Source organism: Sarcophilus harrisii, chromosome 1, assembly GCF_902635505.1.
Source record: "Sarcophilus harrisii chromosome 1, mSarHar1.11, whole genome shotgun sequence".
Classification (NCBI taxonomy): Eukaryota; Metazoa; Chordata; class Mammalia; order Dasyuromorphia; family Dasyuridae; genus Sarcophilus; species Sarcophilus harrisii.
In genome coordinates this window covers 575,609,268-575,681,356 of record NC_045426.1, presented here as the reverse complement: position 1 = coordinate 575,681,356, position 72,089 = coordinate 575,609,268, and the positions used below count along the sequence as shown (strand labels likewise).

At 35.4% G+C, this 72,089-nt stretch overlaps 1 protein-coding gene across 1 annotated transcript; it reads right to left on the bottom strand.

Annotated features, from left to right (window-relative positions):
* Positions 1-33,524: 33,524 nt before the first annotated feature.
* PLEKHF2 (pleckstrin homology and FYVE domain containing 2) lies at positions 33,525-66,812 on the bottom strand. The gene is made up of 2 exons (XM_031947011.1): positions 66,664-66,812; positions 33,525-36,903 (listed from the first exon to the last, which is right to left on the bottom strand). Exon 2 carries the CDS (start codon positions 36,887-36,889, stop codon positions 36,140-36,142), a length of 750 nt encoding a protein of 249 aa, XP_031802871.1. The 5' UTR covers positions 36,890-36,903; positions 66,664-66,812; the 3' UTR covers positions 33,525-36,139.
* Between the last annotated feature and the right edge of the window lie 5,277 nt (positions 66,813-72,089).

The following is a 72,089-nucleotide window of genomic DNA, read 5'->3' as shown; positions in this document are numbered from 1 at the left end:
ATGAATCCAGTTCTGACAGGTTGAGAGGTAGGACCATAAATTCTTAATGACTTAGGAGGAGTTAGGAGCCAGGAAGTCTGAACTCCCCCTTATCTTGTGTTTTCACATTTACAATTTATAACTTTAGAGTAACTAGCCCTGAATTATATCAGTCCTAATGAACTCGAGGTAGGGTTACAACTAAGGGGATTGGGGCAGAACAATTAAGGGAAACTGAAGCAGAACAATTTAGCAAAACCGAGGCAGGACAATTAGGGAAACTGAGGCAGGACAATAAAAGGGAACTGTAGCACAACAGTAGGTGAACAAAAGATCAATGGAAAGCTGCCTGGTGGGTCCAAAGTGACTCAAAAGATTACCAGTGACTCAAAAGATATCATCGAAGAAATGTAGGATTGGAAGGAGGAATGGGCTGTTCATATAGCAAGAGTGAGGTATAACAGAAGGAAAACATGAGGACTACATTGGTATCCATAAAACATTAACAGAACCAGAGAAAGGCTCCTCTGTTTCAGATTTATGGAAGGTCTCAGGCAACAATCACAAAGAATTAGAAATTGGCCATTCTTTATAAGGGATTACCCATATGCATGACATCATAAAACAAAATATTTGAAATAAGTTAATCAATTAACAAGCATTTATTAAACACATATTGTAATGCCGGAGAAAGTGAGGCAAGGTCGAGATTAGAGAGTTTTAATATTTTATTTGTTGGAGAGTTTAATTGATTGACTGGACAGGACTCTTGCCTCAAAGTATCCGGTAAAAATAGTCACTGCTCTCAAAGAGTTTCCATCTTAATGGTAGAGATAACATGTATTGAAAAAGTTACATATAAGATATATACAAGGTAACCTTAGATAGGAAATAAAAGGAAGTGATGTGCTCTTTTACCCATTGCTCTTATCTCAGCCACTGAGTTTAGCATTAGCAAAATGGGAGGAAAAGATTGTGCTGTCTGTCTAGTAAACTAAGAGAATGCCCCTGTATATTTGCATACAATACATGCATTTCATTAAGGCATCGGTCAGAAGCTTTCCTGATTTCCTCATGAGCAAAATGGAAAAACAGGAGCTGGATTAGAGTACTCTGAAGAAGAAAAGACATAAGGGAGGACATTAAAGGACATTAGCTTTGTTAACTGTCTGAAAGGCTATGATGTGAAAGAAGGAATGGATTGATTCCATGCAACATCTGAAGGGAGAATTAGATTTATCTACCCCTCTGGATCCTATGGCTCCTATGATCTTCAGTTCACATTAGGCTGCACTCTGGGATTCTCATACTTGCTCCTTTTTTCAACTTCCTTTTGCCTGTTGTCATCGGAATTCAATTTCTTTAAGAACAGAGACTTTCTTTTTGCTTATTATAGTTCCTGGCACATAATAAGAACTGGATAAATGCTTGTTGACTGACTATCTATCAAGAGAAGCTGCCAGTAGCTCCCATTTTCCTTTTCTGTCCCATTCAGCTTTGCCATGCCATGGTTGACTTAGTTCAGAATTCTGTATTTAGCTACACTTGTATCTTTTTTTTTGTATCTAATGCCAAATTTACCACCAATTTTCCTAATTTTCTTGGACCTTGTTATATATTCTCCATAACAAGGGCTTGAAAATGTTGTTCCTTTAGCTCTGAGGTACTGCCTCACATCTCTCTAATGACAGGAAAAGGTAATGAAAAATGTTAATGGGGATGTGGGAAAACTGGGACACTAATGTATTGTTGGTGGAGTTGTGAAATGATTGAACCATTCTGGAGAGCAATCTGGAACTATGCCCAAAGGGCTATAAAACTGCACATATCCTTTGACCTAGCAGTGCCATTACTGAATCTGTATCCCAAGGAAATCTTAAAGGAGGGAAAAAGACTCACACATGCAAAAAATGTTTGTAGCAGCTCTTTTTGTGGTGGCAAAGAATTGGAAAATGAATAATGTCCCTCAACTGGGGAATGGCTGAACATGTTGTGGTATATAAAGGTAAAGGATTATTTTTGTTCTATAAAAAATGATGAACGAGTTGATTTTAGAAAGGCCTGGAAAGATTTGCATGAACTGATGCTGAAGCAAGCAAAACCAGGAATGCATTGTACACAATAACAGCAAGAATGTGTGATGATCAATTATGAAAGACTTGGTTCTTCTCAGTACTTCAGTGATCCAAGGCAATCCCAATAGACTTTGGAAAGAAAATGTCGTCTGCAAACAAAAAAAAAAAAAAAAAAAAAAAAAAAACTAAGGAGACTGAATGTAAATCAACAAATGCTATTCACTTTTTTTTTTAATTTCTCCAATGGTTTTCCCCTTATGCTCTGATTTTTCTTAACATGATTTATAAAGCAATGTGTATTAAAAAAATAAATTAAAAAAAAAAAAGAAAAAGAAAATCTTCTTCCTCTCCAATATCAGCAGTAATTTCAGATGTCATCCATTCACCTTGAATCAACTTGAGACACCACTGGGCCAGGCTTTGGCTGCCCTCCATTAATATCTAGAGCTGTGCCCACTCACTGAATTCTCTGACATAGAGCACACGACACAGTTTACGAACTATCTTGAGTTTTAGAATTCTATATTAATTTCCTTATAGGGATCAGAGCCTTCTTTCCTGTCTCCTAACCCAATATTCTTTCTACTAAATTGTTATTTTTTGATCTCCAGTTTCACTTCTGTAAAATTAAATCTATACAATTAATTTCTTAATTTTAGGGAGTTGAAAAATTATTGTAAAGAAAACACTTTTTAAAATGCCTTGTCAGTGGGAATTGTAATCATCTTAATCTCTTGCTATATTCTAGGTTCTAACAGAATAAAACTCTTAGGTAACTGAAAACTATGTAATAAAAATGACTAAGTAGCATTTTCTAGCAAGCAAGCTATAAAAACACTTAATACCTCTTTATAGAAGAGAATCTGGAAAAGCACACTTGAAGCATTCCTGGGTGACTAGAAGCCAGTGTTCCATAACAAAGGAAGCAATAGGATCTGGCAAGACTGCTCTGCCAAGTCATGCTACCCTATGGGTCTTTCCAAAGGAGGGGAGGGAAAATGTGGCATTAAGATAGTGACAGAGAAAAAAAAAAAATTAAAAAAAAAAAAAAAAAAAAAAAAAAAAAGATAGTGACAGAGGCTCAAGCCACTTAGCTACTAGTTGCAACCTGTCTCTTCCCCAGCATAGGGCTCATTGTTAACATCAACTGCAAGTTAATCCATTCCAGCATTTGGCTTTTCAGCAAGCCCTGAGCCCACCAAAATCACAAATTACAATCTTTTCTATTGCCATGCTCTCTTCCCCTCTCTCAGGGACACCTGCCATTTCCTGGACTCCAAATTTATTGTTGGGCCTCCTGCCTTTCATATTCTGGCGGAGCAATAAGAGTCATTGCTTAAGAAAAAATCTTAGAAATCCGGAGTCTTGCTTCCACTATAATAAGTCAAACAAAGAAGCTAAGACACATTTTTCTTTTGTTAAGGATCATGAACTAGGAAAACAGAATGAGCTACTGTTGACCCACTCCTTTCTTCTAAATGGTAGCTCCATCCACAATCTGTATATTGTCCTATATTTTAGATATTATTTTGTATTATAATCACCTTGTTTTATTTAAATCACTCCTGGTAAGCTGAAAAGAACACTGGACTGGGAGTTAGGAGACATGAGAAGAAAGAAAGGAAAGAAGAGAGGAAGAAGGGAAGGAGGGAGGAAAGAAAGGAGAAGATAAATTGATTATCTATACAAAAATTAAGCAGAGAGGAGGTCATGAATAAAGTTGCAGAAGGGGACAAATAAGTTCCTTTGGCCTACACTTCCGTCCTCCCTCCCCATCCCCAACTACACCCCCAACATCATACTGCATATAGCCTTTCACCTAGATGGGAACTTGAATCAAAGTGAATTAACCAAAACTCCCATGAATTATTTGCATGAGTTTTAAGGCCTTGCTACTAAGAGTAGCTGGAGTTTTGGCAAGCTTTGAATGGGACATTGTGTGGTTGGTTAACTAGTGGAACGGAAAGAGCATTAAGCTAGGAAACAGTGGACCTGGGTTTCCTCCAGCTGAGGTTTGCCACTTAACTCTATGGGTGACCTCATACATGACTTCCCAAACCTCCCTTTTCCTCATCTGTAAAATGGGGCTATTTTGATCTGCCTATACTGACAGGGGGGGTTGGGAGGATTAAGTGAGATAACTAAGGTGAAAATTGTTTGGAAACTCTAAGTTGCCATAGAAATGTAATTTCCCTACTGAATACTATTCACAGTCTTGGCTCTGCGCCACTGCCATTTACTTCAGAACAGTTGTAGTCCAAAATAGTCCTAACAGTCCTAAAAAGCCTCTTCTAAGGATTTCTAAACATTGAGCACTTTCACTAATCTCCCACCCCTAACCCCCCTATCACCACCCCAAGGGCATTGTACAGAGAACTCACATGGTGAGTCACAGGAGATTTCACATGGGCATGACATATTATCTTTATCCAGCAAAGGCTCTTCCGGAGGCTACAGGAAGGCTTAGAATCCCCAGATTGTTTGTATTGATTCAATTTAATTCAGTATTAAGTGTCTACTAGGAATAGAATGTAACATAGGAGAGAATACTATGTACATTCAAATTGAAAATGATATAACATGGGTCCTACCTCTATTATTGTAATCAATAAGGCAATACTTTGTGACATTGGGCAAGTGACCCTCACAGGGCCTGAGTTTTTTCATCTATAAAATAAGTGGAGTTTCATCATATGATGTCCAATGTCCCTTGGAGACTAAGAGCCTAGGATCCTATGACAAAATGGAGTAGGACAAAGGGATTGGGCAGGAGAATTTAATGCAGGAGACAGTCCTTTCACCTGTGACAAGAGGACTTCATGGTAGCCAGCATTGGAGGGTGGGTAGGATAGAAATAGTAGTTTATCGTAATAATGAAAATGGTGGATGGTGGATGTTATGAGTAAAGGCACCAAGGTTGGGGATAAGGGAGCACATAGAAGATAGATATGGTGGGAACAGCTAGGCAGTGGTGTGGAGTGAACACTGGTCTGAGTTCAAATTCAATCTCAAACACTTGAGACTTAATAGCTAAGTGACCTTGGGCAAAATCACTTAACCTCATTGCCCTGCAAGAGAGAAGAGAGACAGAGACAGAGATAGCAAGAATGGATAGGTCCCTAGACTCAGGGGTCCTCAAACTTTTTAAAAAGGGGGCCAGTTCACTGTCCCTCAGACTGCTGAAGGGCCGGACTATAGTAAAAACAAAAACTATGAACAAATTCCTATGCACGCTGCATATATCTTATTTTGAAGTGAAGAAACAAAACAGGAACAAATACAATATTTAAAATGAAGTAAAGTTAAATCATCAAACTTACCAGTATTTCAATGGGAACTATGGGCCTGCTTTTGGCTAATGAGATGGTCAATGTCTGGTTCCATATTTGTCACTGCTAGTCATAATAAGTGATGCAAGTGTGCATCCGTTAGTCTTGATCTGATTGGAGATTTCAAATGTTTCATTCTAGAAAAAGTCTGTTCACAGACATAAGTGCTGCCAAAGAATGGTTGCCATTTTGAGTGCATGGTTCCTGAGATGAGGCTATGTCTCATAGGGGAGAGATGCACAGAAATTATGAAGGCTGCTTGACTTGAATGCATCTTTCAGAGAGTCACAATTCTGCAGTTCAGCCAGTTCCATTTGGTAAATTGTATCCACATTTTCAATGTCAATAGAAAATGGGTTATGGAAAAACTGTATGTCCTGTTCATGGAGATGAAGTTCTTTAAATTGGAACTCCTTTTGCAATTTTTCCAGCGAATCCACATATGTTTTGTTTGGGAATGCAATCAGGGGTTTTTCTACTAACAGATTTTGAGTTGTAGGGAGATGGCAGAAGTTTTCCTCCTTCACTTGTTTGATGAGGAGGCCTAATTTTACTTCAAATGTTTTGACATGTGATTGCATATCACAGATGAGCTTCCCCTTTCCTTGAAGTTGCATATTGAAATTGTTGAGTAGCTCTGTTACATCTGTCAGAAAGGCAAGGTGCCATTTCCATTCTGCATCATTGAGCTCTGGTACTTCTTTGTTTTTTGAAAGCAGAAAAGTTGTAATCTGTGGAAGTAAGTCATAGAAACATTTCAAAACTCTCCCTTGACTCAGCCAATGGATTCTGTGTGATATAGAACATCTACCTACTCAACATTTGGCTTAGACAGAAATTCCTGAAATTGTCTGTGATTTAGTGCATTAGCTCTAATGAAGTTAACACAAGATACCACAATTTTCATAACAGAGTCCCACTTCAGTGAGTTACTACACAGCGCTTGTTGGTGGATAAGTTAGTGTATGACTATTGGATGAGAATGGTTATGTTTGTCTATCTCTTGGTTAATATGAGCAATTACTCCTTTCTTAGACCCCACCATGCTAGGAGCACCATCATTTGTCACGCTGGCTAGTTTAGCCCAGTCCAGCTCCAAACCATTCATAGTTTGGCAAACCTTTTCATAGATATCCTCTCCTGTAGTTGTTTCTTTGATGCTTTGCAGATGCTTTGAAGAAGCAAGCTCTTCTATGACTTCAAAATAATCATTCGTCCCACGAATAAAAATTAGAAGTTGTGCAGAATCACGAACATCATTGCTTTTGTCGAGTGCCAAGGAAAAATATGAATTTTTTTTTATGGAGTTTTGCAAATGCTGATGCAGATTGTCTCCCATTTCTTCGATTCTCCATGTAATTGTAGGTCCTGAAAGACTCACTGTACTAAATAAATCGGCCTTCTCTGGATATATCTTTTTGGCAACAGAAAGAAGGCATTCTTTAACAAATTCTCCCTCCACAAATGGTCTGCCAATGCGTGCTATTAGCTTGGCAACTTGAAAACTTGGTCACAGGTGATGAAATATTTAGCTGCTTCTGCTTCACAAAAGTATTTTGCTGAGTGATCAATGTATTTTTCAGTTTTAATAGTTTATTTTTTCTCACTTCTCCAACCAAACAATCATATTTATCTTTCTGTTGAGTTTCATAGTGTTGACGCAAATTATATTCTTTGAATACAGATACTACATTCTGGCATATCAGACATACAGCTCTTTCCTTGTACTGCATGAAAAAGTAATCATAAGTCCACTGTTCTTTGAATATCCTACACTCCGGGTCAATTTTTCTTTTTCTTGACATCATTATTTCCTAGGGATTCCAAATTGCTATTAATACCAATATATATATATATATATATATATGTATAGCACTACAAAAACAATATACCAGTAATAACTTTGCCCACACAGAGACATACAGACTGCAATGCCCAACTTCCTCCAAGCTGCCTCTGGGCTGTGATGCCTCTGTTTCCCGCAGTCTCTCTCCCACTCTTCGCACTCCTGCTTCCAACCTTCACTGCTGCAGTGAATTCCCCCTGCAGCGGCTGTGACATGCGCAGCATGCACTGTACATGCCCCGTGCCTGTCTGTTGTGGTGGCTGCCATTACTGTACAAGGCCGCGGCCGTCAGTTCTCCGTCTTCTGCATCTCTCTCTCCCTTCCCCACACCACACACCCCAGCCTGGGAACTCCCCTCCCCTCGGTATCGCCTCACACTCTGTCTCCACACCTCAGCCCAGTGCTGGAAGTGTGCATTGCTAACGCGAGGTTAGGTCGAACATCACTTCTGGTCTGATTTTACCTGGAGGGCCTCATAAACGTCTTCAGTAGGCCACATCTGACCCGCAGGCCATAGTTTGAGGACCCCTGGCCTAGACCATGTAAATATTTTACTAGGTCACTTAACCCACTGGAGTTGTGCTGGGAGTTAAATGGAGAAAACTAACAAAATAGTCAGCATGGATATTGGCTTTTTCAATAATCTCTGCAAAGTAAGTCCTGTTCAACCAAATATTCCACAAGTAATGGGCCAGTTACAAAAGGCACTATCTCTCCTTCCCCCAGTTCCAATCCCACAGTCACCTAAAATGTACAGTCAGGTTTACCTATCAATCCAAAAATGCATGAAACAAACAATTCATTTACTAAAGAGTGAGACTAAAATTTAAGAACCAGGGGCCTGACAGCTTTCAGGCTTGCTATACTGATAGAGGGAATTTTCATGCAAGGAGTTCCATTTATTAACAAAATAAAAGGTCTGTTCAAAAAATACTTGCTTAGTAATAGTATTAGTATTAAAAGATTAGTCACCCCTGGTCCCAGACATAAATTCCACTGAATTGAAGGGAAACATAAAAAAAGGTGTACTCCCACTTACTCTATGCTAAAATTTAGCATTTAAACAAGAAAACTGCTGATGTTATTCCTAGCCTCTCTGACAGCTTTTTAAATTAGGAGAGATCAATGGGATGTGTAGAATCTGTCATTTTTTTAGAATTTTATTCTGAACTTTCTATAACATAGTAGAAGGCAGGGAAATGATTACATATGAAACTGCACATCTATTATGTCCGATCTGCTATTCCCTTTAAATATGTAACAAAGTTATTATGTAATTTTCTTCTTCCCTTCCCTCCCACCTTAGATACAAATGTATATGTTTGTGTGCATGTGTGTTTATATATACACACACATATATACATATATATATTTTTACATACATGTGTATATATACATAAATCATTCTACATATACTTGTATTTATTGGCTCCTTTTCTGGACACAGATAGCGCCTTCCTTTATATGTCCTTTGTAGTTAATTTGAATATCTATGATGTGGGTAATGTAGAACACCAGATGATGGTAGACACCATAGTTGGGGTTCGATCACATGAAGAATTCACAATAATCATTCTCTTTGGCAAAAAGTAAATTTATTTAGGGGAATAGATTACAGATAAAATGAAGGGATTACAATACAAGGTATTACAGGAATAGTAAATATAAAATAGAGTGGGAAAGCAAATGAGACAAATTCCTCAGCAGAACTCACCATTACCCAGCAGAAAGGGAACACTCCATGGGATTGGGGCATACCCTAAACTGGCAGGCTAAATCCTGAAAGGGACTCAGCACCCTAAAAGTTAGTTAGCTGTAAGGAGAAGTGGGGTTGGGAAGCAGAGTGGAATTAGGGAAGATACCACATGGCATGGGGGAGGAGGGGTAAAGACACCATGAGGCGAATGTCATAGTGAAATGACCCAAAAGAAGCAGTAGCTATGGGATGGCCCATAAGTAGCTTTTTATAAGGAAATTTTAATCTCAGGGATTTCAGATAGGACATGGCAAAGTAAGACTGCTTGAGACCCCTACATAGATAGGTCTCAGGAGTTTGACTTACTTGAATTTTTGACTGGACCACTTAAACTGATCTCTATCACTTCCTTCTCCCTATCCGCCTCAAGGATTAATTTTTATCAATTCCTCTGCTAACCACACCCACCATTGGAGAGCTTATGCTCTGTAATAGTCAAGATAACTTAGTTATTCAAAGTTGTTCTTAAAACCATATTGTTGTTATATATACAATGTTCTTTTGGTTCTGTCCTTTCCCCTCTTCATCATTTCATTCAAGTCTATTCACGTTTTCTAAAATCATCAAGCTCACCATTTTTTATATTCATTCAAATCCATGCTTCATCTCGCCCTCCCCCATCACTAGTTAAAAAGCTGGGTTTCCTAACTTATTTTCCTTTATTTACTTGAGAACATAGAATCACACAGTTATAAATGCAAGGAACTTTAGAGATGATATTGTCTGATTCCTTCATTTTATGAAGCAATAAACTAAAGGGCAGAAAGATTAAAGATCATCTCATTGGTATATTAATTTAAATCTGTTCAGGAAAGTTTATCAGAAAAAAGGGGAAAAGAACCAAGGAATACTGAAAACTGACTTGCCTTTCTTAATAGATGATCCCTTAGCAATTGTTCCTAGCTGAGTTAGGGTAGCTAAATTCTATTTACTACTTCTCCATTTAATGGTGGAAGCAATGTTCCTCCTAAAAGATCACTAAAACCTACCGAGTCTTTCTGAAACAGAAGATAAACACTTGTACCCATTTCCATGTAATTTCCAACTCCTATCAATGTCCTATGAAGGAGGAAGAATATGCTGTGACAAGCCCTGTATTTGGAAGACACAAGTTACCTTGAACAATCTCTCTTGGTCTCCACTTTCTTACCCGTAAGATGGAGGAGGGGGACCAGATTAAAGGGATTAAACATCCAATTGCTTACATGTGCTAAGTAGGACTAGAATCAAATTAAAATGGAATTGGGCAATATTTAACAAAAACAAAAACACACTGCAATGTAGATAATATTAATATATGCTTTTATAAATCAACCAGAAATATCCTTACATATGGTTTAATGGCCCTGGTTCTATTTGAGTTTGACACTGTAAAACTAGATGAACTTTAAGATCACTCTCAGCTACAGATTTTTGAATTATGTAATTAGTAACATTAGAAGGAAAAGAGCAAAAGCTGGTAGCCTTTGCCAACATCTCTGCCCTTATAACAATTTCCTTTAAATACTTGGGAGATTGAATGTTCGTGATTGGTTTTGCCAAAATAATAAAAAATTTATAATACAATTTAAATTAATTTACTGATTTATAGTATTAGGCCAATCAAACTACCTAGATGTTACTTTGTAGAACTAGAAAAAAATCATAACAAAATTCTCCTGGAGAATTCAAGAATCTCAGTTCTAAACAATTAGTTTCTGAATCTAGAGTCTTCCATGGTAGGACTTTCATTTGCCTTCTCTTTCCCAGCCTCCCCCTCTTCATCTTGAAGAATCAGGGGGTGGTAGTAAGCATGAGTTGGTGTAAGGAATATGATATTGCAACTGGGATAACTGAAATATGAGGTGGAGACATGAAGCAGACCTCTTGCCAAACTATCTCAGTTCCTTTTTTCCTTTGACTTAGAGTAAATGCAAAAGTGAAAGGCAGAGTATTTGCTATAACAGCATGCCTAAAATTGCGTTTGCGTTCACATGAGGAGACTGGAGCTGTCTGGCAAGCACAGAAATTATTCCTCAGTACATCAAGATTAGTTCAAACTTCTATCAGTTGCCTAATCAGTCAGTTAACCAACATCAATTAAAGGTCAGTCCAGAAGCAATTATTAAGTCCCCATGTACCATGCACTTTGTTAAGTGCTTGGGAATCCAAAAAAAGGCAAAAACATGGTCGTTGCCTTCAAATAACTCACAGTCTACTGGGGGGATTTGATGAGCAAACAAGTATGTACAAGCCCAGAGAGAAACCATATTCTAAATAAGGGTGACGGAAAAGTGAGCCAGGGAAAGTTAGGGAGCCATACCATCCCTGAAAGGGAGGAAGGCCTCAAAAGCTTTAGTAACTCCGAAACAGGCACTCCAGGACTGAGAGGTTACACTGGGCAAACATGTGGTGTGCCTGCAAAAATACTAATTCAAGTTCTATTTTGTCTGTTTCAAGTCAGGTTACATTCCTCTGTTTTTTTATTTCAAAGACATATTATGCATAAAACAGGCACCTGTGGGCTAACATGAGGCTCTAACTACTATATAAAACATTGTTTCAATGGGAAAAATCATTATGAGCTTTAAGAAACTGACAAATATAAACTTTTAAATCATCATCCACATCATCATAGCTCCTATTTCTTTAGTTCTTTAAGGCTGGTCAACCACTTTTGAGAATGTTATCCCATTTGGTCCTTAGGGACACTGTGAAGTAGATACTATTATTAATCCCAATTTTACAAATGAGTTAACTGAGGCTAAGAGGCTGAATAATTTATCTAGGATTTCATAGTTAGCAAATTGAGGGAAGATTTGAATTCAGGCCTTCCTGATTTTAAGTGCAGCACTTTTATCAAGTATGTATAGGATACAAGTCACTAAGTCAATAAAAATTGTATTTTGCAAAGCACCCATACAATGTGTAACATTATACTAGAATTCTGAGAATATAATAGACTTCTTCAGAGATCTGAGATCTCCCCCCACTACACACACACACACACACACACACACACACACACACACACTCCTGTTTGCATTTTAAGTTTGTTAGTTTGAGAAATTTCCAGGCACAGTTGAGGAAGCAGAGATATACACTCCAGGCAGACATTGCTACTAAAAGGCAGTCATTTCAAAGAAGTATCTTTGAAAAATTGAAATACCAACATCAGAAAAGAGACATAGCAATGGATCCAAAAGAGAGCTATGTCTAGCAAGTAAGGGTCAAGCTGTTGAGATTTCCTTCTCTGGAAAAGCTACCATGATTTATAGATAGATTCCCAGAATTAAACAAAAAAAAAACAAAACAAAACAAAAACATAACCTGGAGTAAGATTAAGTATAGAGATATACTTGGAAAGGGACTCTGTTTTCTGCAACAAAGTTTTGTCCCCACCGCAACCCTTCTACTCCCCTCACCCCCAGGGAAACTTAGATAACTCCTAATATTTGCTTACTCACTGCAGAACTGGTCAACATTCAACTTAGAGAGGAGGAATATATTGATGAAATATCCTTGTAGAGAAACATACATGTTCAGGGATAGAAGGAACCACACACAGCTTAATACAACATGACAAAAATGTATGCAATGATACCTAGAGAGGTAATTTGGTGATGTGAAACTTCACTGGAAGCATATATTACCCTCACTCATTCTGCTATTTAGGGAGGAGAAAGTCAGCTGAAATTTGGGATAGATGCTAGGTTTATGTGCAGAGGAGTAGGGCCTAGAAAGATATAGTCAATCAAAGAGAAATATAAAGTATTTATACATTTATATGCCCAACAGTTAAGTAGTTTATTGTTCTTTTGATAAAATGAAATCACACATTTCTACCAAATGATGAGCACAGTATGTAAGACACATGATGATTGTGCAGATGCAAAGAGGAATTAACTCTGGAGCATTTGCTCATGTGTGGGCCATGGAAATAAGGCAAGGAAATCCCACCATAAATGTGAAGACCAAAAGATTAGAGAAAATATGATAAGAAAGAGAAGCATAGGCTAAACTAAAGCTTCTAAAACTGTGGATCATGACCCCTAACTGAATGTTATCAAATCAAAATATCCTGAAAAATGTTGAAGACGCTCTACATCCTGCAGTATCAAATATTCCACCAAGATTTAATATTTTATGTAAAAATAAACACATCCATCTCATATACAAATTTGCTTTCATCTTTAATGACAAAATTATATGTATCCCAAAGAATTGTTTTAAAATAAATTTCCTTATAGTTTATTATCAGTATATGTTTGATTTGTATATTTACTTTATATACCTATATACCCAGAATTGTGTAAAAATTTCTTGGGGAAAAAGGGGTCACAAGTAGAAAAAGTTTAAGAAGCCCTGGACTAAAGTACCCTCCTGGAAGAGTTAAAGATACTAGGAAGTAGAAGTTATGAAGGTAGGATACATAAACAACACCAAACAGACAGTCCTGTCTTCTATGACAACTTCAGAGAAGATGGTCATATATAAATTAAATGAATTTGTGAAAAGAATACAACTTTGATGCTATAGAAGTTGAGATCTATAGGAGCAGCATTGAGAAGAAAAAAAAAATGGTGCCAGGACAGAAGTTCACCTTGGACCCAGAAAATGGCTTATGAATTTATTTCACTTGGATTTTTAAAACTCTGCCCAGAAGTGATGGCGAAGTTTAAGGATGAGGAATACATTCTGGTTTTGGATTGTGAAACATGTGATCATCATTCTTCAATCATGTACTAAGAGATATTAAGAAAAGTTACATCAAAGAAGGAGGGGAAGGGAAGGAAGGAAAGAACTTAGAACTCAAAGTCTTTAAAAATTAATGTTAAAAAATGTTTTACATGTAATTGACATTTTTTTTTTAAATCACTAAATCATTTGGAAAAACTTGGATTTAGAGGTCTGAGTGATAAACACTATTCATACCTATTTAGGCTATGTAAGCGCTGATTAAATCAATTCAGTCTGTTCAAGAAACCAGAAGTGTAGACTGACCAGTACACTCTGAGCACCTAGAAAGTCTGTGCAAAGATTGACAGGAGAACAGAAGCAAGTAATGATAATGTCATGACAGCAGGGTTGCTTAAACATCAAAAAGAAATTCTGAAATATTTGATTTTGGTGACTCTCCAGGGCTGGAAGAATGAAAGATTTGGTTGAGGCAAAGTATAATCTCACTAGATAAATGGGATGTGGGATATGTTAGAAGAGCAACCCATGGGATCCAGCTTGATGATTCTCAATCATTTCAGAAATGATATAGAAAGATTCCTTTATCTGTGAAGCATTATCTCCACAAACATCTCCAAGACCTGCTAGCCAATGGCATTCACACACAGTCCAGTAGCTCAGCTCTCAAATACTAGCTCTCTTGAATTTAATACCAGTTTTCATCTCTGCTCTTCTCTTTTCTGTTCTTTGTATAAGAGGATGATTAAATTTGTTGATATTTGTCAAGTTCACAATAATAAAATGAAACTTTTTTAATATTCAAAGTTCTGGGTAGATTTGTATGAAGTAAACAAAACTAGGAGAACAAAATATATACATACGTGTGTGTGTGTTTATCACAATAACATTGTAAAAAGGAAAAAAAATTTGAAAGACTTCAGATTTTTATTTAATATAATGGCCAGCCATGATCCATAGGACTCATTATAACAGATGCTATCTAAATCCAGCCAGAGAGGGGATGGAATTAAGATGTGGAAGAAGACATACATTCTGGGACATGGCCAATGGGTAATTTTTTTTCTTTCTGATTGTATTTGTTACAAGAGTTTTCTTTTTTGAGGGACAAGTTAAGAAAGGAAGCATGGAATTGAAAAGGAAGTAAAAGGGAGGGAAAAAATACTTATTAACTAAAGAAGTGATAACCTACTTGGGGGGAAAAAATAACAGAAGTTCCATTACTCCCTGAGATTCTTTGAAAGAATAAGACCAAACTTAAAGACCATATGAGATAGTAATTGCTGCTTCATTTAGCCCATATCTGAATTAGCTTTTGAATCAGACCTTTGCCAGAATAGTTGAATCAGCTAGCTGACTAGGCCATAGAAGTTGAGAAAAGTGGTTTTGATAATCCTACAAATGGGACATATAATTTACCTAAATACATGAGTAAGAGGCCACTCAGGGCTACATCAGCATGAGCTGAAGAGTACAGCCCAGACCTTCCAGTACCATTAAGTAAAGGAGAGGTGCTCACCACAGATAATAGCAGAATTTTATCCAGTTTTTTCTTTAAATATATATATATATATGTGTGTGTGTGTGTGTGTGTGTGTGTGCATATAAATATATATGTATGTATAAACTCCAAATATATAAGTAATAACATCCTGCTGTCTATAAAAAATTCACTGAAATAGAAGACAAATATGCCATACAGTACATAGAAATATCGATTTCCTCTATTGGGCTTGTGTGCTTGAATTGATAACAGAATTAAACTTAAATTTTTGGCAGAATGGTCTGTATGGGCCTTTGTAATCTTCTAGTGAGTAAATTTTGTTTTATCCATTGTATTTGTTTTCCCAATGCTTAGAATAGAAAATACTTAATACATACTTGCTGCTTTTTTGTTGATAATTGATTTTTCTTTGTTTATTTTATGCTTCAAATAATGAGACACCATCATTCTTTTAGTATTTTTTATCATAAATCCTCAGAGGTGTGTATTACTGAAAATAGCTAAGTCATTCTCAGTTGATCTTAATAACTGGTTTTGAGAAAGAGTACTAAAATTATAGAATGATATTTTGGATAGCTAAAGAAATTAAAACAGGTTACCATAGCAACTTTTTTTCCCCCTGAAAAATGATATTTAATAGTAGGCACTAAAGATGGATAAGTTTGGAAAAGGATCGTGAATCAGTAACATTGCAATCCATGTGTATATATATGTATGTATCTGTTTGTGTATCCATGTGTATGTATTTGTGTTTGTGCATGTACCCGTGTGTGAAGAGTTCTTGAAGCATTCTTAATTAACACATCAAAAACCATAAGCTGCTAAAGCAAAACAAACAAATTTCATTGCCATTCAACTAGCTCTGCCTCTTTCTGCCTGTGTGAACTTGGGCAAATTACTTAACCCTATCTGTTTTTCCAGTAATCATAAGAGATCATAAGAGGGAAAAGGATCCACATATGCAAAGATGTTTGTTGCAACTCTTTTTTTGTTAGTAAGGAATTGGAAATTGAGTGAATGCCCATCAATTGAGGAATAGTTGAATAAGTTATAGCATATGAATGTAATGGAATATTACCATTCTTTAAGAAATAATGAGCAGACTAATTTAAGAAAAGCCTGGAAAGACTTACAGTGTCATATACAATCTTTTTCTTTCAATTTTATATTTGGATGAGCTCATTTTATTTGGTGTTTGTTAAGTTCAGAATAAAAGTTTTTAATTTAAAAGAAAATCATGATCTTGAACAAATTAGGGTTTTAACTTTTCTAGCTTCATAAGACTTATTAAATCTTGAACCACAAAATCCTGGGCCTGTGTCATATGTTCATATTTCCTCGTCCTCTGAATATATCAGAATTTAAACTAAGTTCTTACTCAACAAACAGAGTTCAAATTTTCAAGCCTAATTTTAAAAATTTGAGCCTACGGAGTCAGTGAGAGGTCAGAGGTCCTGCAGGCAGTGTATTTAAGGAACAAATTGGAGCTTCATAGTCATAAACTATTCCACAAAATCAGACTGTACTTTCAAGAAGAATGAAGAACACTGTGTCTGGGATGCCAAGAGTTATTTATTCACAACTCCCACCACTGAACTTTGCCTGAATGGACTGTGGGTTTGTTATTTGTCTGTAGGTTCTGCCAGGCCTTTGTTGTGACCCAAGTTTTGCCAGCACACAGGCTGGCATTCTGAAACTAGTTTTGTCTCTGCAATTGTTTTTCCAGATGCTAGAAATGGGCTCTGTTTTCCTGTTTTAAAGACTTATAAAGAATGACTTTAAATATAATGTATGAGAGAAGAGCTATTTAATCAGAGTAGGATGAAGCAGTAATTATATTCTTCCAAGTTCATCCATTTCTTTTTTTTTTTAATAGCTTTTTATTTACAAGACATATGTATGGGTAATTTTTCAGCATTAACCCTTGCAAAACCTTCTGTTCCAACTTTTTCCCTCCTTCTCCTCACCCTTTCCCCTAAATGGCAGGTAGACCAATACATGTTAAATATGTTAAAGTATATGTTAAATGCAGCAGTTTTGCTGCACAAGAAAAATCAGATTTAGAAATAAAGTAAAAATAACCTGAGAAGAAAAACAAAAATGCAAGCTGTCCATCCATTTCTAATGTTGGAATGCAAGAGGCGTTAAACTTGGAATCAAGTTCAAATTCTGACTCTGCCATTTTCCAGGCACGTGATCTTGGGCAAGTCACAATTTTTTTGCACCTAGGCAGAGGGAGGATAAGTGGTAGAAGGGCTATAGTAGGGGTGAAAAAGGCATAAAAGTCAGAAGATCTGGGTTCAAATCTTGGTTCTGTGATTTTGATCAAGACATTTTCATCTTTCCTCATCTATAAATAGAGAAAGTTGGATTAGATGACTTTTAAATCTATGCTTCTAATTAACTGGGGGGGGGGGGGGGGGAGGAAGAATCAAGTATTTAGAAAATCCCATTTTTAGTCAATGTTATTTTTGACCCTAAGGATTCATGGCTTTAAATAAAAGTAACAATCATTAACATTAAGTGCCTATGAGCCAGGTACTATAGTAGATTTGTTGCCTGAATCATGGAAATAGAAAATATTTGCTCCACTATCATTGCCTTAAGAAAGGAAGTTGTCAAATGAAAAGAAAATCTTTGTAACAAATTTCTCAGATAGGGTTTGGTATTTAAAATATATAGATACATACATACATATATATACACCCACACAAAACATATATACATACATATAAGACTAAAAACAATCTCCTCCCTCCAAAAAAAACTAGTCAAAAGACATGGTCCAATAGGCCCCAAAAGAAGAATGCAAAGTACTAACAACATATTTTTTTAAAATATTCCAATTCACTAATAATAAGAGAAATGTAAATCAAAATAACCCCAAAGTTTTACCTCACAAGCTCCAAATCAGCAAAAATTACCAAAAGTGAGAATAATTGGTGTTAGAGGGTTCAGTATGGGAAGATAGGTACCCTAGTACATTGTTCATGGAGTTGTGAGTCAGTATAACAATTTTGGAAAACAATCAGGAATTATGCAAATAAAATGATCAAAATGTTTATACCTTTTGACACAGAGATTCTAAGGAAACCACTGATAAGTACACCAAAATGTTTATAGCAGTATTTTTTATGGTAGCAAAGAAGTAGAAACAAAGTAAATGCTTATCAAATATAATAGCACAGCACTTTAAACTTTACAAAATGCTGTAGAAATATTATCTCATTTGCTCCTTATAGGGAGATAGGTCCTACCATTATCTCCATTTTACATATGAGGAAACTGAGACAGAAGTTAAGTGATCTGCCCAGCTAGTCAGCATCTGAGGCAAGACTTTAAATACAAGATTTCCTTGATTCCAGGGTTCACTGCTCTTAAATGTGAGATAGCTAAACAAATTTTGGTATATTACTATAATGGAATATTTTGATGTAAAAAATCATGATCATGATGAATATAGAGAAGCTTAGGTGATCTGACACAGAGCCAAGAAAACAATATTCATAACTACAACAATGTAAATGGAAAGGACAATAATTACAATCAAAAGCTGCAAAATTACAATGAACAAGCATGACCCCAAAGAAGACCTATGAGAAGATACCTCTCCTTATTCCTTTGCAAAGGTAGGACAATCATGGATATGGAACAATACATGTATTTTCAGACTTTTTTGATGAACTAATTTTTTTCTCTTTATTTTTTTCTTCTAAAAGTATTTGTAATATGGGATGGTTCTCTGAGAAGGGGTAATGTTAGGAAGAAAACAGGCATGTTACGCTATCCATTGTTACAATTAGTGAGAGAAAAGTCATTTCTGCATTTACTCACCATCTCCCCTGGAAAATCATTTCTGAAAGTATGGGAGGAATCAGCTATGGCAGCTAAGAAAAGAGCCAGCTAGGGAGGGAGAACCCAGATCCTAAAAGGGAATTATTATTTATAGTTTCCTTTCCCTTCTTTGATAGTTCAGGAGAGTGGGGGTAGAGGGATGGAGTGGTGATAGGGAAGAGAATGTTAGGAAAGATCCATATCCTATCATTCCCCTTCATTGACAATAGGAAATGGCACCCAACTTGCCCAGTGAAATATGTCCCACCCAAGAGATAGCAAACCCAAAGAATACAATTGTGTCAAAAAGATAGGGAGACTGGGACCTGGAGTAGGAACTTTGCTTGGGAAATAACAGAGCTCAGAGCTGAGACTGCAAAGGAGTAGCAGGGCCAAGAAATCCAGGAGTACATTCAGCAGAGACAACATATACCATGAGTAGAAAGATATCTCAAGAAGGCATGGAGGGAAAGCGGGCCTACAGTGTGAGGGTAGAAGTGACCTTAGAAATATGTTCCCTAACAGCATGATTCTCTACATGTATAATCTGTGTGTGTCTACATTTTCCACTGGCATTGTGTATATCTGTGAGAGAGTATGCCTTAGGTTAATAGGGGTATGTTTTACTACTGCTTTTTGTGCTATAGCATTTCAGCAAATCCTTTTGCTTTAATTGTATCAACTGGCTGGTTTTTAAATGCCAACAATGATTGGAGACTCAGAAGCTAGAGTTTAGAATGGAGTCAGTAAGATCAAATAAGAAGCTCTTCTAATAATTCTGATTGGTTCTGGTTGAATATTTCTCATCTCTCCAACAACAGACATAAACAACACCCAAAGTAGTCCGTGATTCTCTTTTTCTTTCATTTCCTGCAGTGTTTGAGGCTTCTAAAGTATATCTCCATTAATTCCATCAATTTTTTTGTTGTCAACCTTGTCCTGGGATTTTACATTATAAAGTCAATACAAAAAATAAATCTAACTCCCTTCTTAAATCAAAGATCATTTGAGAGCAGCCAGGTGTCGGTGAACAGCATCACCATTAGACTTTTTTTTTTTTTTGACACTGCTTGCTCAGTAATTCTAACCCTTAAATGGAATTGCTTGCTATGCTTAATGTCTGCCTTCATAAAAGGATTGATAATACACAGCTGCTGCTCCAGCTTCCAGCAAATGAGCATATCTTAATTGATTTCATCCAAGAGGATGGCATGCTTAATATTTTTAAAAGTACACAATTTCTCTGCACAGCAGAATCAAAGGACATTATGAAGATGGAAAGAAACTGATAAAATGAAGACAAAACCAAAACACTTTCTTCAGTTTCTTCAGAAAGCAAATAGACATTGCCAAAATGCCAGTGGAACAAAATTATCACACATGGATAATACACTTAATAATTTACAGAGTGACTTGACCACATTTGATCCTCTCAACAGTCTTGTGAGATAGCAAGGGATAGAGCCTGTGATTTCACTGGTATAGAGAACTCTTAGGTAGGAATGCATTTTGGTACCTTCTTAACAATTTGGTCTTAGAAAGCCTCTTGAAGTATTAAGAGGTTAAATAAGAACACATGTGCAGTCAGATCCTTAGCCATTTGGCCTTTAATCAGTGACAAAAAAAGAAAGTTAATTCCATCAAAGAGTTTATATCCTATTAGGAGAAACAGCTAGTTATATACAAGTTACATAAAAAGCTTATACCTGATGATGATAAGGTTCTGGCAGGTGAAGGAGCCCAGGAAATGCCTCTTGCAAAAAGTGGCACTTGGGCTGAATCTTGAAAAAAGTCAGGATCCACAAGAGGCAGAGGTGAGGAAGAAGGGCTTCATCAAATTTTTGCCTGGACAAAACAGAAATAATCTCCTAGCAGTCTTCTATCAATCCAACAGCTAGATTATCTGTTTTGTAAAGAAATAATTTTACTTGTAGAAATTGCTTTCCTATTACACTAACAACTGGAGGGAGAACCATATAAACATCATTAAAAACAAAAAAACAAATAATATTTGGTTGTCTGTCATCCTTTTCCTCTTCCCTAATTGCTTTTTTGCCATCTCCAAAGCTGCAATTCCAAATCTTATCTTCTCTCAAAACTCCCACACCTTCCCCTCATTAGCCCTCTCAGCAAAAGACTTTCTCTCATACTTCAGTGAAAAAAATAAAGTGTTCTCCATGAGCTTTCTCTTCTCTCTCACTATACACCTTAAAATTCTTTCACCTCTAAATAAATAAATAAATTTGTTCTCTGTAGTTCCTAATTAGGACTATTTGTAATTCACTAATTAAAAGAACTTTATACAATCCTACAGTCAACTACAATTCTATGTTTAAGCTAAGGATTTAATTTAATACTGTCTCCTAGTAAGAGAGAATTTATTTAAAGTCTGACATTTCTTGACAAGCCTAGTCTCTTGTACTGTTCTCAAAAGGTGAAGAGAGGTTGGCTTTCATACTAAAGCTAACAAATGACTATATTGTGGAACAAAACAACAAATAGGTCCATAATTAATAAAATTGTAAAAAGTGCTCCCGCTTAGGATATTTGCTTACATTTCTATTTTTAGCCTTAATGTCTACATGCACATAGAACATTTCTCAAAACTGTAAAACCCTAAACCTAAGTGTATCTTTTTGTATCAAAAGGTTAAACATTTGGTTAATTGGAATAGGTTTCCAAATTCATTCTGTACTTTATGAGGCAGTTAGGTGGCACAGTGAATAGAACACTGAGTCTGGAATCAAGACCCGAGTTCAAATCTAATCTCAGATACTTTAGTTAAGTGACCTTGGGCTAGTGACTCGGTTTTTTCATCTATAAAAATAAGGGGGTTGGACTTCCCAGCTCTATCCTTACAAATCCTTTTTAGGAAAATCAGTTAGGCAGTTGTGTGGAACATGGATTAGAGGGAAGAGTAGAAACAGGGAGACAATCATTCCACAATCTCTAACAAGGGTCAGATATGGAAAAACTGTATCTTGGTATAATTATGGTCTATGTTCACTACATTGTATTCCATAATAAACTTCTTCATAGCATCACCATAAAGTGACGATAACTATTATCCCAGTCTATGGAAAGCTACATTTTCCAATATAATTGAATTTATGGAAATTTGGTGGAAATCTGCTCAACTGAATTACCTCAAATCAGAGATTAGTTCACACTCATCAGATTGGTTACCAGGACAGTAAAAGAAAATGACAAATGCTCGAGGAAATGTGGTACACCAATGCTTTAGCTTTTTAAACTATGGTTCACAACTCCACATAGGGTCTTGTAACTGAATGTGGGGGGTTGAAAAATTATGATTTATTAGAGTAAATGTTTGATTTGTATACCATACCTATCCTGTATGGCTATATGCCCAGGGTTATAGAAAAATTTCTCAGGCAAAAAGGGGTTGTGAGTGAAAAAAGTTTAAGAAGCACTGCAAATGCATTGCTGACAGTTGTGAACTGATCCAACAATTATAGAAAAGAATTAAAACTATGCCCAAAGTTTTAGCTAGCAAATTGTACATACCTTTTGATTTATTAATATTAGTAGGTCTATATTCCAAAGAGACCAAAGAAAAAGGAAAAGAACCCATATATATACAATATTCCTAACAGCTTTGATATGCAGTTGCAATGAATTGGAAACTAAGGGGATGCCCAACAATGGGGAATTATTAAACATAATAATATGTTTATTGATTGTGATGGAATATTACTGTGCTGTAAGAAATGAAGGGAATTGTTTCAGAAAAACATAGGAAGACTAATAAAGAACATACACGTAACATGTTGTTAATGATTATCAATTGCAAAAGACTTAGCTATTCTGAGCAATACAATGATCTATGACAATTCTAAAAGACCCATGATGAAAAATGCTATTCATTTACAGATAAAGAACTAATAGACTGTGGATATAGATTGAAGAATATTTTTTTCTCTTTAATTTTTCTTGCCTTTTTTTCTGCAGTAGTGCTAATATGGAAATGTTTTGCAAATCTTCATATATATAATGACTATCTTGTTTCTTGCCTTTTTAATGGTGGAAGAGGAAAAAAAAGAAGGGAGAAAACTTTCAAGTGAAAATTAAAATTCAAATTTTAAAATTACCTCAAATCTCACTCTTTTCTTTCCCATCAGGGGAGAACTGTAGATTGTAAAAGATGACACAGAAGTAGACTGAATTGAAGGGGCTACTTTAAACAAGGGAGATTAAACTAGGATGGGGAAAGCTCAAATTTGCAACCCTCTAAATTGGTCCTGAAATCTGGTTTGCTGGAAGCTAACAGTATGCAGTCACATACAAAATCCATTTGCAACTCAGTCACCTGAAATCAAAAACCTGAGAATGGAAAGAGTTGCCTGTTATGCTAGCTTTTTATAAGGCGGGCATAGCAACATTAACTAAGGAACCTATCCATCATTTTGTACTTACTTATGCTTTAATGAACCTCAAGATTTCTGTGTACTTTGTATAGCAGGAGATAGAACATTAGGCCTGAAATCAGGAAGATTTGAGTTCAAATCTAACCTCAGACACTTATTAGTTTTGTAACCTTAGGCAAACCACTTAATCCCCATTTACCTCAATTTCTTTTTTGCAGAATGGGAATACATTGGAAAGGAAATGGTAAAACATTCCAGTAACTTTGCCGAGAAAATCCCATGAACTTACAGTAGTCAGACATGACTGAACAATTAAGATTATTGTATTACTAAACTTTTTGCTGCTAATTTGCATTCCACTGACATAGCCTTGGAGAACCCAGGTTCAACTCCACACAACAAGAGTAGGACTTTTAATATTAATGTATTACATTATAAAGTAATTGTATAATTAGAAAAAAATTATAAATGAAATATATTTTCTGAAGCTCCTTTCAGCTCTAGATTTGTGATCCCTAAGATCTACAAACTTGGAGTCATCTCACATACTTAATCCCTATTTCCTTCCATGAAAAGCTGAATTGTAAATAAGACCAGATTTTGCCACACCTATGGAAGTCTTGACATGCTTCCAGAATGTTTCTCATAATGCCAAAAAAAAAAAAAAAAAAAAGAAAAGAAAATCAATACTAGAGATAGCCAAAGTCTTGGTCACAAGCAAGAAGATAAGTAGACCCAAATCTTTATTTTCTAGCATCTTTTCTTCTTGGTGGTTTAAGATGATAGAGTTACTCAAATTAAGTTTTATGGCTATCATGACTTTTTTTTGTAATTTCTTAGCTTATCCTTTATATATTCAAATTTTATGCCCTTTCTTGTAATGTTCCATATGTCAATTTATATATTAGGAACTATTACATTCAGCATCTTTAAGAATAAAATTTTCAAAAATATTTCACTAACAGACTCACATATGCATCTAAGTCATAACTCAGATTAAGATCTAATTATAGAAGATAATTTTACAAGTTAAATGTGATCCAAATAGAATTTTAAAATGTCTAAGATCAATTTTTTAAAATTCTTTTTTATTTTTTGCAAGGCAATTGAAGTTAAATTACTTGCTCAGGTGCAAGTGCCAGCTAGTAAGTATTAAGTGTTTGAGGCCACATTTGAATTCAAGTCTTTCTGGCTTTGATGCCAGTGCTCTCTCCACCACACCCATCTAGCTGCCTCCTTAGCTCAATTTTTAAAAAAGCTCTATCAACAAATATATTTCAGTAAAGCATTGAATTCATAGTGCAGCCCAGATAAATTCAACATTAAGAAAATGTTTAGACAGCCTCTATATAACAAAAAAAAAAAAGTAGCTTTATTCACATAACTTGTGTCAAAAAGTTATGACAAAACCATTCACTTTTAGTTAAACTTTTACTGAAAAAAAAAAATGTATACTGTTCTTTATTCTTTCACAACAACCCACCCACATTCCTACCTCTTCCAGGTTTCCAAAATGATAATGACATTCTTGGAAAGGATATCTGGAATTATTTTTTCTTTACAATCTAACTTATTACCATAATTTTCTTTTCAAGATGCTAGGCATGTATAAGACCTAAATTAAATTTTAATGAATAATAGCCTCCAGGAAAGACTACATTAATACACAAAACCTCAAAGATAAAGTGCCTAAATAACATTAAGTGATAGAACAATCCAGATTGCAGTCCTACCTTCCCTTGGAACTATGTTCCTTTGGAATAGAGTAACCATTTTTCAGTGTTAATGGGGCAAAGAAGATGAAGTACCTGCAGCAATCCAGCTGAACCCTCCCAATACTACAAAATAACTTCTCACATCAAATTTTGTAATCATAAAGCAAACGAGGGACCAGAGTGGGACATTTTTCCATCTGAAGATGACTTAGGAGGTTGGCAGTTCAGGTCTATGACCCTGCAGTGGGGTCCAGCCTGGAACACCAGATTAACCACAGTCTTTGGAGGCCACCAGGGCAGTAACAGCAGTAGCAGCTTCCAAAGCTCTCAGCCCAGAAACAGTAAAGGGGATGGACCACTGCTGAGCAGAAAGAGATTACAGGGACTCTTTCCAAACACTGGGTGCAGCTGGCACTGATTCTGAATTGTAATTCCAGGGTAGAGAAGCATGCATGTCCAAAAAGAGTCACTTTGTGACTGCAGTGGAACAGAGACCTTTCCTAACAAAAGACCAAAGAGCAGACCAGGAAGGTAGTGGCTACACATTGCCCCAGATAACAAAAATTTATTAACACCCCAAATTTGCAGACACCACAGAACTACTTCTGAAAACATTCAGCACAAAAAAAGCCTAAGGCTTAGCACAGTACCTCCCTAACCACAGATGTGCTGAGCCCAACTTTAGTATAAAGTTCAAGTCAAGAAGTAAGCTGGGAAAATGAGCAAACGACAACAAAAAAACATTGACCATAAAAAGTTACTATGATGGCAAGTAAGATCAAGACATAAACTTAAAAGGCAACAATATGAAAACATCTACAAACAAAACCTAAAAGAAAAATGCTAACTGGATCCAAGACCAGCAAGAATTCCTCTAAGAGTAAAAGAAACAGATAAGATTAGTAGAAAGGGGAAAAGAATGGGAAAAGAAATGAGAGTGTTTCAAGAAAATAATAAAAAAGGAATTAAAAGATTGGTTTAAAAACAACACACACACAAAAAAAATACTGTTAAAAAAAACCCAGCAGAATTGCCCTAATGGTAGAAGACACACAAGAATACACTAGAGAAAAGAACTCCTTTAGAAAGCACATAAGGTCAAATGGAAAAAGATACAAAAACTCATTGAAGAAAATATTTTTTTCATTCCTGACTATCTTTTATTATGAGCATTAAAGACGTATGCATAGGACAAAAATTTCTCCACAAATGCCATAATCTAACCAATTTCTTCCATGTGTTCATTCTTTAAACATATATATATCTGAACACTAAAGCCTTTTCTAAATTCCTTCTAATTTCTGTGGAGTGAATTTTTCATTGAACAGTGAGATCAAGTCTCTTGAATAACTTGATCATAAAGACTGCATTAATATGGTTTTTTTTCCATGTTATATAACTTTATATATAACATATATATATATATATATATATATACTATATATGACTTTATAAAAATGTGAGGACTGCCTCTCATACAACCATGGTACATACAGTAGAAGAAAATAATTCTTTAAAAATTAGAATTGTACAAGTGGAAACTAATGATTTCATGAAACATCAAGAAATAATAATAATAATAAAAAACAAAGTCAAAAGAATGAAAAAGAAAATGTGAAATCTCCTGGAAAAACTGATTTGGAAAAGAGATTGAAGAGATAATTTAAGAATTTTTGGGTTACCTGAAAAGCAAGATAAAAAAAAAAGTGCCACAATATATTTCAATAAAATATCAAGAAAAACTGCCACAATATCTTAAATCAAAGAAGTAAAGCAAAAATGGAAAGAATTCACTGATCCATCTCCTGAAGGAGATTCCAAAGTAAAAAATCTCAGAAATATTATAGTCAAATTTCAGAGCTCCCAGATCAAAGAGAAAAAAATTGCAGTCAGAAATAAATTTAAATATTGCGGAGCCACAGTCAAAGTCAAAGTCAAAGTCACACAAAATTTAGCAGCTTCCACATTAAAGGATCAAAGGACTTGAGATATATTCCAGAAGACAAAGGAGCAAGAATAGCTCCAACCAAGAATTGCCTGTTCAGCAAGTATTTTTTTTTTTTTTTGTCACATTAAAAAAAATACATTTCTTTATGAATCATGTTTGGTGAGAAAAATCAGAACAAAAGGGAAAAACCATGGGAGAGGGAAAAAAAATTAAAAAGGTGAACATAGCATGTGCTGATTTACATTCAAACTCCATAGTTCAATTTTCTGGCTGCAGATGGCATTTTCTGTCCAAAGTTTATTGGGGTTGCTTTGAATCTTTGAACTATTGAGAACCAAGTTGATCATGCACATTCTGGCTGTTACTGTGTAGAATGTGTTCCTGGATACAATGTATTATACATCCTTGTTTCACTCAGGATGAATTCATATAAATCTTTCTAGGTCTTCCTAAAATCAGTTTGTTCATCAATTTTCATAGAACTATATACCACAACTTTTTCAGCCATTCCCCAATTGATGGGCATCTACCCATTTTCCAGGTTTTTGCCAATACAAAAAGAGCAACTACAAACATTTTTGCACATGTGGGTGCTTTTCTCTCCTTTATGATTTCCTTAGAATACAAATCCAGTAATGACTGCTGGGTCAAAGGCATGCAGTTTTATAGCTCTTTGGGCACAGTTCCAGTTTGCTCTCCAGACTTAGTGAATCATTTCACCCACAATGCATTAGTGTCCCAGTTTTCCACATCCTTCTCTAACATTTATCATCTTTTCTTATCATCTTAGCCAATCTGAGAAATGTGAGGCATTACCCTCAGGATTATTTTAATTTGCACTTCTCTCAATAGTGAGAGCATTTTTTATATAATTATAGATGGCTTTAATTTCATCATCTGAAATTTGTTCATCTCCTTTGCCCATTTATGAACTAGGGAATGACTTGTATTCTCATAAATTTGACAGTTCTTTATATATTTTAGAAATGATACCTTTATCAGAAACATTGGCTGTAAAAAATTTTTTTCCCAGCTTTATACTTCCCTTTTAATCTTGTTGGTTTTGTATAAAAACTTAATGTAATCAAAGTGGTCCACTTTACATTTTATGTTCTCTAGTTCTTTGGTCATAAATTCCTCCCTCCCTTCTAGAAAGATATGATAGGTAAACTATCTTTTGCTCTCTTAATTTGCTTATGATTATCACCCTTTATGTCCAAATCATGTACCCATTTTGACCTTATTTTGGTATGAGGTGTGAGTATATGCTAAGTTTCTGGTATTATTTTCCAGTTTTCTCAGCAATTTTTGCAAAATAATGAGTTTTTATCCCAAAAGCTGGAGTTTGGAGATTTACCAAACACTAGATTACTATAGTCATTGCATCGTGTGTATTTAATCTGTTCCACTGATCCATCAATGAGTAGAATTCTTCAAGGGTGAAAATGGTTAATGAAACTGAGTAATTTCAAGCATTCCTCATGAAAAGACTAGCACTAAAACTTGAAAAATCTGATATCCATACATGAGTCAAGAGAAGTATAAAAAAGTAAACATTAAAGGAGAATCACAAGGGACTCTTAAGATTAAGCTACTTCTCCTCCTATATGAAAAAATAAGACATGAAACTCCTAAGAACTTAATTATGATTTTTCAGGCAGTTAGAAGGCTAAGAAGAGGGCATGTGTAAATTAAGATGAGATGATCTCTCTTACCAAGAAAAGAGAATACAGAGAATGAGAGACAGAGACAGATACAGAAAGAAAAAAAAGGGAATGAAAGTGAGAAAGGAGGAGAAAAGGGAAGGGAGGTAAAAAGCATGCAAGGAAGAGTTTTTATAGTGGAGAGGGAGGGAAATGGAGGAGTAGCAGGTAATACAGGGAAGCTCACTCTTATCAGAATTGGTTCAAAAAAGGCACACACACACTCAATTGGGTATAGAAATCTATTTTACCCAATAGGGGAAATAGGAAGAGAAGGGGACAAAAAAATGGAGAACAGATTAAGAAAAACAGTAATCAGGGATAGGATAAAAAGATAAGTTAAGCAAAATAGGATGGAGGAAAACAAAGTAATCATAACTGTGAACATAAATAGAATGGAGGGAAACAATGTAATCATAATAGTGAACGTGAATAGGATGGAGGGAAACAAAGTAATCATAACTGAAGGTGAATAGGATTATGCTCATCTATAAAATGGAAGCAGAAGACAGAATCCAACAATGCTGTTTATGAGACACACTTGAAACAGACTTAAGAGTTAAAATAAAAGTTCTGAGCAGTCTATTATGCTTCATTCAAGGGTAACAATCATGATCTCAAAGCAAAAGCAAAAAGTCCTAATTAAAAGAATCAAGGAAACTACATTTTCCTAACGGTATTATGTAAACAATGAGTATCAAAAAATCTTACATCAAGTTTCTGATAAGGGCCATATTTCTCAAAAATAGGGAACTGAATAAAATTTATGAAAATAAGAGCCAGTTCTCAATTGATAAGTGGTCAAATGATATAAGCAGTTTTCAGAAGAAAGCAAAATGACCTACATAAAAAAGTGCTTTCAATCACTACTGACTGGAGAAATGCAAATTAAAACAACTCTGAAAAGCCAAATGTTGAAAAGGATGAAAGAAGGCACACTAATAAACTATTAGTGGAGTTGTGAAAATTCTGAAAAAAATTCTAACTATGCCCAAAGAGCAATAAACTTTTTGATCTAACATACCACTAAAAGGTATATATTCCAGGGGCAGCTACATGACACAGTAGATAAGAGCACTATCCCTGGAGTTAGGAGAACCCAAGTTCAAATCCTGCCTAAGACACACTTACTGTGTGATCCTGTGCGAGTCACTTTACCCAAATTGCCTCCCCTAAAAAAGGTCTATACTCAAAAAAAAAAAAAAAAAAAAAAAAAAAAAGAGTACCTATTATATATAAAAATATTTATAACTTTTTTTTTTTGTGGTGGCAAAGAATTGGAAACTGAGGGGATGCTCATCAATTAGGGAATATTTGAACAAGCTGTGGTAAATCACTTTGATGGAATACTCTTGTACTGTAAAAAATGGGAGGGGTGGGGGAAGGGAGTGAGGAATGGGGTGGGGGGGGGGGAGTCAAGACCCATATAAAGTGATGCAGAAAATCACTGTGCATAGCAATGGCCATCTTAATGATTATCAAAGTAGATTCATAATGAAAAAAACTACCTATCTCCAAATGCAGAACTTATGTTCACTGAAATATAATTTTCTCATTTTTTTTTGCAATGCATATTTTCCATTATTTCCCATATATGACTGACAACATTTTGCTTGCCTTCTCATTGGATAGGGGAAGAAAGGAACTTGGAAAACAAAATTTAAGAAGAAAAATTTTAAAATAATTTTTAATAAAATACAATTAAGTGTTAACTTTAAAAAAGGTCTTTTTACATTTCTCAGAAAAAAAGATTTAAAAAAATTTTTAATACTTTTTACTTTAGACCTTCTCCTTTATAAACTGATATTAAAATCCTTTACTTTTCATAAGTTGTGCATTTCTATTCAATCTTTAAATTGTCAAGACTTAAAATGAGAAATTATCATTTAACCAGTGATATCAAATTCACTCTTGTGAATTCAGTGTTATCTTGAGGGGGAGAAGCAGCAACAAATTCTGGTCAGAATTTATGCTTAAATATCGAGCACACTTTCATTCATGCAATGAAACTTTCAGTCTTACCCTTATTTTTATCTTCACAAATTTTTGATTTTCAGCGATGCTTTTAAAAATCCATTTTATTGAAAAAGTGTAATCATACACCTCCCATCTTCAACACCATTTCCTAATACATTTTTACCAGCTGAAGAACTGTTTTAAAGTCAGTCTAAAAATTTAGTTAATGCCAGTTTTACCCTATTTCAGTGCAACTACCTTGCTCCCATCATGGTGTATCATCTAATAAGTTCTTTTTTCCTTAGAACCAAAGATATCAAGTATACCTGTAATATAGTAACATTAAAAAAATGATTTGTAAGGAATCTCTAAAAGTGAGCAGGTTATAACAAAATACTTAATATATGTAGTGCTCAACTAAAACAGATTTGTCTGACAATCTGAATAATCTCGTCCTTGTAGAATAAATTAGAAAATGTATCACCCCTTTTTTTTTTTGCTAGCAACAGGTGACTGAATATGGAATATGATGCATGCTGGCGGCAGTCTTCATCAGCTGATTTTGCTAACCTGGTTTTTGGTTTGCCATTTCCTTCTCCAACTCATTTTACAGATGAGAAAACCAAGGCAAATAGGATTAAATTGCTTTCCCAGAATCATACAGCTAGTGGCTAGATGCCAGATTTGAATTCAGAAATTTAAGTCTTCTGGCACTCTAACCACCGTGTCACTTAGTTGGCACTTATTAAGCAAATGACATTTCTTGAATAATCAGCATTTTTAAGTGTCTATATCCAGATAGGATAAATGCTAAATGTTAGGCATAAAAGACACATCAAAAAGTCCTGCTCTCAAGGAATTCATAGTCCAATGGAAAAAAGATGACAAGCAAATAACTACATACAAACAAAACACAAAATAAAATCAACTGGGGTATTTTCAGAGGGAAGGCACTAAGATAGAGGACTGAGAAAAGCTTTCTGCAGAAAGTGGGGCCTTAGCTGAGCTATAACGGAAGGAAACTTGAGAGGAAATGGGAGACAGGGTTCTAGGCATGTGGGACAGCCAATGAAAACAATCAAAATGTCTGGTTCAATACAATTGAAGTTGGGAGATGGCAATGTCCTGTTCAAGGAATCCCAAGGAAATTAATGTTATAGGGTATGAGTAGTAAGACCAAAAAGGAAGTAAGAGGCCAGTTTATGAAGGGCTTTAAAAGCCAAACAGAATATTTTATTCTGGAAGCAACCGATTTCCTGGAGTTTATTGAGAAGAAGCAGGGAGACCAATCAGTAGGCTATTCCAATACTCCAGCAGTGAGGTAAGAAAGACCTGCACCAAGGTGTTAACTTGTGTCAGAGAGATGGGAGTAATATAAGATCTCATAAAAACAATTTGAAATATTCTTATTTACCTTAAATTTTAACGTAGAGGAGAAGCTAAGTGGCACAGCGGATAGAAACTAGCCCTGGTATCAGGACCACCAGAGTTCAAATTCAGGCTCAGACACTCACTAGTTCTGTGACCCTGTGCAAGTAACTTAAGCCCCACTGCCTCAAGGAAAAAAAAAAAAAAAAAAAAAAAAAGCCCTTTATATGGCATTTAAATTCTTTATAACCAGACCTTCTCACCTTCCCAGTCTTATTCCCTTTTAACTCCCTTCCTAATTCTAATTCTACACATCCATTCAAATTGTCTATACTGTTATTCGTTGCACAACATCCCAATGTATAATCTCCATGTTTTTCCACTAGCAAACTTGAATGCTATACATGCTATACCTGAAAGCTCTCCCTTTTCCTCACTTCCACTCTAAAATTTCTATCTTATTTCAAGACATCTTGAATTGTACCTTCTGCAGAAGGCCTTTTCAGGACCCCCCCAAATTCCTAGTAAGTTCTTTTCTGAGATTACTTTCCATCTACTCTGTATAATATAATTTTCTACATTCCTAGTTATTTTCATATTTGTCTATCCCATCTGAGAGTTCCTTGAGGGCAGGGAATTTGTGCTTTGCTTGGTATTCTTAGCATAGTATCTGGTACATAATAAGCACTCAAATTCTTGGTGATTGACTAATCTGAAAGCATAGCTATATTACATAATATATGTGGGTTTTTTTTGACAATGAAGACATGGATTTTTAATCCTTTTCTAGTAGAGATGATGAGATTATGAGTTTGTCAATATAGTCTCTCTTAAAATAGATCAATAGCATATATCTATGGGATATAAGATACAATTTCTGATACTGGAGCAAATGAAAGCTAATTGGTGCATTTGGATATCAAATCTATGATCCTGGCTGAACTCATTAATCATGTAATGTAAGTATGCAGTCATGAAGTCCTAAAGTTAATTTTTAAGACTAAAATATATTATGGTTACTTACTATAACCTTGGTTCAACTCAAGGATATGCTCATGTCTATTCATCAATAAAGTTCCCCCTGAAAATGTAATTATTTAATATGCTTTTTTGTTGTTGTTGTTGTTGAGGCAATTGGGATTAAGTGACCGAGGTCACACAGATATTAGTATTAAGTATCTGAGGCTAAATTTGAACTCAGGTCCTCCTGATTTCAGGGCTGGTGCTCTAGCCATTGTGCCACCTAGTTGCCCCATTTAATATGTTATTAAAAAACTGTTGTCATGACAGGATAACTTGTGGTAGAGCCCACAAATTTCAGTCTTTTGATGTGAATTTCCACACCTGGTCTACTGGAGAAATACTCAATTCTAGTCCTTCTGATGGTCCCTCTAATATCTCTTTAGTTCTAAATTTGTAATTCTAATAAATGAGAATACTAATACATTAATTAAAAGCTACATGATATATTTGAGCACAAAAACTAGTAAATCTGACAGAAAACAGATTACAAATATTCAGCCCTTTCAAAAATTTTAAGTTACACAAACACAGTTCACACCCATTTTATGAAAAATTCAAAATGGGAATAAGCATACTTATTTAATGTATACATCAATAAGAAATTGTAATATTAACCTATAACATTACCTTATTATAATTTTTATATCAGGCCCCAATGGCTTTCAATTTCTTTAAATAGGTACTTTCCACTTAAACCATGTTTTTTTCCCCTCCAACAGAAACTTTGTTTTCTTCTTTCAACTACAATTGTCAGCAATTTGGTTCCAGCTACAAAGACCAGTGCAGCACAATATAAATTTTGTTTTAGAAGGAAAAGTTAAAAAAAAAAAAAAAAAAAAAAGGAAAGGAAAAAAGAAAGCTTTTTTTTTTTTAAAGGGTAGAAAAAGATATTTAGGGGAAAAGTGTAGCATCTCAAAAGAGATTGTAAAAAAAGAAAAAAACAAGAAAGCAAAAGGTACTCAATTATGTATTTGTACTACAAGAAAAATATCAGATCACATTTAATAAGAAAAATAGTAACTGAGGATTTTCAATTGTAAAAATATAATCAACAGGTTAAAAATGTCAGAACAGGTCCATTTGACTCCTAAAATAGGTTAGTTTCCTATGTACCAGAATATAAACAAAACAAATTTCTCAGTTCTCAGAGGTTTTATCATATTTCTCAGGCAACTAATATAAATATGAAGCAATAGGGATGTGAACACACACACACACACACACAATCATAGCACATTAGTTATGTACATATACCTGAACGTTTATCTATTTGTGAATGTTATCTCTCAGAAGAAAAAAATACATTTATTTTTAATGAAAACCAACCTTGCTGTGCTTTTGCTTTATACTGCTAACAGATCAAGTAGGTCTATGTGACCTCAAGGAGCTTTTAAAAAGGTAAAAAGAAAATCAAACAAAATAGTGCTTCAATCTAATTTTAAGACATTTTAACAATTCTTGGTCATGTAAATTAATGAATCAAGTCTCATGATATCTGCACCATATATTCAAATTTTAAGACAAAACAGAAGAGTTCAGAATTATAGTTAATACACTTTAAATTGATTATTTTTATATACAAAAAACCCACCATAGTTATCTCCAGCATATAAACAGGAAAACTAGTGCAATACATATACACAGGTTTATTCAATAAATATACTTTTGGCCTAATGGTTGCCTCAAAGTTTGCAAACAGTGCAGAAATGGTCATTTCTCAAAAAATAGTCAACATTGAGCAAAGCTCACAATTTTGAAAGATCATCTCCGAACTCTATTGTCATAAATTTCAAAGACATCAGAAACAAACTAAACATACTATCATTTTACAAAAATAGAAATATTGTTTCAGATTTTACAAAACTTTACAAAATCTGGTCTATTATTCATTTTAAGTTCAAAGTTTATTTTATACCGGGCTAAGATGACCTCTGAGGATAGAAAGCTGTTTAAGTATATTAAAGACATTTTCTGCACTGATCATTTATGCAAATTATTTAATTCCAACTTTTCAGGCCCAAGTCTCTTTTCCATTTTTAACAAGGTAGTTTTCATTCATTTATAACTGAAGGATTGGAAGAGACTGCTTATTTTTGAAGATATTAGATGAAAAATTTTCACTTTTACTTCAACTTTTAAAGCCATTCAATATGCTTTTTAAAATAATTCTTACTAAAATTAGAGATAGTATCGAAAAGGCTCAAAATAAACTTGATAAATTGGAAAGTAAATTTTTAAACAAAAAGCCTTATTAAAATAAAATTCTGGGTTGTCACATACAATTTGGTACCTATAAAAATGTTAAGAATAGAATTACTCAACTATTTTATAGGAAAAACATGCCCACGTGGAAATGACTATTTCCCAAATTGGTAGCCATGGTTAGGACTTACTTTCTTAAGCACTAATTTTATCATATTTATTTCAAATAGCACCAATGGGTTTTTCTTTTTGTTATAACAATTGAAAAAATGGAAACGTAGGGGCTTATTTCCAGTAACTGTGCTATTAATATAAGGCACTGCATGGCACACACAAAAAAAATCAAAAGCAAAACAAAGTCATGCCAAATAAATGACACCGATGTTTGTTAGGGGCCTTAATCACTAGATAGTTAGAAAAACTACTAATCTTATGTAAATAACTTATTAATCCAAAAGTACATTCAGTTTTCCATAATTTTATGATGCTTTTCTTTTATACCAAAATACAGAAATGATGAAAATATCAATGTAGCATATGATCTGTTAATTAAAAAAAAAAGTTCTAACTGAATTTTTCCAACCTTATATGAAGAGGATAGTCTAGAAAAACTCAAGTATAAGAAGGTGGAAAATTATGTGATACATTTGCAATAGTTTATCCCTGCAGAAGAGTGAAACTATTCTCAATAGAATATACTGAGGCACATAGGTTGGAAGTTTCTCAGGTAAATTTATGGCTAGAATGAAATTTCTGGAGGCCACAATAATAATCTCCCCCAAAGCAGATTATCTCCGATCACACTCAATTTTGTTTCTGAAAATACTTTTATATTTTTAGTCACTACTATCTTCATCATCTTCATCATCAGATACATTATTCAAAGGGGACTTAGTTGATTGGCTATAAGAGTCTGATCTAGTAGGCTGACATGTAGCCAAGTCCCCAGAAGAAAGCAGATCAAAGCAGAAATCACAAATCCTCACAGGCTTGGAAGACTGGCTAGGTAGAAGAAACCGCTTTTCAGAGCAAGGCCCACACACAACAAAGCCACATTTGCGGCAATGGTGACGACGATTAACAGGAGTAAATTTTGCTTTCTGACAACGCATACACACAGTTGCTTCAGAGTCAGGTACCCAGACAGCAGCATGTTCATTACTGGGAGTCTTCCCACTTTTAGAGAGTAAATCGGTAACACACTTATTTATGTGGTTCATCCATTCTGATTTTTCAGTAGCTGTAGCTGCATAAACAGCAAATGATTTAGTTGGTGTTTTGATAAGCCATCCATTCCGTAGGTCCCCCTCATCTTTGATGGAATCAATAGTGACATTTTCCAGGGGAATTATATGCTGCTTGTTATATTTTTTCTTCTGAATGACTATATTGCCATAGACAAGAATATCATTAAATAGGAAAAACTGCCTTGCTTTTGGCTTCTTTCTACACAACTTAGTCAATACTCCTTCTCCAATAAGAACCCGTCCAGGAATAGTCAAGGGTTGTCCGGCTGCTCCAAAACAGTTTTCCACTATACTAATGCGTCTAGTATTTGCTTCACTGTTTGCCAATCGATCCACCATCTTCTGTTAGTAACCTAAAAAAAAAAAGAAAGAAAAGAAAAATTGTTGGCACACGGGGAAATTTTACAGAAGTTCACAAAAGCTAGGACAAATTACTTGACCTAGATTTAATATGCTGAATTGAGTTTTTTATAAAAGGGTCAAGTGTTCCAAAATTCCTAGTAGAAAAGTTAAGATCACCAAGACAATAGTTGAATGCCCCACAAAAGCGTTTATCATCAAAGCTTCTATAGATTTTGACACACAACACTTTTTCTACTGATAGGAACTCACAGCCAAACCAAAAAAGTGTGACACCAAACTTAGCTTAACAAACTAAACACAAAAAATTTCATAACTTCAAAATCACACACTCATAAAACCAAAGAAATATATTTTGTAGAGTGCCAAGCAACAAAGAGCCTATTTGATTAGGGCCTGGAAAAAGTTTACTTTTTGTTCCAATTTATTATGGAAGCAAGCAGGGAGGAAGAAAAGAGATTTGCTTGAAGGATATTAATGACCAAGTTTAATATCATTACCACTGAGATTACACATTTACAGAAAAGAGAATTTTCTAATCTTTAAGATACAGACATACTATTATACAACTGACCTGATGGGGCTGTAGTGTAAACCAAAAAATGACATGTCAGTCCTTATAGCTCTGCATAACTACAGAGTACACATAACTATTCATAGATTGGTCTTCAACATACAATAGTCTACCCTTAAAATACCTCAAATACATGCCAACTCTCAAAGAATTCAAAGATTTGACAAAAAATGGAAACTCATTTTAAAAAATAGATTTCCATTAAAGTCTCTAATGCTTCATTATGCTATTGAGATGAATCTGGGTTCTAGGTTATGCAAAAAAAAAAGTTACATCTTCTGGAAGGTACAGGCCTAAACAAATATGTCCATTATTTAACTAAATGTGGAGAGATTCATGATCAAGCTGCCCACAATGTAATGGATTTTTAAACTAGTGCCAATTTTGGAAGACCATCAACTAAGTCACAAGATGTTATAATATATGTAAGTGAAAGGAAGATCTATAAGAGCCATTAAACTTGAAAAAAATAAAACTCAGATAATCCCTAATTGTGTTGCAAAATTACAGAATTTAAATGCCCTGAATTTGATAAAGCAAACAATATTGAGCACAAAATTACTAAATTGTGAACTATTTGCTTTACCATTATAGAGTCTGATATCCCATAAATCACACCCAAAGATCTAGTCTAGAGTCTCTCATGTCACCCCTATTGGACAAGTACTGATTCTATAGGCTAAAAGCAGAAAAGAGAGAAGAGTCAAATGGACCTATTATTCATCAAAATGTAGTAAATATATCGCAGGGCAATTTAACTTATCCAACCTAGAGTACATACAGCAAATTACTCAGAAATACCAGAGTATAGACTTATTTAATGTTAGTTATCTCAGCTTGATATTTATTAAGTCCTGTTGGATCAACACTATTCTCAAAAGAATTTGGCTAAATAAGTTATCAAATATTACTCTACTCCTTGACTCAGCAGTATCCTTAACTAGACATTTACTCCTAAAGAGTTGAGGAAAAGGATCTATTATCTTCAAAATTATCTATAGCAGCTCTTTTTATGATAACAAAGGAAAGGGTGCCTATCATTTGGAGAATGGCAAAATAAATTGTGGCTTGTAAATATAATGAAATAATATTATCATGTACGAAATGATGAGGCGTACTTTCAAAGAAATTTGGAAAAAACTATGAACTAATGTAAAATGAAATGAGTATAACAAAGAAAATTATACAAGTTGTACAATAACAATAGCACTGTGAAAGCAACTGTGAAGAATTTAATAACTGAGCAACCACAATTTCATGATGAAATGTACCTATGCACCCTCATGAGATGGACATAGGGTGCAAGGAGACTTTTTGGACAAGGCAAATGCTTTGCTTCAGTATGCATATTTGTTAATTTAAATAATCTAACACAAATAGATCCCAGATTGTGGGCAGACAATTGTAATTTAGAAATAGCTGCATTAATGTATACAGAACAAATGCATACAATGCACATTCACTCATTGGTGTCATATGCCTGCTTTTAACAAGTAAAAATATGATGGATAAAAATTTTAAGTTACTAGCAAATCTAATTCTGATCTAAACATGGTTTGCTTTTTTTATGTTTACAATAAGAATGCTTTACTGTATACTATATTCACCAAAAGAAAATGGAGTTGCATAATAAGAGATTTGGATTTGGGTTGAAGATTTCTTAATTAGTTACCAATCAATAATATCCTATCACTGGCCTTCATTCCTACAGATCATTGCAAATCCCAATCACCACCAAAACATGCCAATTATGCCGTCCCAGGCCAGCTTTCAATCATCCTCTTTAGCCCTTTTTTCACCATCCAACCTACTTCAGTGTGCCCTTTAGACTTTCAAGAAACTTACTCTGTGGCACTTAATCCATAACATTTTGGAACTTCTGGTCCTAGGACTGAAGATATCCTAATTGATGAGTCAATAAATGCAAATTCAGTTAGATTAATTAGAAGCTAAATATAAAGACCTTACATTATATTCATTTATTTTATACATTCATTTATAGATGAGGAAATTTGTTCAAGCTCCTCTAACTCTAGAATCAAGTATTCTTTCCACAGTTTCATGGATTGTACAATATATCTATATTTTACAAACTAACCAAATTATTTGAATATCATAACAAACAAGTAGGAACCTAATTACATAATTAGATGAAAAGATTAGAAAAAAGCCAAAGTCTTAAAAAAAAAAAAAAAGAGACACATGGAAGTCAATTCTAAAGACATGATTAATATATCATAGAAAGATTCTTTCCTTTATCACAGATAACAATCAACAATTAAATCTTTACAAGATGAATTTACTAAATTTTACTTAGGTTTATTCAGAAAAGGAATAAGAATGAAATAAAGCTGACAATCTCAGAATTAAATCAGGATAGTGCTTTGGGATGTTTTCTTATTTAGTATTTCCCAACCATTAGTACATATCCTATAGTTGTCTATACTATCTTGTTGGAATCCTTACAAAGTGCTAATTTAGCATGGTACTTGGCAAATCCTCTAGTTCACTAATGTATTTAAGTACTTCATTGGAGTTCATACATTTGGGAGATTTCAGGGTTTAGTATGAGATATCCAAATTCACATATCCCTTAATCCCTCACTCAGGAGGAGTTAACCTTTGGGAGATCATATATATAGAAGCTCTTAGAGCTTCAAGTGAGTTACTTCTGAACATTGCCAGGGGTCAGAGAGGAGCACTCTGGGGGGAAGCCCACAAGCCCACTCTCAGAGGCAAGACAGATTCATTTCATCTTCCACCTTTGTGCTGGCTGGAGGCGGAAGGGAGCAGAGGCAAAGGACTATCAGAGCAAGAGCTCTTGGAACCAAGGAGAGAGAAGGCCTCCAGAAAACTAGCCGAGCCCCAAGTGAAGGAGATAAGATTTTGGAAGAGACAATAAAAGACTGTACTTTAATCCCTGGCTGCATTTGGGGTGATTATTGATCTGAACTGATACTAGGGCTACCTCCCCAAGAAACCTGCTCCCAGAGAGAACCATTATATTATATATTAAAGAACAACACCACACTATCTAATGTTAATTTTTTTCCAGTCTAAAAGATTTTTGCTCCATAGCACATCTTTGCTAAAGGGAGTAATATAATTCTCACTAGTTCAATGGTGTTTCTTAAGATTGCTATCCTGCCCCAAACTTAAAGGTCTTGTACAATCTTTTAAAATAGTTGGGGAAATTTTATTTCACATTTGCAGATTCATCTTTTATTGATTTTACACATTTATTTTTATATATTATTATATTATATATTTATATTAATTTTTATTTTTATTCTGAAGATATAATATGAACTCATGAATCTTCAAATGATGTCAAATAATTTTTCTATCTTCAACCAAATTTATGATTTGAGGGGAAGACAGAAATGGACAAGCTAAAAGTGGCCACTAGCAATCATTGTTTCCATTCCTCTTGAATTTATCTCAGGAAGTACTCTGGTCCAGTGTACTGAGTAGACTTTTTTATAGCTCTTCAGTAAAGCTAATTTGGGGTCTGAACTGAAGTTAGTAATCAATACACTTTGGCACTATACTTTCCAGGGGATGTACAAATTGATAATGAGATTGACACATACACATTGCCAGAGCTAGCTCATTCATGTCTGGAAAGCTCCAAAGGAAAGTATGGAAAGACTCAACTGAAGGTCTATAAGAATCATTATCCTTTGGAACTATGCTCAAAAAGTTATCAAATTGTGTATACCCTTTGATCCAGCAGTGTTACTATGGGGCTTATGTCTCAAAGAGCTGTTAAAGAAGAAAAAGGGACCCACATGTGCAAAAATGTTTGTGGAAGCCCTTTTTATAGTGGCAAGAAACTGGTAACTGAGTGGATGCCCATCAATTGGAGAATGGCTGAATAAATTGTGATATACAAATATTATAGAATATTATTGTTCTGTAAGAAACGAACAGCAGGATGATTTCAGAAAGGCCTGGAATGACTTACATGAACTGATACTAAGTAAAATGAACAGGATCAAGAGATCATTCCAACAACAATACAATATGATGATCAATTCTGATGGATGTGGCCCTCTTCAATAATGAGATGAACCAAATTAGTTCCATTAGAGCAGTAATGAATTGAACCAGCTTCACCCAGCGAAAGAACTCTGGGAGATAACTATGAACCACTACATAAAATTCCCAATCCCTCTATTTTTGTCCACCTGCATTTTTGATTTCTTTCACAAGCTAATTGTACACCATTTCAAAGTCCGATTCTTTTTGTACAGCAAAATAACTGCATAGACATGTATACATATATTGTATTTGACTTATACTTTTAACATATTTAACATGTATTGGTCAACCTGCCATCTGGGGGAGGGGATGGGGAGAGGAGAAAAGTTGGAACCAAAGGTTTTGCAACTGTCAATGCTGAAAAATTACCCATGCATATATCTTGTAAATTAAAAGCTATTAAAAAAAAAACCATTATCCTAATAAACTCATTGTATGCCAGTGAAACCTGGACAGCACACTGCTTCCATTTGAATAGGCTTAGGAAGATAATGAAGACCACCGGGCAGGATAAGATACTGGATACTGAAGTCCTTTCAGAACCAAATGGTCAAGCATTCAAATTCTCCTCCATATAGTGAAAACCCAGTGGGCTGGCCATACATTGTTTAAATGCCAAACATATGGTTTGCCAAAAAGACTTTTATAGACAATACACACAGAGGGCAAGTACTCATGTGGCAGCCAGAAAAAGCAATACAAGGACATCCTCAAGGTCTCTCAAAAATTTTAGAACTGATTGTATGACATGGGAGATGCTGGCATAGGGCCACTTAGCATGATATATCTTCATCATAGAGGATGTTGCTCTGTGAGCAACACAAAACTAAAGTCACTCAAAAGATATGGGAAATACACATATTTAAAGAAATCTATCCCAAATGATCTTATAGTTTATTTGTGCCTGATCTGTGCCACAGGTCATTCTGAATTTATACTGGTCTGATCAGCCGGTCAGATACACTATAACTTTATTAATGATGTCACTTAAGTCCCCTTTAAAAAAGGACAACAACCAAGGCGTTAATATCCTATTCACAGTAATACTGAGTTTTTTCCTACTGCTATTCCCACACTTTTCTTTAACCTCCAAATATACACTAGCTCTGGCAATGTATTGTGTCAACCTCATTATCAATTACTGAAAAATTTTTATACATCTTATTTCTAAAATGAAAAGCTGACCTCTAAAATTTGCTAAACCAACTGGAAACGTTGATAGGTCACATTTAACAAATTAAATAAAATTACTAATTTAACCATTCTGTATAACTACTACTTTCTCTCAATCGTACACATATGTATTCAATTCATTCATTGCTCTTGTATCCTTGTGCTCTTTAACAAATCTGCAAAGGATTTCAGAAGCCTTGGCTGAACAAAAGTTCCCTCTAAACACCCATCCCACAATCATAGTTTAACCTTCCTGAGTTTCAGTTTTGTCTTCTATAAAATAAGGGAGCTGAACTAGGTAGTTTCTCAGGTTCATTCTAGTTCTAAATCTATAAAACCTCTACCTCCTAAATTTTATTATTATCTAAATATAGTCAGGTCTTTCCTAGACCTTAAGTTTATTTAATTTGTTTCAACTAATAGAAAGGAATGTTTTCATTTATCTTAAAATCACTTAACTAGCAATCCTCAACTATTCACAACAGACAAGAAACTAGAAACAAGCAATAATGGACTTCTAAGCATATCAAAAAAAAAAAAAAATTAAAATTTTATCCAGAAGGTTTTCAGGTAATTCCAAATTAATTCTAACAAGTTTTGGTAATCTGGTATTGTGATTCACGTATGAAGAAATGAAGCAACAAACTGGAAGATAGGTAAGAGAGATGCAAACAAGATGAGGTACATAGTACTACACAGATTTCAGAAAAACCTGGAAATACATGCACTGATTTATGTTGAGTAGGCAGAACCAGGAGAACATTATACAGAACAGCAGCAGCAACATTGTAAAATGATCCACTATGATAAGATTTAGCTCTTCTCAGTACTACAATGAAGCAAGACAATTCCAAAAGATTGATAATGGACAATGCTATCCCCATCCAGAAAAAGAATTATAGAGTCTGAATGCAGATCAAAGCCACTGTTTTTACTTTTTCTTTTGTCTTTTGTTTCTTCCTTCTCATGGTTTTTTCCCTTTTATTCAGATTTTTCTTTCAATAACATGACTAATGTGGAAATATGTTTTAACATGATGGTACTTTAAAATCTGTATCAGATTGTGTTTGTTGTCTTTGGGAGGAAGGAGTAATTTTTTTTTTAATAATAGCATTTTATTTTCAAAATAGTGTAAAGATAGTTTTCAACATTTATCCTAAAAACCTTGTCTTCCCTCCTTCCTCCAACTCTTCCCTACCCCAGAGAGCAAGTAATCCAATATAAATTAAACATGTGCAATTCTTCTAAACATATTTCCACATACTGCCCGAGAAAAATCAGATCAAAAGGGGGGGAAAAAAAAGGCAAGCAAATAAACTACATTGTGATTCACATTCAGTCCCCAGAGACCTCTGACTCTTTCTGTTCCAAGTCTATTGGAATTGGCCTGAATCACCCTCATTGTTGAAAAGAGCCAACTCCATCAGAATTGATCATCACATAATCTTGCTGCTACTGTTACATTCTCCTGGTTCTACTCACTTCACTTAGCATCAGTTCTTGTCTCTTCAGACCTTTCTGAAATCATCCTGCTCATCATTTCTTATAGAACAATAATATTCCATCACATTCATATACCATAACTTATTCAACCATTCCTCAACTGATAGGCACCCATTCACTTTCCAGTTCCTTGCCACTACAAAAAAAGACTGCTACAAACATTTTTGCACATTGGATCCTTTTCACTTTTTTATGATCTCTTTTTCCCTCTTTATGATCAGTAGAGATACTACTGAATCAAAGGGATTGGACAGTTTCAAATTGTTCAGGGAGAAAAATTTTGAAGTCAAAACTATCTTTACATGTAATTGGAAAAAAAAAATGCTATTAAATGGAAAACAGAGAGAGAGGGGTGGGGTGGGGGTGGGGGGAGGGCATATGACAGGGCCACTGGTCCCGTCTGCTACTATAATGATCCCAAAGATGCTTTACAAAAAGCTTACAAAAAATGAGCTTGTATCTCAAAACTTTTATTTACCAAATCAGCAAAAAAAAAATAAAAAAAAATATATATATATATATATATATATGGAAGAATATTTACTAGGCAGACAGAATTGTCCCAGGGCTATTTCCAATTGAACTTCATCAAAAACAGAAAACAAGATCAACAGAAATTAGAAATAGCTGACATATATAACATGTAACAAGTTAAATATCTCACTCTACTGAATCAAATACTTCATATAATCAAATAACTACTGTAGGATCTAGTATTTTCTGCATCTTTAACTTAACTATTGTGATTATACAGATGTTACCTGCTATAGAATAATATCATTTGTGAAAGTCTGGAAGTTTTTTCATATTTTCAAAGATATCCTCAATATAGATTACTCACAATGATTTTAGAGCTAGAAAAGTTGTGATTTTCTTATTTCCCTCTCTAAAATCTTTTTGTGAGTAATCTGCAATCTGGCATAATTTAACTTCAGAAACCAAAGCTTAGTGTGTAAGCAAAATGTAACAACTGCAAAGTTCATTAGAAAACAATTTTTAAAAAGGATTCCTGATATTAGAATCTCTTTAAAATCTGTACTCTAAAAGTACAGATAACCAAAGTGTGCATACCCTTTGATCCAGCAGTGCTACTACTGGGCTTATACCCCAAAGAGATAACTAAAGAAGGGAAAGGGACTTGTATGTGCCAAAATGTTTGTGGCAGCCCTGTTTGTAGTGGGCCAGAAAATGGAAAATGAATGGATGCCCATCAATTGGAGAATGGTTGGGTAAATTGTGGTATATGAATGTTACGTAATATTATTGTTCTGTAAGAAATGACCAGAAAGATGAATACAGAGAGGCTTGGAGAGACTTACATGAACTGATGTTAAGTGAAATGAGCAGAACCAGGAGATCATTATATATTTCAACAACAATACTGTATCAGGATGTATTCTGAGAGGGAAGTGGATTTCTTCAACAAAAAGAAGATCTAATTCAGTTCCAGTTGATCAATGATGGACAGAAGCAGCTACACCCAAAGAAAGAACACTGGGAAATGAATGCAAACTGTTTGCATTTTTGTTTTTCTTCCTGGGTTATTTTTATCTTCTGAATCTAATTCTTCCTGTGCAACAAGAGAACTGTTCAGTTCTGCACACATATATTGTATCTAGGATATACTGTGACATATTTAACATGTATAGGACTGCTTGCCATCTGGGGGAGGGGGTGAAGGGAGGAAGGGGGAAAGTCGGAACAGAAGTGAGTGCAAGGGATAATGTTGTAAAAAATTACCCAGGCATAGGTTCTGTCAATAAAAAGTTATAATTATTAAAAAAAAAAAAGTACAGATAAGAATTTTACAACTCCAGCTCCCTTCTTAATCATTTTTTGGGGGAAGAGGCACATTTTGCATTTACTTAGTATTTTATATATTTATATACTCTTCAATATATGTAATACAAGAGGCAAAATCTTTCCTAAAAAAATGTAATACTGAAAAGAGAACCAACAGAACTGAAAATCTGTTCTTTTTATTGCAAATATGATCCTCGATATAATCTTGTGGGGAGGTGGAGCCAAGATGGCAGAGAGAAGCAAAAGCATAGACTGAGCTCTCCTCAGCTTCCCTCAGAATCAACCACAAAAGGCAAATTCCGCAAATCTGGAATAACAGGCAGGACTTGGCCAGTTCAATCCAGCTCAATGAGAAAGCCAAAGCACAGCAGAAAATCAGTGAGAGGCCTCTGTCCCCCTGCAAAATATTGGGGCCATCTCCACTGTGTCCCCTAAAGCAAAAAAGAGCTCTGAACTTATGTAGACAGGGAAAAGTCAGAACCAAAAACCCAAAGGACAACAGCAATGGCAAAATGACTACAGATGAAGCCTCAAAGGGACATAATAAGAACTTGTGTAGAGCTCAAAAAGCACTCTTGGAAGATCTCAGAAAGGATGTTAAAAAGAGAAGCAGGAAAAAAAAGTGGAAAAAAGAAATGAGAACTGTGAAGAATTTTATGACAGAGGTATGATGCTGATTATCTAAAACCAGGAATGGTCAAAACAGAGAAAGTTACAGATCAATTTCCTTAATGAATACTGATGCAAAAACTTAATAAAATATTAGCAAAAAGATTACAGCAAGAAATCACCAAGGATAATATGCTCTTATTGAGGTCTAGATTTGGGGTACCTAAATGACATTAGGGTTTAGTTGAGGTCTAGTGGCAAGTATGAGGTACAAGGGAGTCAAACGGAGCTCCCCTGAAACCCACTTGGATTCGGCACAGACGATAAATGAGGTCTAGTAGCCAATAAAAGCATTTATTAGTCCGAGAGCTAGATTGATAAAAGAGGTTTATTATTGGGTTTGGAAGTAAGGAATTAGGTGAAGGTAGAGATAAGGAGGGCACCGGACAGAGGGTCCAATGGACAGAGGGTCCTCACATGGCTAGCATGTTTGGAATCTCTGCAAAGAGGGGGTCCCAGTGTCTCCCCCTTTTATAATGGGAGATTTAGCTTGAGGGGCTTTTGGGTATAGCCCAAAATTGGCTCAGATGCGGGTGGGGCTGGGACAGATCTTCTATTGGAATTCAAAGGGACTAGGATTTGTGAGTTAAAGGGTAATTACATTAATTAGGGAGGGAAGGGGTTGGAATCAAAGATAGGAATCTTTTCCCACATCACTCTGACCAAATAGTTGAAATTTCAACCAGGAATACAGGGGTTGGTTCAATATTAGGAAAACTATCAGCATAATTAACTATCAATAACAAAACAAGCAGAAATCATAATTATCTCAATAAATGCAGAAAAAGCATTTATATAAAAACACTAGAGAGCATATAGGAGTTTTCCCTAAAATAAATAGCATTTATCTAAAACCATCAACAAGCATTATATGTTATGGGAATAAGCTAGAAGCATTTCCATTAAGATCAGGGAAGACAAGATTGGCCATTATCACTGCTATTATTCAACATTGTATTAAAATTTTAATGTTAGCAATAATAAAAGAAAAAGAAATTTAAAAAGCTAACGAAGAAATAAAACTACCAGTCTTTGCAAATATGATGGTATATTTAAAGAATCCCAGAGAATCAACTAAAAAACTACTGGATAATATAATTAACTTTAACAAAGTTGCAGGATATAAATAAACCCACATTAAGTCATTGTCATTTCTATATGTTTCCTACAAAACCCAGCCACATGAAATAGAAAGAGAAATCCCATTTAAAATAACTGTGGATAATATAAAATATTTGGGAGTCAACCTGCCAAGACAAAACCAGGAACACAATTGCAAAACATTTCATACAAAGAAAGTTAAATCTAAATAACTGGAAAAATATCAATTGTTAATAGAACTTAGCTAATATAATAAAAATGATAAATTCTACCTAAATTAGTTTACTTATTCAGTGTCATACTAATCACACTGATAAACAATTTACAGAATGAGAAAAAATAATAAAATTCATCCCAAAGAACAAAAGATTCAAGAATATCAAGAGAATTAATGAGAAAAAAAAAAAATGCAAAGACGGCCCAGAAATACCAGACCTAAAAACTATATTATAAAGTGGCAGTCATCAAAATTATTTGGTACTGGCTGAGAATAGTGGTTTTATAGGTTTTATAGGACACAATGGTCAATGACTATAGTAAGTTAATGTTTGATAACCCAAAGACTCCAGCTTTGGGGTTAAAAACTCACTATATGACAAAAATTGTTGGGAAAACTAGAAAATAGCACGCAGAAATTAGGCACTGATCAACATCTAAACACCCTATACCAAGATAAGGTCTAAATGGATTCATGATTTAGACATAAAGGGTGATACTAGAAGCAAATTAGGAGAGCAAGAGATAATTTTATCAGATCTGTGGAGAAAGGAGGAATTTATGGTCAAAGAATTAGAGGATGTCATAAAATATAAAATGGATCATTTTAATTAAATTAAAAAGGGGTTGCACAAACAAAACCAATGCAACCAAGTTTAGAAGATAAGCTGAGAAAAAATTTTTTTTACAACCAGTGTTCCTGATAAAGGCCCCATTTCTAAAATATATAGAGAACTGACTCAAACTTATAATACAAGTTATTCCTGAATTGATAAATGATCAAAGGATATGAACAATTTTCAAATGAAGAAATTAAAAGCCATTTCTAGTCATGTGAAAAGATGTTCTAAATTAATATTGATTAAAGAAATGCAAATTAAGAAAATTCCTGAGGTACCACTTCATACCTTTCAAATTGGCTTTTTTTTTTTTTTAAAGACAGGGAAAAGAATAAAATAAATGTTGGAGGGGGTGTGAGAAAACTGGAACATTAATACATTGTTGGGAGTTGTGAAATGAGAACAATTTGAAACTATGCCCAAAGGATTATAAAACTGTGCATATCCTTTGTTCCAGGCAGTCTCACTACTGGGTCTATATCCCAAGGACAGCATAAAAGAGGCAAAGCACCCACATATGTGCAAAAATGCAATAGCTCTTTTGGTGGCAAGGAATTAGAAATTGGATACCTATCCATTGGAAAATGCCTCAAAAAGTTAGGGCATATGAAGGTAATGAAATAGCATTATTCTATAAGAAATGATGAACAGGCTGATTTCAGAAAAACCTGAAAAGACCTCATGAACTGATTCTGAGTGAAGTAAGCAAAACCAAGAGAACATTTTACACAGTAACAATGTGATGATCAACTGTGATGGACTTAGCTCTTTAACTCAACAATGAGTTGATTCAAATCAATTCCAATAGCCTAGGGATGGAAAATGCCAATCACATCCAGAGAGAGAACTACGGAGAGATTGAATACAGTTCAAAGCATTTTTACATTTTTTGTTTTTTTTCTTTCTTAGATAGGTTCCCCCCACCCCCTTTTTGGTCTGATTTTTCTTGCACAATATGACAAATATAGAAACAGGTTAAATATGTGCAATTCTTTTAAACACATTTCAGACTGCTTGCTGTCTTGGGGAGGGAGAATGTAAGGGAAGGAGGGAGAAAAGCTTAGAACACAAAGTTTTACAAAAACACATGTTGAAAATTATCTTTACATGTATTTGGGAAAACAAAATACTATTTTAAAAATATATAATCTTGTGGATATGCAAACTACAGCTCAGGGTCAAAGGCTGTTGGAGATATAAATTAAGACTATGAGCCTCAAAAAAGTTAAGACTTTTTTGTCTTCTTTTGTATACTCCTACAGTAATTGGCACATAGGAAACATTTAATATAGAGACTAAATGACTCTCTTTTCAAAACTCCTTCCAACTGAATTATGAAATCTATATCAATAAATTTTACTTAATAAAAATAGTTGGAAGTGTGATGGAGAGTAAATGGAAAAGGCCCTGAGTCATAACCCAAAGACATGGGTCTTAGTCCCAATACTATCACTAACAATATTCCTGAAGTCTCTTAACTTTTCTATACTTCAATTTTACTTCCTCTGAAAATTAAGATATTACATTAAAATATTTCTAAGGTCTCTTTCAGTTTTCAAGTGTTATGGCCCATCAACATATTTCCAGATCTTGAGCCAATACTAATTTGTAGTTACATTAACAATACTATACTGGAACCTGAAAGAAAAACTCAAAAAGAAAGAGGAACAAAATGAAGGGTGGGGAAGAATATTATATACTCCCTTGAGTAAGTTTTACTATTTTAGGGTAATGTGCTTCCTCTCTTCTGTTCTGACAATCAACTAAATTAGGGATAAAAAAGCCATTTTACAAATTATATTTTATTTTATCTAATCGCCAATAAGGAAGATTTAGCACTGGAGTTGACAACACTACATTCAATAAAGTCAAAAGAGCAAGTTATTTTTCTTGAGGCAGCCATACTCTTTATTTTAATAACTACAACTTTAGAAAAATCACTTACTTCCTTGTGAATTCTGGAGGACCACATACTTGTTTATTCCTAATGAGAGAATATGCTATTTGAATGAGAAGTTTAGTCCAAAAATAGGGACATTAATTACCAAGGTTTGAATTTGTCAATTTAAGACTGACAGTCATACAAAAAAAGTGCCTTTAAAAAGTAGTTCTTTGTTATGAGTTAGCCTACAGAAATACTAAAAAGCATTTCAGTTAATACAATTAAAATTCCTTTAATGTTTTTTCTTATTAAAAAGCTCTTCACATATGATTATCTCAATAGATTCAGAAAAAGCATTTGCTAAAATCCAACATATCCAGTCCTATCAAAAAACTAGAGAGTATAGAAATAAACAGACTTTTCCTTAAAACAGTCAGAGCATCTATTTAAAGACATTAGCAAGAATCACATGTAATGGGGATAAACTGGAATCACTCCCAATAAAACAGGAACCATTCCCAATAAGATCAGGGATGAAACAAGATTGCTCACTATCACCATTACTATTCAATGTTGTTTTAGAAATGCTACCTTTGGCAATAAAAGAAGAAAAGGAGATTAAAGGAATTAGAAGAAACCAAATTATTACTCTTTGCAGATGATATGATGGTACTTAGAGAACCCCTGATAATCAACTAAAAAGCTATTAGAAATAATACACAACTTGAGCAAAGTTGCAAATACAAAATAAACCCACATAAATCATCACAAAAATCCAACAGCAAGAGATACAAAGAGAAATTCCATTTAAAATAACTGTTGCTAGGATGAAATATTTGGGAATCTATCTGCTAATGGAGGGTCAGGAACCACATGAGCAAAACTACAAAACACTTTTCACACAAAGTCAGATCTAAGCAATTGGAAAAATATCAAGTGCTCTTGGACAGACTGAGTGAATATAATAAAGATGACAATACTACCTAATCTATTTATTTAGTGCTATACCAATCAAACTCCCAAGAAACTATTTTACTGACCTAGAAAAAACAAAATTCACTTGGAAGAACAAAAGGTCAAGAATTTCAAGGAAATTAATGAAAAGAAAAGCAAATGACGGTGGCCTAGCTGTACCAGATCTAAAACTATATTATAAAGAAGCAGTCATCAAAGTAATTTGGTACTGGCTAAGAAACATAGTTGATCACTGGAATAGATTAGGTTCACAGGACAAAATAGTCAATGACTCTAGTAATGTAGTGCAAGCCAAAGCTTTTGGGATAAGAATTCACTATTTGACATAAACTGCTGGGAAAATTGAAAAGTAGTATGGCAGAAATTAGGCATTGACCCACACCTAACACTGTATACCCAAGATAAAGTCAAAATGGGTTCATGACCTAGACATAAAGAATGATATATTATAAACAAATTAGAAGAACATAGAATAGTTTACCTCTCAAATCTGTGGAGGAGTAAGGAATTTGCAACCAAAGAAGAATTAGAGATCATTATTGATCACAAAATAGATAATTTTGATTATATTAAATTAAAAAGTTTTTTACAAACAAAACTAATGCAGACAAGATTAGAAGGGAAGCAATAAATTGGGGAAAAAATTTTATATTCTGTTTCTGATAAAGGCCTCATTTCTAAAATATATACAGAATTGACTCTAATTTATAAGAAATCAAGCCATGCTTGATAAAAGGTCAAAGGATATGAACAGAGATTTTCAGATGAAGAAATAGAAACTATTTCTAGTCATATGAAAAGGTGCTCCAAATCAATCAAATCAAATTGATCAGAGAAATGCAAATTAAGACAACTTTGAAATACCACTATATACCTGTCAGGTTGGCTAAAATGACAAGAAACAATAATGACCAATGTTGGAGGGGATGTGGGAAAACTGGGACACTGATACATTACTGGTGGAACTGTGAACGAATCCAACCATTCTGGAGAGCAATTTGGAACAATGCTCAAAAAGTTATCAGCCTGTGCATACACTTTGATCCAGCAAGTGTTTCTACTGGGTTTATATCCCAAAGAGATCTTAAAAGAGGGAAAGAGACCCACATGTGCAAAAATGATTGTGTAATGGCAACTAACTGGAAACTGAATGGATGCCCACCAGTTGGAGAATGGCTGAAAAAATTATGGTATATGAATGTTATGGAATACTAATGTTTTGTAAGAAACGACCAACAGGATGATTTCAGAAAGGCAGAGAGAGAGAGACTTACATGAACCAACCAGGAGATCATTATACATGGCAACAACAAGATTATACGATGATCAATTCTGATGGATGTGGCTCTCTTCAACAATGAGATGATTTAAACCAATTCCACTTGTTCAGTGATGAAGAGAGCCATATACACCCAGAGAGGCCTGTGGGAACAAAGTATGGACCACAACAAGCATTCTCACCCCTCTGTTGTTGTTCGCTTGCATTTTGCTTTCTTTTTCAGTTTTTTCTCTTCCTTCTTGATTTGATTTTTCTTGTGCAAGATAATTGTATAAATATGTATACATATATTGGCATTAACATATATTTTGACATTTTTAACATGTATTGGACTACCTTGCCAGCTAAGGGAGAGGCTGGGGGAAGGAGGGGAAAATTTGGAACAAAAGGTTTTGCATTCAAAGGTCAATGTTGAAAAACTACCCATGCATAAGTTTTGTATCTAAAAAGCTTTAATAATAATAATAATAATAATAATATATATATATATATATATTTAAAATATATTTTTAAAAGCTGCTCAACACTAACTTTGTTACAGGGATAATTTTGTTAAAGTTTCATCACTTTTTTTTCCTTTTAACAATGTGAAAGTACATCAACAGGACAACAACTTTAGGAGAGCAGTTAAATCAGTCCTTGAGGAACAACAAGCTGATGAAAAACAAAGCTGTCTAATTTGTTAAGTCCATCATGTTAAGATATGCATAAAAGTAAGTGAATGGAACACATCAAATCTTAATTCATTAGAAGTTTTCAATAAATATATTTTTAAAATGTCTCAGTCCATATTTAATTATTGTACCTAAGTAAATATACTAAAGATCGAGTATAAGGATTCATTAATAAGTCAACCTCGAGATGAAATACCCTTTAAGCAATTATTTCATCTTCCTCCTAAAAAATTCTATTTTTTTCAATGGGTAAAGAGGAAAGAACATGTATGCACTTTCATCAATAATTAAAATAATCATTTCAAAAATCACTATTTCTGAGACAAATGAGTTATTTTTAAAATTATAAAATATAAAAACACTAATAAAGTCCAAGCAAATAAACAGCCAACACTATCTCTTCATTCATTAAATCTCAACAATAAAATATCTCTTAAGACCAATCATTTTACTGAAACTTGAAAAAGTAAATCTGCTTAAAAGTATTATTTGTATATGTTCTCTTTATAATTATTATCAGTTTAAATTGTTAATGTTATAAACATTAAGAAACGTAAAAACATATACCTATTAGGTTTGGTCTATAATCTATATAATGAGGTCCTATAAACCTCTTAAGTCTCAACCTCTTTCATATCTAATCAGGGGATCGAATTAGATGGCATTTTGTTCTATCTCATTTCTCAAAATTTCTAAGTCTCCCCTTTCCATCAACATCCTTTAAACTGTTTCAAATGCCATAACTCTTAAAATAAGTATTACACATATTTTATTAGATTCTCATGATAACACTACTAGTTTCCAGTATTTGCCATCATTGTTCAACATTTCAGATATGTCTGGCTCCTCTTCATGACCCTATTTGGGGCTTGGCAAAGATACTAGGGTGATTTTCCATTTTCTTCTACAGGTAATTTTACAGATGAGGAAACTGAAGTAAGTGACTTGCCCAAGGTCATATAGTTAGTATCTGAGGCTAGATTTGAACTCAAGTCTTTCTAGAGGCTTGGCACTCTATCCACTGTGTCACCTGGTGCCCTAGTTTTTATTAGTATCACCATTTTTAAAGATGAGGAAACTGGATTCTGAAAGATTAATATGACTTACTAAAGATCACAGAGTAGTATAGTAAATGTGGAAATCTGAATGCAGATCTTTCTTTTTCCTTGATCCTCACCTTACTTAGAAATTTCTCTCTCATCTGATTTCCCACCACCTATTATGTTCTTAGCATATTCTAATTTGAATTATTGGTATACATGTATAATCACCTCAACTTGAGTCTGAACACCTTGAAAGCAGGTAGTCTTATGTCTCTTATATACCTAGCACAGCATATTTTACACAAAACATGATTAATAGTGCTTTAGAAAAAGAAAGACGTGTACATATACAAATATCTACTACAAGATAAATGCTCCAAGATACAAAATGCTGTGGGAGGATTAGCACAAGGAGTGAATGCCGCCATCTAGGATGCCCTAGTAGCTTAGCACAGTGGATACTGTAATACCCAATGACATTGGCTTATTTGCTGTTCTTCAAACAAGATCCTACATCTTTAATTTCAGGGCATTTCCACTGGAATTCTCTCTCCTTATCTCTGCCTCTTGTCTACCTTCAAGAACCAGTTAAAATTCCAGCTTCTAAAGGAAGCCTTTCCTGGTCTCTCTTAATTGTCATGGGTTCCCTCTATTGATTATCTACAATTTATCTACAACATAGCTTATTTGTACATAGTTGTTGGAATGCTGCCATTTCTTCAATATACTGTGAGCTTGGTGACAACAAGAATTGTTTTTTTACCTTTCTTTATCCCCCAAAGCTTAGCATAGTCTTCAACACATTTGAGGCATTTAATTGTTTACTGACTAACTTTAGTGCTGGGCTTGAAATCATAAAGATTTACATTCAAAATCCTACATTTACTATATCCCTATGACCTTCAGTTAGCCTCAGAATCTTATTTTCTTCATCTTTAAAATAGGGATAATAATAGAACTAACAGTGTTGTCATGAGGATCAAAAATAAAATATGTAAATGCCAACTATAATTATTATCCATCTGCAATTCTGGGTGCTCCTTCCATTGTTACTATAAAATAACTAACATTTATACATCATTTTCACCTACCTTATGAAGTGGATGCTATAGGTATTATAATTTTTACAAACCAGACCAGGACACTGAAGCTTAAAGAAATTAAGTGACTTGCCCAGGATCACATAGACATCCTAAGGGCCAGACCTTGAACCTAGGAGATCCTAGCTCCACCACCAGAACTCTATCCATTAAGACACCATCATCATTATTATGTAATCATCTAAGAGTAACATCCTGATTTTTGGACTTGGAGAACGTTGCTGGTAAAAATTTAAAGTTCTAGATAGTTTTCCAATAGCAAGCATACATGCAGATATTTCCCCAATCACTTCTTGGAACTAACCTCATGAGGAAAAAGAAATGTATGCCTGGAGCCAAATTTGAGCCAAAGATCATTAGTTTTCTCACTTTCATTGTATACCAAACACAAAGTCAGTACTGGACCCCCCAATACACCAATTATATACATGCCTAAGACCATGGGTGATGGTTGTTATGACAAAGGATTACTCATAAGCAGAAAAGGGACATCATCTACTCCCCAAGGAACGTTTACATTAGAGTGATTCTCAAAAGGATGGTCTAGAGAATCCTGGGGATCTCTGAAACCCTTTTAGAGGGTCTACAAATTCAAAAGTAGTTTTTATTTCCAATATGGTAAATGTCTATAAATGTAATCCATATAAACAAAAACTCTTTATAGAGAGATCTTCAATAATTTTTAATAGGATAAAGATACTGAAAACAAAAGTTTGACAACTACTGGTTTACAACATTTTATTCCAGTGGTGCTCTTTCTACCAACTATGTATAGGTTGTCATTTCTCAGGAGCATAGTCAACAACATGTAGTCATATATAACTAATACCCAAATCTTAATACCTCACTAGTAAATCCTCAAAGTATCCTTTAGAAAAAGAAAGAAATAATAGTGTATATCTTTGTGTGGATAAAGATGGAGAGGCTCAAAAGCTAAACTGTCCTGTAAAATTACTCTTCTCCCATTGTAAATATCACATTGTTTACCCAAGCTACAAGTTTGATGCATTGTAAATTGGAGATTTGTGGTCATTTTATGTTAGAATTTTGAATTTATTGTTATTTCTCTAAATTTGAGGTTTGGCAATGAGTCCTAGATCAATTTTTTTTCAATTTTAAATGAGATTTTTACTAACTGAATTATGTTTACTCCTTCCAAGGTATTTATAAATAATTGTTGAAAGGAAGATAAAATATCTACAGAATAAAGTAAGTCCAAGGTAATCTTATGAAAAATGGAATAACAATTGAGAGGACAGAACCTCTGAAAAAAGACTAAAAATAAACTTTATAGGAAATTAAGGCTCCTAAGAGATTAATGCTAAGGAGTGAGTACACTCACAGAGACTGGGTGTGGGAAATAATAAAGGAGATTGGTTTAGCGAACAGAAAGTAGGTCAACGTAGCTAAGAGTGTGAAGACGCCATGTGAAATAAAATTGGAGTGGGCAAGCTAAAACCAGGATGTGAAAGGCTTTAAATTAACACCAGTCTATGCAGTTATCTTAGAAGCTATAGGAAGTGAATGAAGATTTCTGAGAAAGATCATATACACTATATCAAAGTCAGATAAAAGACTCACTAATTATAAACTTATGCTTTAAGATAACCTTGATGACTTTTTAAAAACTGATATTAAATCTTCTATTTGGCATTAAAGTTCTTCATAATCTTCCTCCAAAACACCAAATTTTCTAGTCTTCTTACACCAAGGATCCTCCTCTGAGTACACTGAGATCCAGTTAATACTAGCCTTGCTGTTTTTCAAACAATATATTTCACCTCTCACTTCCAGACATTTTCTGTAGCTGCCGTCCACAAGAAGAAATTCTCTTACCTCTTGGCTTCCTTTAAGTCCCAACTAAAATCTCATCTTCTTATTAAGCCTTTCCCAAATCTTCTAATTCTAGTGCCTTCCCTCTGTTGATTTCTTTTAAATTATCCTTATTTAGCTTGCTTATAAATAATTGTTTGCACACAGTCTTCCCATTAGATTGAGATCCCTGACAACAGAAACTGATCTCTATCTTTTGCCTTCATCTCCCCAGCACTTAGCACAATGCCCAATAAAGAATACACACTATGTTTATTAACTGCTGAAAAATGGCATACAGGATATATTCAATAATCAGTAAATGTTCAGTCTAATCCTGTCTGCTAGTTTCTCAAAACTTAAAACAAATCCTTAAACTCTCTTGAGTCTCAGTTTCCTGATCTGAAAAATATGGAGGTTGGGGGAGATGATCAAGAGGGTTAGGGTTAGCTTTAACTCGTTCTATAATCCGATGATTATTTATTCTGTCTCCCTGCCATTTCCAGGCCTTCCTTCTGCAACTTCTACTTTGAAGATTTCTCTCTCAAGCTGTCAAGGTCCTTGCTATTGCTACCTCTCAAAAGAAGACTAGCACTTAAGATTCCTCTCCATCAAATCGCCTGTCCTCGACAACTTTGAGAAGTCCTTTAGAACACTAATCCAAAGACAACTTCCATGATCTATAGCTTCACTCTATACTTCAGCTAACCAAAAAGTTGCCATCTTTAATGAAAACTGTTTCATTTCCATAATCGCAAAATGAAATACCTGAAATCATAGTTTTCTCATCCTTCCATTTCTCCATCTAATTCATGTATTTTTCTGTTCTTCTTTTAAATAGCTTTCCCATGACTTTAAAATGTATGGAAAATTTTACATCTATTTAGTCCCTTTTTCTATGCCTTTATTCTAAGGCATAAAGCAGACAGATTTAAGATAAGTCTAGAATTTTCAATATTTGATGTTTTAATCCTTTCATCTTAATTTACCTCTGACTCACTTTTCAACCTATCCTTCAAACACCACAATCTATACTACTAACTTCTCTTGGTTCTAACTACACGGTATTCACTTCAACTAATGTCCTGTCTTGAACTCAATTCTACAAGCATTTGTTAGTTGCCCAGGCTTGCAACTTAAATGTTATGTTAACCTTGGCACCTCTCACCTCCTACATTCAATCTGTTGCCTAAATCTGTCTATCTCACCTTTGTAACAATGCTCAAATATTCTCTGCTGATACTAATGCCACTCTGGTTCAGGTTCATATTACCTGGACTACATACCTGGACTCCCACAATAGCCTACTTGTTGATCAGTTTGCCACATGTCTCTACTTCGGCCCAACCTCCATTCTGCCGCCAAAGTGATTTTGTGATTTTCTTAACATCCAAGTATGGCGTGCGCTGTGGATGTGTGTATACGTCCATGTGTGTGAGAAAGAGACTCTCTCCCATACACACATATACACCCTCAAATAAACTTAATTAATTCTTTATCTAAGATTAAGATTAATTCCTTATCATTACTGATGTAATTTTAAAATGTTACCCATGTTGTGTATTTTTATTTTGTTAAATACTTTCCAATTACATTTTAATTAGGTTCTGGCTCTGCTCAGGAGTGCTGTCAACAGTATGTGCCAGACTGGTGTGTATGACACCTCTGACCTAAAGGATCAACTATCTTATCTTCTGTTTGCTGTTCAAAGTCCTTCATAACCTAGTCCCTTCCCCGGCCTCTCCAATCTTACACCTTACAGCACCAGCACCCCTACCTCACTCCATGCCTCCCCACAAACTCTCTGATCCAAGTTGGCTCAAAGAGGAAATAATTGACACATGTTTTACAGAGAATCTTCTCTCACCTCATTAAAAAGTGGGAGAGGAAAAGGGAAAAGGAAAAAGAGTAATAAGGGAAGGGTACAAGAAAGGGGAAGGGATTCAAAAGGAGAAGGGAGGGATACTAAAGAGGGAGAGCTGGGTGACACAAGTGGGATCAATAAGTTTAATAATAAGGAAGGGGGGAAGGAGGGCAAGAAAAAGAAAAGCATAATCTGGGGATATTAGAATGGCAGGAAATACAGAATTAGTAATTTTAACCGTAAATGTGAATGGGATGAACTCCCCCATAAAGAGGAGGCGAATAGCAGACTGGATCAAAAGTCAGAACCCTACAATATGTTGTTTACAGGAAACACATTTAAAACAGGGAGATACATACAGAGTGAAGGTAAAAGGCTGGAGCAGAATCTATTATGCTTCAGGCGAAGTCAAAAAAGCAGGGGTAGCCTTCCTTATCTCAGATCAAGTAAAAGCAAAAATTGATCTAATTAAAAGAGATAAGGAAACTCTCTGATCCAGTGACACTGCCTTTGCTATTCCTTAAACAAGCTAAGTCCATCTCAGTTCCAGGAGTTTTCTCTGGTTATGCCTCATGCTGGAATGCTCTTCCTTCCCATCTCTGCCTCTTGGTTTCCCTAAAGTTTCAGCTAAAATCCCACCTACAAGAAGCCTTTCCCAATTCCTCTAATACTAGTGCCTTTCCTCTATTATTTCCTATTTTGTATATAGCTTGTTTGTACCTATTTGCATGTTCTCTTTCCATTAGATTGTAAGCTCCAGGAGGGCAAAGACTCTCACTTTTCTTTTGTATCCCCATCACTTAGCACAGAGCCCAGCACATAGAAACTACTTAATAAATATTTTATGACTATCTAATATGTACTATGCTGAATTATGTTAAAACACTTAGAATGCAAAGATCAAAACAGTCCCTGACATCCAAGAACAGATGTTCTACTGGGAGAAAATGCATGTACACACACACACAAAATACAAAATATATAATATGAGGGAGAGAAGGCATTAACAATTGAAGGCTCAAGATAGACTTTCTAAAGAGTTGAACTATGAATAAGGCCAGGGATACTACAAACTGAGGAAAGAATGCATTACAGTAAAGCTTCTTAAATTGTGGGTTGTGACCCCCACCACAAGGGATCATGAAACTGAATAGTTTCATTATCAGTAAATGTTTGATTTGTCATACCTATTTTAAATACCCGGGGTCACACCAAAATTTTTCTGGCAAAAAGAGGTAGTGAGTAGGAAAAGTTGTAAAAATCTGCATTACAGGAGTGAATGAAAGATAGTGTTAAGGCATAGGGACATAGATATAAGGCCACATATGGGAAAACCCTACGTATACAAAGAAGATAAAGGACATCAATGAACAAAAAAGCCTAGAATGGTAGATTGGAACTAGATTATGAAGAATTTTAAAAGTCAAAAAGAAAGATTTGTGTTTCATCCTAAAAGCAAGAGATAACCACTGGAGTTTATGAAGCAGGAGAGACTTACAGAACTTTTGAGCAGGGAAAGAATTATGCTTTAGGGATATCAATTTGGCAGCTGTTTAGAGGATAAAATAAAGAAGGGAAAAACTAGAGATAGGATGACTAATTAGGAGTCACTAGTCAACCCAGAAGTAAAGTGAGCCTAAATTAGGATAGTGGTTATGAATGAAGAGAATGGCTCAGATGTGGATGGGATATATATTGTGGATTTAGAAAAACACCTGCAAATTATTCTTCTTGGCTGTTACTCAAAGAGTTGCTGAAACTATACAACATATCTCCTCAGTGTTTATTCTGCCTCTGCTTAAAGACCTCCAAACAAGGAAAAACCATTACCTTCCTGGTACATTCATGGAACAAAGGAAGAGCAACAGATTTTGAAGAGCACCTTGATTCAAATCCTTCATCTGTTCTTGACATTGAATAACACACAACTTCTCTGGGTGTTAAATTTCCTTTTCTGCAAAATGAACAACTGGAAGAGGGATCTAAAGTTTCTTATGGCTCACTCGCTCTCTTTTTTTGGACATCAAACCAAAGTTTTCCTCTTTGCAACTTCTACCCACCGCTCCCAGTTCTAACTTCTGCCAAACAGAGCCAGTCTAATCCCTAGGGAGTCACATAACATTTCAAATAGAGAATACAATTATTATGATTTCCTAAGTTTTCTCTTCTCCATAAGTTGCTGTCCCCTAAAAAATTATAGATGAATTGCAGGGTCAGTATGTCAGGGTATCATATATCTAGTCCCCCCAAAAAGATCACTCTTTTGGTTAATTTGCCTTGAAAGTGATCAAGATCAACACTGGACTAGCTGGCCACTCTAGTCCCTTCTAACTCTAAAAACATTGTAATTCTGTCTTTGATAATTGCTTGGGGCATGGAGAGGGTAAGTATATTATCTAGAGATAAATGGTCAGAAGTAGTAATACTAGACTCTATCCACTATGCTACACTGGACCTTCTTTTGTTACTTATTTAAAAATAAAATCAAAACTTTTTGATTACTCACCAAAACTGTATGATTTTCAACTATGATAAAATTAGTTCTTCTTAGCAACAGTGATCCAAGATAATACCAAGAGACTTGATATAGAAAATGCCATACATATGCAGAGAAGGGACTATAAATGGATAATCAAAGCACCCTAGTTTCACCTTTTTAAATTGTTTTGTTCTTTCTTATGGTTTTTCCCCTTTGTTCTGATTTTTCTTTTCCAACATGACTAATTGGGAAACATGTTAAAAATGTTAATGCATGTATAATCTATATCAGATACCTTGTTGTCTTGAAGAGAGGGGAGGAAACTGAGAAAAAAAATTATAACTAAAAATCTTGTAAAAATGAATGTTGATTTAATGGACGTGATTCTTTTCAACAATGAGATAATTCAAAACAATTCCAACAGACCTGTGAAGAGATCCACCTGCATCCAGAAAGAGAACTGTAGGGATTGAGTATGGATAACAATATAGTATTTTCATCTTTTTTTGTTTGCTTTCTCATTTTTTTCCTTTTTTATCTGATTTTTCTTGTGCAGCATAACTGAAAATATGTATAGAAGAATTGCACATATTTAACATATATTGGATTATTTGCTCTCTGGGGAAGTGGGGAGGGGGAAGAAAGGAAGAAAAATTTGGAACAAGGTTTTGCAAGGATAAATGCTGAAAATTATCTTTGCATGTATTTTGAAAATAAAAGGCTATTATCCATAAAAAATTTTTAAAAGAATTGTAAAAAATGAACGCTGAAAATTATTTTTACATGTAACTGGAAAAATAAAATACTTCATATTAAAATGAAATTTTTTTTGATTTACTTAAAATTCTGAGAATTACCTTAAATGTGATCATCACATTTTTACTGAATAATTTAGTCACTGATATAAGAATCATAAACAAAATTTCAAATATAGTACGATGTCTAAACTGTACATGGTCAATGTATAAGGGTCACTTTCGTCACTTTTACAATAATCAGTAATTTAATTTGCCTTTTCATCAAGAACTGTTTCAGAGCATTTATATAACCTATTATTGTATTCATTTCTAGAGGGTTTTTTTAGTGATTCCATCATGAACAAAATGCTAGAATCTATTATTGTCATTACCACTACCTGTCAATGATTACTTTACATTGCTTAAGACTATTAACTTCACATGCCTTTCAAAATATTTCTATTTAGTCTGTAAAACAATTGGTGGCTCATCCTACAAACAACTACTTGAATGAAACATCTACTACTATCTTTCACATGATTAACAAAAAAACCTATATATTCCAATTTAACCAGCATTTTTATTAAGTAAAGTACTGTTCTTAAGCAAGGGTGAGAATTGAGTTGTGCCACACATGCCTCTCTCTGCTAACCCTGGAAATTAGGATGGTAAGTCCTCCTCCTGCAAGCCCTTTGAGATTTGATGAGCTTCTCATCTCACACTACCCCTACTCTTACAAGATACCATTTTTGATTAGCCTTAGTATTAAGGGCTTCAATGGCTACTTTCCAGAGGGACTTGGATCATCTGGCATCTGGTGTTCCCATTAGAGCAACAGTTTTGTTAGGTTTATTATTTCCTAGGTATATTATTATGAAACAAAGTTGGCTGGGACAATTTTAGACAGAGATGTCTATACAATAGTATGCAGATCCACTACTTCCCTTTTATTACCATGGTAGAGTTGAAATAACTGCACCATTTTTGACATCTGTAAGACCACTACAAATATGCAAGTTAACTGCAGTTTTAATTAATACTGAGTCACCAAGTCATCCAAAGAAATTCAAAGTCAGTGTTCTGAAGTTTCCAAATAGACTGCTGAGTATATCTATCCATCTAAAACGATCTCTAAAGAAAGCAATTTGTGCATTTCACAGAGTTCATAATACTATATTAAGTATTCAGCATATAAACAAGAAACACTGTTATGGGTCAGAACTTGAAATAAGGTACTAAGTGGAATTGAGGAGACAATGGTTAAATCTAGGTTAGCATTGACTTAATCCTACAACAAATAATGGTTTCCTAGTGATAAAATGATAGGTTTGTACTCAGTGTACAGCATATATAAGAAGCTCTCAGGGCCAGGAAAGACAAATACACTAGAAGCTCTCGGAGGCTGAGACAAATTCATCCCATTGTCCATCTCTGTGGTGGCTGGAGGCTGAAGAACAAGCCTTTGGACTTAGATTCATTCATCCCATCTCACACCACCTTAGTTGGCAGGCTCTCCTCCTTCACTTCTCCACTGAAACCAAGACTCCGGAAGGCCTTTAAGAGCCCCAAGTGAAGGAGATAAGACTTTGAAGGAGATAATAAAGGATTTGGACTTTAACCCCTGACTACTTCTGTGGTGATTACGGAACTGAAATGAAGGCTGCTCCCAGAGACTCCAAGGAAAAAGCTCAACAGAGAAGATTACATTTTAGAGAAAATATTACAATACACCTCCTATGCTCAAGGAGATTAGGATTAAAAAGCAATTAAAACATGTTTAGGGAGAGATGATTTCAAGTCAGGAAAGATGGATTTTCAGTAAGGCTGTAAAAAGACAAAATATGATGAACAAATGGAAGGACATTTCATAGAATGAAGAGTCTATAATAAAACCATAAGGCAAAGGATGTCCTCAAGAGTTGGGTTTGGTTTTTTCCCCACTAGCCAACCACATGGTCAGAAATCTAAGTTAATGAAAAATTTATTCATTTCCAATAATGGTAAAGAGAGATAATAACAAAGAATGAACAGGGAGTCGGTTTGGAAATCAGGAATACCTGGATATAAAATTCTGCCTCTCCTTAAGTCATTTTAACCTCCTCAATGCTTCTGTCAACTCTAATAGACAGCTGCAGAGAAGGTGCCTACCTGCCTTTGTAGCATTTTCTCACCCAAAAGCTTACGATATCAATGAAATCAAAGCTCTAGTCTGGTCTCCAGCCATAATAATAGTGAAGTATAATCTATTCCCTACACAAAAAGTGTGGATTTACAGCAGTAATACAAAAGCCAACTTATTCAATAAAAAATGTACCATTACAAGACTGATAACAGCCATTATTCAATTTTTTTCAAGTGAATGTTTCAAATTTTTCCATTTTTAACAGTTGTAAACTATTCTTGGAAAGCGAGTTGTATTCAGTAAGAATGATTACAATTCTTTCATACATCCCTAATGGTCCTCCCTCAGTTGTGATTTCATGAAAAAGTTAGATGGACTTGAATACTATCAGAAATGCCATGTGGGTATGCCATACTAATTCATATAATTTGAATTTTTTTTCAAGTTCTCAACCATTTCACTCTAAGATCTGACAGCCTACTTTTAGTGGTTTGTTCAGGTGGGCATCTAGGAAAAGGGTCCGAATTTAAAGGAGCTTTGATACCTGGAGAATAATTTTAAAACTAGTGGGGAAGGAGCCCAAATTGTAGATGTAATTGTAGACAGTATTGAAAGGGGAAAAAAACTATTAAATGTATTTAATAATACAGTGACAAGAATCTAAAAGGTCAATGGCTTAATTCCACAACCTTCTAATTTAACTACTATGAAATAATAAATTAAAAGTACCCCTGCCCCCTCCCCCCCAAAAAATTTCATTTTCACAATTTGGGTTAACTGCAACACATTTCTAATTAAAATGACGCTTTGAAAAAATAATCTTATTCGGTACTTTAGTTTAAGACAATGCAAAAAGCAATGGTTAAATCCTTAATTCTAATTTAATTCAGAGGATTTAGATTTTAAATTCTGCCTTTTGTCTTTGTAACTCTGGGCAAGCTGCAACCTTCCCAGGTAAGGAGGTTGATTCAGATCCAGAAGGCCTCTTCCCCCTACCATCCAGGTTTCCATAATCAAATGCTTCTTAGGGATTAAGTCTGAGTATACTTAAATCCTTAAATTTATTTACTCAGTTTAAAATATCCTACTTGAGATTTTTTTAAAACATTGTTTAAATTGTTAACAAATTTTAACAAAGTTCGATTTCACTGTTGTCCGAGCTTGAGCAAAGGAGAAATTAATTCGGGATTTCATAATGCTGAATATCCTCAACTCCCTATCAAATCCCAGAGGTCACAAAGGAGGTAAGACTGAGTTTGGAATGTGACAACATTAGCGAAAAATTACTTGTCACTGTTTACCTCGCTTCTCCTTATTTCTGACACAACAGGTCGAAGCACTTTTTTTTTTTTTTTTTTTTTTTTTTTTGGTGAAACGTCTAAGCTGTCTTCGACTGCATAACTATCGCTAAGAAAAAAGCCAACTCCCACTTTGACGTAATTTGCAATAGTTTTCGATAGAAATATACGGGTGATGTCCCAGCATAATCACAACGTGCATCCAAAGCCTAAAGGTTTTACACCCAGGACGTAACAGGACGAAGCCCGGCACAAACAACACCCTGGGTTGGAAAGCCTCCGAGGAAATAGTGACCCGGGAACCGCCGTTGCAATCAGACAAAATGCGGAGGCGCTGACAAACCCACTAAGGAAAGCGTCCCCGACCCTTACGGGAGGTGCCCCGCCCTGGGCACACTTGGGGCCCCGGCGCCCCGCAGCGGTGTCGGTGCCACTTCTTTCCCTGACCGGCTGAGATTGACTCGCTAACCGCAGGAGCGGAGACGCGGTCCCGGGGCGCGCGCTCGGGCCTCCGGCGCGAGGAGCGGGGTCGGACAGGGGGCGCCGAGGCGGGCTGGAGCGGGACGGAAGCCTCAGGGGCCGCCCTTTCCCCCGACCCCCGACTGGCGGGGCTCCCGCGCGTCCGGCCGACGCGGGAGGGGGCAGCCGGGCGCCCCGTTCTCCCCAGACCCCAACATGGCGTCCGCCGCCGCCGCCGCCGCCGCCCGGGAGGAGAGAGGACGACGACGCTCCGCGCCCAAAGAAGACTCGCAAAGTTTCCCTTCGCAGGCGCGGGAGACACCTACCCGGCCGGACGCCCGGCAGCAGTCAGCGAGAGCTTCTCGGTAGCTGGGAGTGAGGAACGGCCGGCGGCTGGCGGCGTCCCCGCCCGGCCGCCCTCCCCCGCCCGGGCTCGGCGCGAGCCCCTCTCCTCGGCTGCTAGAGGACGCCACGGAGTGGGCGCCGGAGCCGCCGCCGAGCCCCAGCTCCAAGGCGACACGGACCGCAGAGCCAGGAGCGCGGCGAGCGGCCGTTTCTTCACAGGTGACTCTCAACCGCCGCTCCCCAGACTTCCCCGCCCCCCGCCGCCGCCGCCGCCACCACCTCCTCTAGTCAACTGCGGGCTCAACCGCCTCCTGCGCGGCGGCGCGTGCGCGGCATTCCGCGCGCGCACGAGCTGGAGAGCACACCCACCCCGCCTTCGAGGCACGCGGGGGCGGGGCAAACCGCGGGGGCGGGGCAAACCGCGGGGGCGGGGCAAACCGCGGGGGCGGGGCAAACCGCGGGGGCGGGGCAAACCGCGGGGGCCCGGCCCACCCCGAGATCTGGGAGGGGCGGGGTTGGACAAGAGCGAGCGGGGAGGGTCTCGCCGCCATTTTGGGCAGGGCTTCTTCCCGATCCAGTTGCGGGCGCCGCCGCTTTTTCTCTATCCCCCCCTGCCCTTCCTTCTCCAAGTGCTCGATCAACTTTTAAGCGCGGTGTCCCATTTATGTATGGATGGTAATAGCAATGGCAACCGCTTCGCCGAGGACTGGGACCCGCCCTTTGGATTGAGCGATTCTAGACACGTAGTCGGCACCGCCTGGGGTCAAGAAGGCTTGAGATCGAATTCTGCCTCAGCCACTTAGGAGCAGCGTGATTCTGGGCACTTAGATTCTTGCCCAACCACAGCCTCTGTTAAAAAAAAAAAAAAAAAAAAAAAAAAAGGGACTGATAGCTTCTTCCGCGGCTTTTGAGAGGATGAGATAATGAAGGTGCTATGTAAATGATAATAATTATTATAATTTTATTATAATATAATAATTTATAATTATATATGTAAATAATCATAATAAATAATTTATTATTATAAATACTTGTTTTTGGGGGGAGAAAAAAAAAAGAAAGCCCGCCCTCTGGACTGTGTACTTTGCGTGGGGAAAGTGGGGGTAGACGATTCAGAAATATTGATTGGTTGATGGCTTGGACCAGGGTTCTGATTCTGACTTTTCGGTTTATGTAACCTGGGTGCCTTTGAGCAGATCCCTTAATGCCCCTAGGTCCTAATTTGTTTGTCTGCAAAGTTAGATGGCTGTGACCCCATTTGGAGTCTTCTTGGCAAAGCTGTAGAAGTGGTTTGCCGTTTCCTTCTCCAGAGCATTTCACAGAGCTAATTAAGTGAATTTGGTTGCGTTTGAAGTTGGGTCTTCCTGATTCCAGACCATGTGCCACATAGATGCCCTGCTTTCTGTTAGTATCCCCACTTTTTAAAGGTGAGGAAACTGGATTCTGAGAGGGGAGTGTGATTTGTTGAGGGTCTTGATGATTTCCCTTTCCTCCTCCCATATTAATGGGGGATGCGGTGATGGGCAGCTGGCCCTTTCAGGGCCTTTTCCATTTGTTCAGTGAAATGGCAAATCTTAAAATTAGAGTTAAGTAGAAACAATGTGAAAAGGAGGAAAGTTGTCTGGATGTGGAGGGAGAAACACCGAGTTTAAATTTAGGCTCTGCCAATTTACCTGCGTGCCTTAAGTAAATCTCTTAACCTGTCTGGGCCTCAGTTTCCTTATCTGTAAAATGAAGGCATTGGAGAAGAATCCAGTGCTACATTTCATGGCTTGTGACTCCACCTTTAATTTCACTTGTATAGGAAATATAGGGGAAAAAACTTGTACCAATGAATATCAGCCTTCATTCTGTAATATAAGTATGTCCAGAGTCGTATAGTACCTAATATGTATCACAGTGAGATTTGAACTCAGGTCTTTCTCCACTATGACCTCTGTCCAGGAATAGCCGTACTGCTTCAGAGTGATTCATTTAAAAAAAAAAAAAAATTTCCTGACCTCAATTTATTTATTTGTTTGAAAATAGCCTTTTATTTACAGGTTATATGCATGGGTAATTTTACAGCATTGGCAATTGCCAAACCTCTTGTTCCAATTTTTCCCTTCCTTCCCCCAACCCCCTCCCCTAGATGGCAGGATGACCAGTACATGTTAAATATATTAGAGTATAAATTAAATACAAAATAAGTATACATGTCAAAACCATTATTTTGCTGTACAAAAAGAATCGGACTCTGAAATATTGTACAATTAGCCTGTGAAGGAAATCAAAAATGCAGGTGGGCATGAATATAGGGATTGGGAATTCAATTTAATGGTTTTTAGTCATCACCCAGAGTTCTTTCTCTGGGCATAGCTGGTTCAGTTCATTACTGCTCCACTGGAAATGATTTGGTTGATCTCATTGCTGAGGATGGCCAGGTCCATCAGAACTGGTCATCATATAGTATTGTTGTTGAAGTATATAATGATCTCCTGGTCCTGCTCATTTCACTCAGCATCAGTTCGTGTAAGTCTCTCCAGGCCTTTCTGAAATCCTCCTGCTGGTCATTTCTTACAGAACAATAATATTCCATAACATTCATATATCACAATTTATTCAGCCATTCTCCAATTGATGGACATCCATTCATTTTCCAGCTTCTAGCCACTACAAACAGGGCTGCCACAAACATTTTGGCACATACAGGTCCCTTTCCCTTCTTTAGTATCTCCTTGTGGCACTGCTGGATCAAAGGGTATGCACAGTTCGGTAACTTTTTGAGCATAATTCTTCTGACCTCAATTTAACTGAAAAATGTGCCATTTATAGTATTCATTGTTAAACCATTTAGGAAGTGACTTGATTCATTCAAAAAGCCTTTACTGAGCTTCCCTGTAATTGGTAAACATGAAAGAAATACATAAAACTACTTCAGATAATTTACTGTTGAATCAGGAGAAACTGAAGTATACACAATTAACTTCATTAATTCATTCAATAACATTTATTAAACATCTGTGTCAGAAACCGCAGATAAAGACAAAAATGGAACAGAATCTCACCTTGAAAGAGCTTATATTTTCTTGAAGGAAACAAGTTCTCAAAATATAAAGAACAAAAAACTGGAACAAAATGTAAAACATAAGAGAATAATAGGTTTTGGAACAGTATATATCAAAGAGCAAAAGAATTAGGATTGTAGCTGAAAATAGCATATCCAAGAAAATTAAGCATAATCCTGAGGGGGAGAGAGGGAAGACATTCAATGAATTGCCAGACTTTCAGGATTTTGTTGCAAAAACACATTAACCTAATAGTTAATTTGGCATGTAAAATCCAAGAGATATAAACATCAAAGACTAATTTTGAGGAACTCAATAAAGACTGTTTATTATATGGAAATGGAAATTATATGTCTAGGGTTGTCATTAGTAATTGAGAAGTTTGAAAGAAAGATTTGGGTAGAGCTGAGTATGCTGTGATTCTAAAAAGCAAAACGGTAGGGGAAAGTTTTTAAAAGTATGTTAAAAGAATGAGTTGCAAGAGCAAGAATTTACAGAGGAATTAGGGGAATAGAGAGCTGGTGATTCTGGAATCCTGTTCACATCAGGAATCGGTTGAAGAAAGAACCATATACACATACACATTTGTTTGTATTTATATGTAAATGGCGGAGGCACACATTTTTACATATATATAGGGAGGGCCAGAGAGAGAGAGTATAAAAACAGTATAAAAGTTTTCTAAATTTATAAAGAAATAAGAGGGAAAGGGAATAGGATAAGGGAAAGTGTCTAGAAGAGTATATAGATTAACAGAAAAGGGAGGGAAAGGAGGGGAAGGAAAAAGGAGAGGTTAAAAGAGGTGTCCTGAAGGTAAAAGTCGAGGAGAATGTTAATATGTAAGGAAACAGAAGTAAAATAGGAGTTGGCAAGGACTGGAAATAAGAGATACAAACATAATGATCAGTAGTAGAATTTATTTGAAAAAAAAAAAGTAGGGGTACTAATCACTGATCTCATAGTTAAAGTTAAAATAAATTTAATCAAAAGAGAAAAATAAAGAAACTACATTATACATCAATATTGTTTTAGACTTTAAAATAATTAGTATAAAGTTGGAATATGTAGGAAGGTGTAGGAAATGGTGAGTTGGTGGATTTAGAAAAAATACGGAAAGGCTTAAGCTTATGAAGGATGATGTTATTATCCACCTTTAGAGAAATAGGACAAACAAATGTAGTATGACTTTACATAGATATATATGAATGTATATGTATATATATGTGTGTGTATATCTACATATACATATATATGTATGTATATATATTCTAACTTTTAATTGTAGTCTTTTGGAGGAAGGGGGGTGGAAAGAAAGGCGAGAAAGCAGAGAACAAAAAGAAAACCTAAAAGGAAGCAAAGAAAAGATAGCTCTGAACACAATGGGTAGTTTTTATTATATAAATTTTCTTGAAGTGGAAATAAATTGTTTCCTATTTTGAATCCTCTCTTATGCTTTGCTTTACACATGGCAATCCCTCCCCTTTTCTGTTGTTTTTTTTTCTATTTTGTGTTTTAAATAATTTTTTTTTTAAAAAACAATTTGGGAAACTTTTGCTAAAAGGTGTATGAAATAGAATCAAAAAATTTATGGGGAATTTCTCTGATAAAGGCCTTATTTCTCAAAAGTATAGGGAATGGAGTCAAATTTGTAAATATAAGAGCCATTCCCCAATTGATAAATGGTCAAAGGAAAAGAATAGGCAGTTTTCAGAAGTCAAAATATAATCATATGAAAAAATTACTTATTGATTAGAGAATTGAAAATTAAAACAATTCTGAGGTACCATCTCACACCTATCAGAAATTACTTATATGATGTGGGAAAATAGATAAGTCAAATAATTTTTGTTGAAGTTGTGAACAATTCTGGAGAATAATCTGGAACTATGCCCAAAGAGTTGTAAAACTGTGCATGCCATTAGACTGAGCAATGTCACTGTTTTGTATCCCAAAGAGATCAAAGAAAGGGGCAGATAGTACATTGGATAAAGGACAGACCCTGAAGTCAGGAGGACCCGAGTTCAAATCTGTCCTCAGACATTTAATACTTCTTAGCTGTGTGACATTGGGTAAGTCACTTAACCCCAATTGCCTCAGGGGGGAAAAAAAGGAAAAGGACCCATTTGTGCAAAAATATTTTAGCAGCTCTTTTTATGGTGGCAAAAAATTAGAAATTGAAGGGATACTTATCAATTGGGGAATAGCTGAACAAGCATGTCATTGTGATAGAATACTATAGTGCTATAAGAAATGGGGGAGAGTTCAGGAAAAAAAAATGGTAAAACCTATATAAACTAATGCAAAGTGAAGTGAAAAGAAATAGGAGATCATTGTTCACAACAATAACAGTGATACAGTGA

Coding starts and splice junctions, on each gene's coding strand:
- PLEKHF2 (XM_031947011.1), bottom strand. CDS start 36,889: ATGGTGGATCGATTGGCAAACAGTGAAGCAAATACTAGACGCATTAGT.